Source organism: Asterias amurensis, chromosome 3 (genome assembly GCF_032118995.1).
Source record: "Asterias amurensis chromosome 3, ASM3211899v1".
Classification (NCBI taxonomy): domain Eukaryota; kingdom Metazoa; phylum Echinodermata; class Asteroidea; order Forcipulatida; family Asteriidae; genus Asterias; species Asterias amurensis.
Window position 1 is genome coordinate 10,453,857 of NC_092650.1, and position 72,089 is coordinate 10,525,945.

General features: G+C 36.2%; 3 long non-coding RNA genes across 6 annotated transcripts; 1 reads left to right on the forward strand and 2 right to left on the reverse strand.

The window, feature by feature from the left end:
* The first annotated feature begins 21,398 nt into the window (after positions 1-21,398).
* LOC139935105 (uncharacterized) lies at positions 21,399-24,788 on the forward strand. Its single transcript, XR_011785756.1, has 2 exons — positions 21,399-21,546; positions 22,224-24,788. It is a non-coding gene; the product is annotated as an uncharacterized lncRNA (long non-coding RNA).
* A 10,165-nt stretch (positions 24,789-34,953) lies between these two features.
* Positions 34,954-47,241, reverse strand: LOC139934924 (uncharacterized). 3 transcript variants are annotated; one of them, XR_011785737.1, is made up of 8 exons: positions 46,610-47,241; positions 46,045-46,185; positions 44,474-44,654; positions 38,710-38,882; positions 36,953-37,122; positions 36,208-36,316; positions 35,549-35,663; positions 34,954-35,027 (listed from the first exon to the last, which is right to left on the reverse strand). It is a non-coding gene; the product is annotated as an uncharacterized lncRNA (long non-coding RNA). The 3 variants fall into 3 exon arrangements; XR_011785736.1 differs by having other exon boundaries at positions 44,474-44,631; positions 46,610-47,240; XR_011785735.1 differs by having other exon boundaries at positions 44,474-44,631; positions 46,029-46,185; positions 46,610-47,240.
* Positions 47,242-62,677: 15,436 nt separating this feature from the next.
* On the reverse strand, positions 62,678-64,730 carry LOC139935117 (uncharacterized). Of its 2 annotated transcripts, none has more exons than XR_011785763.1 (4): positions 64,652-64,730; positions 64,438-64,542; positions 63,753-63,901; positions 62,678-63,420 (listed from the first exon to the last, which is right to left on the reverse strand). It is a non-coding gene; the product is annotated as an uncharacterized lncRNA (long non-coding RNA). The 2 variants fall into 2 exon arrangements; XR_011785762.1 differs by having other exon boundaries at positions 63,753-64,352.
* Between the last annotated feature and the right edge of the window lie 7,359 nt (positions 64,731-72,089).

The following is a 72,089-nucleotide window of genomic DNA, read 5'->3' on the forward strand; positions in this document are numbered from 1 at the left end:
GATGGATGTGAATATTGTAGTGTCATCAGCATAGGCAAGAAGTTCTGAATGGCGGATCACATCATGCAGATCTTCGATGTAGATCAGGAACAGAGTAGGGCCAAGAATACTGCCCTGGGGAACACCGGCATTGATCTCATAGCAGGCTGACTTCTGCCCAGCAACCACTACCTCAAGATGTCTGTTAGATAAATAACTCTTCATCCAAGTAAGCAGTTGGCCAGTGATTCCAAATGAAGTAAGTTTTTGAAACAGCCCATGATGCCATACTCTGTCAAAGGCTCCTTTTATGTCCAGGGCGACCACTCGAGCTTCACCTCTCTCGTTTAAAGGTGCTGGACAATCGATGAGACATAAAGGTGAGGAGATCAGGGGCAGAGTGGAGGCTTCTGAAGGCAAATTGGTTGTCTGATATGAGGTTGTTATGAAAGAGATGTTTCCGTAGTTGATCATTTATTATGGTCTCCATCACCTTGCTAATAATAGGTAGGAGAGAAATTGGCCGGTAGTTTGATGGGCAAGATCGACTATTCTTCTTGTGCACAGGAACAACTGATGCAACTTTCCACTGGGAGGGGAAATAGCCTCTGCTGAAACTGAATCGGAAAAGTTTGGCGAGGGGAGCTGCAAGTTCTACAGCGCAGTTTTTCAGAACCTTGGCAGAGATACCATCTGGGCCTGATGCTTTGTTCGTGTCCAGCTTGTGCAACTTTCTTTTAATGTCCCGTGGCCTGAAATTCACATGGCTGAGGTGTTTGGCAGTACGGTCCTGGATATTGGGTGATGGATCATCTGCACGGTTGAGATTGCATTTCATCGAAAAAGCTTGAGCTAGTACCTCTGCTTTTTCTTGAGCAGTTGAGAAGGAGATTCCATTTTGTTGCAGGGATGGAATTTCTGTATGACCTCCCGTCCCAGAGAGTTGCCGAACTGTCCACCACCAATCTCTATCTTTTCCATTTTAGCAGTAATCCCTAAAACGAGCCACGATCCACTTCAGAGTAAGTGAGATCTAATAATTACGGTCCTAATTGAACATTCTAAACCATTTATTCCAATCATTCTTTTTGAGATATAACTTAACAAAAATAGGACTAATATCATTCAGTTCATAATCATAGGCCTAATTGTTTGTTGATGAATTCCGACCTGGGCCCTGGGTGTATCAAATTGTACACCTATCAATTGTAAGACGCACAACTTGACCCCCGGGGAGGTTGCGTCAAGTCTGCGTCTTTACTCTCAATAAAGTGATGGTGGGTACATCAAAATCCATAAGTCGTCAGTCAAAAACGTCATGTTCCTTCGATGTTTTTTGTTTATTTGGTGGAGAATCAAATAATGAAGCCAACTTTTCCTCCCTGCCTTCGTATGATGTTGGTATTTGCACACATTCCAACCTTTCAATGCCACAACCTGTGTTTTGCTCGATCTAATTAGCCGCTATCGTGATTGCAATCGTTTATTTTGCAGCAAAACACGCATCTGCTGTCGCTCATCGGTCGAGCGCAATCAACAAATTTGCGCAACAATTTTGTGCACAATTTATAACTTGCGCTATGCAGAACAGGCAGTTCCAATTGTGTATCGAGCAATTTGAAGATTGTGCACCATCGTGTACACACGTGCATGGTGTGCTTTGACTTGCGGTTATTAGGGCCCCACTCTGTTTTCTGTGCGTTTTACTAGCTAGTGCGCTGGGTCCCGCTCGTCTCGAAAATCGAGCGGTACCACCTCGAACACCTCAAATGGTGCATGCACTTGCAAAACCGCGAAACTCGCTCTCGTAGCTGTAAGGTTGAATTACTTTGTATTCACTGCGCCTGCGTAGTTCATAGAGACTTTATGTGCGTCGGTAATGTGCGTTGTTTTCCGCGGTTGGTTAGTCAAAAATCGTTCGGAGGACCGTCCAAATCTGCAACAAGTGTGTCATTTTTTTTAATCAGTGTGGGTCTTTGGACTCACAAATCCGACTCGCATGTCTTACAATTGATAGGTGTATTAGTATTACTCTTCATGGGGAGTAACCATTGTTTACTTTCCTATAGTTTCACATTGACTGTCACTATTCAACTTTACTAAGTCGCTTCCCAATTATGCAACGCGACTTTTTTGCAATAATGTAATGCACGATTGCTATAAATAGTAATTAGTAGCATGGGAGGGCAGAATTAAAAACCCAGTGTGTGCCAGTGCAAGTTTACGAGTGCTCGAGACGGTGCATTCTCAATGCCAAGAAACACTCACCCCATTCGATCAAAATATCATCCTGGGATTTATCGGCATTTAACCCTTTGCATGCTACCATTCATTACACACACTATTCTCTGCCCGCTGGAATCATTAAAATTACACACATCTGTACTCGAAAGCATTTTTCTGTGTGAAGGAATTATTTTATTGCAAAATGCAAATTAAGATAAATGAAGAGTATAATACGGACAACCAGTTAGTTCAAACAGAATTGAATTCGAGTACATAATTTATTAAGTACACACTTCCAAAGCACAGCGAAAAATGTCCCCAACACCATGTACAGTTCTACCCTGTTTCCTTCTTGCATAGGAAAGCTGCCATCGCTATCGTCAGATTCGGCCCCATCTTCCATAGATATGTGTCCGTTATCTGGCCCAATGTCAATAGACATAACCCCACTCAAGTATTATCATCTCTATCGTCTCCCAAAACATCCTTAGACTCTTATTTTCCAAAGCTAGAATCCGTGAAAATCTTCCAGAATGCTGCCTGCGGCGTCCATTGTTACTCCATTTTGTTTGACGGTGAAAACAGTCACCGAAAAACTCGGAAAATACAAGATTTTTTCATGAAAAACTGTCGCGTATTCGTTCGTAACATGTCCTCTGTGTATCGAAGTGTATAGAAAAGTACCCGGATGGATGTCAGGGGTCAAAAGAAAGCTTGATTGTGTGCAAACAAATAGCATGTTGTGTTGGGCGCAAATATGCGCCTACAGCAGTGAGGGGATAAACAGTGCGGGCGCAAACTTGCGCCCGCAGCACGCAAAGGGTTAAACAGTGATTTTCCTAAACTTAAAGGAACTTGAAGATACATGCAGGTCTAGGAAGACAATGTAATGAGGTGGTGGACAACTGTAGTTTTGACATAGAGGTTTATAATTTGGTGTTTTTCTTTTGTTAAAAACTGCTAAATTATTGGTTTTACAGCACGTTGACACACATGGCACACACACACTGCATGATGGAACGAGTCATTGCTTCACAGGGATATAGGTTGTACGGAAATAATAAACATGTGGACTAATAAAGTACAACAACCCAGCTTCTAAATTTGATTTATATATTTTTAATCAAATAAATGATATTAAGAATAATGAAGTGGATTGATGCATGCATGTCCGCCCCTCTAGAATAGTATTTCAAATTAATGCCTCCACACAAAGAGTGGAGCAGGTCCATTTTGTGTATGCCTAATGCAAAGAGCAACGCAAGTTGCAGTGTCAACTAACCGCGTATGATACCTCAACTGTAGCCTTGCTCAAGGCAGTCGCATTATTCGCTCCGAAAAGACGCCGCTGTAAACCCACCGGTATATATATCGGTTGGTTTACAGAGGCGTCTGTACTGTGCGAGGTGCGTGTAATCACACTGCACACCAGTGTGAAGTTATATCGTATTTGATTGGACTAAAGTTTTGATGTTTTCACTGTTTGCCCCTGTGTTACGACAATATTAAACAATCACTCTTTTTTACAGGACTCGTAGAAAAACTACTGAGTAAACAGTGCTGAGTAAACGGTGTACAGCGAAAATTTGTAATTTGTAATTTTAAGGCGATGCAAATTTAACATCTTGAAGCATCACAGACCTTGCTGCTAAACTTAGGATTAGAACTATCTTGAGCTACCAGGCAATCTTGGCAGTCGAGTTGGTAATACACTGCTCTAGAGTTTCAAAGATCCCACTAAAGTTTTTGTGCCTGGACTCGGAAACACTTTGACTAGCAGGCTCCAACCTTTCAACCTCAATAGTCAGCGAGGCATTGTTGGCTTCAATCTTTGCATAATTAGAAAGTTAAAATTACTATCTGCTTACCACGTATGAGTCCATCCAAGTTTCTTGCTAACAAAACAGTTATACTGGCAGTGTAATCCAAAATATACGTAAGTTTGAGTTCAATGGGTCATCTGGGTCCTGAGAAAATAGTGAAAAACCGATGACACACTTTATAAGCGCTTAAATGTATTCAGCATTCGTGCCTGCAAGGGTTAAATTTTTTAGCAGCATTGATTTCAGTCATTTTGCTTTCCATTGTTGACTACTTGCAGCTGCAGTGCAAGTTACCTCCATGTTTTGTGCAAGGGGAACGTCAACACCAAAACCTCATGCATTATGTGCCCATTTGAAATTCTGGATGTAGAGAAGAAGTGTAGGTTACAGTGCATTCATTACTCACAGTCTTTGATTTCACATGTAGCGCATAATGAGGTAGAAATTATAGCCAATCTGAACTTCAAAAAAATATTTCTATCAATGTGGAATATTGTTTGAGTACTTTCTTACATTCTGAAATGTTGGTGTTTTCTTTGCAGGTCTACGAGAGACATGACCTGAAAAGCTCATAATAGAATGAGCTCATAGTGTTTGAGTTCTGCTCAGATGTTGTCTGGCCACAAGGGATGTTAAGGTAAAACTGCTTTGAATTATCATGAAAACTAATCATTAGTGAAATATTAGAACAAAATTATGAAAAGGCATCAGTTTAGACGGACATGAGTACAGATGCAGAGAATACATACTTAAGTATTGGTTAGCTTGTTCTGCTGTATTGTCTCCATGAATTGTATCATATGCTTATAGAGTGACAGCAAAACAAAACACTGTACTCAAAATGTTTTGCCCCTCACGTTTACATGACTACACTGTTCTTTGTACTCTCACTGAGCGTTACTCTCTCGTCCAGGAAATACAATTGCACAAATTCTCACTGTCTTTTAGAATCCTTGCATTTCAGTAATGGTTGCCTTATGGTTGGTAATCGATGTTATCTGCAGACAACACTGGTTCACAATGACCATTGGTCCATGTACAAAAAGCGTAATTTTAACATTACTAAAGAATGATCCACACAGATTTATCTTGGCCCTAAATTGTGTTTTTTCCTGCTTTTTTAAAAAACAACATTTCTTTTACTCCACAAATATACGAACAACCGTTTACAAACTATAGATTGCATTTTATTGGGACCCTATGCGTTTTGTATGTGTAAATGTAAAAAGAGGTAGCTTCAAGATGATATATAAGTAGGGGGTATGAGAGCACAATGGCACAGTTTGTGTTATCACCAAACCACATTTTAAAAACAAAATTCTTATTGAAAAACAGAGGGGTTTGATCTTAAAAGAAGAAAAGCAACACTCCTGTCAGTAACAAGTTGTTGTGGAAAGTCAAATACTACCCTACTACATGGAAGAGCACATTTATGGGGGCATCAGTTCATACTGTTGTAAATCTGTTCTGATGGCTGTTATCCTTGCTCTTCACAAAAATCTGTTAAAAATCCAGGTCAGTTAAATCTATGTTCAAAAACTTTATTTGCAGATATGGTTGATCATCATTATTTGTGTCAAGGTCGGTTCTGCACTCAAGCTTGCAAGCAGAACATTAGACTCAGGTCAGTGCATTGTATCAATGAGAATGGGTGGTTTTATTGTTTACGCGTAATTTACACAATGTGGTTAAATGGACCATGCAATCGCCACAGAAAACATAATATCAAAGATATCATGAGAGGCGTTGTTTGGAGATGATGGAATCTTCTTTTGTGTGTATGTTGGTGAAGAGAGCGACTCTATGCACGTCAGAACCCCTAAAGAACGTGCCCATGAAGACACAACTATTTTACTTGCCAAATCTGTAGGTAATAAGGGAGTTCTGTTTGATGCCAGGATGTCAATGGAATATCATGTTGCACAACTAAGTAAGAACCTTGGCTTTTACCTACAAATATTGCGACATTCTTTTGTTTTGCCTTTGAACTTGAGTAGGTTTAGTGTTAGGGTTTGTTTTCTTCATGAGGTAGAGCTTAGGTGATGACACTGCTTGGCTTGTTGGTTGTTCCTTGGTAGTTTGGCCTTTCTGAGTGATTGCAGGATCTGAATACGGACTGTAGTTAAGAGTTAGGTTTAGGGTTAGGGGTTGTGTTTAGGTTGTTTTTGACTGTGATCATGTCCACCTCTGGTTACGACCTCAAGGTAACTGAGATTCTGTCGACCAACACTTACAAACGTTTACCAATAGGCCCCATTTTTGGCATCGGCGCAAGATTACCAACCATTCTCCAGTTTCTCCATCAGTCTCAAGCCATCGACACACCTACTTACCGTCATCTCAGCCCTCTGCATCCTCCTGACCTTGCTTCCTGTTCAATGCAAGTCACACAATCCCGATATTCCCCTCTGCCCATCGTGCCAGAGGTTTACCAACATACAATGCAGCAGACATCTCACCAAAATCAGTCACCCACTAGTCTGCCTCGCACAGCACCACGTCACCAACTAAAGCAAGTTAGTCAACACCATAAAATGACATTCACGTCAATCAATTTGACATTCTTTAATTGACAATACCATATGGGGAGAAGGCATGATATTGACATGCAATCATGATGGCTTCTCAGAAATGTAATTAGGCTTTATTGTAGTTTGTGTGGGTCAAGTACAATTTCCTTGGAGCTCCTTGTATACGTGTTTTACTGATCAAGAATGGTCTTCAAGAATTAAAAAGAAACCTCCATTTTGATAGTACAAAATTAATTTCTATATTTTGTTCATAATATTATTTTTGAAATTTGTGTGCATTCTACGTTTAATGTCCTTTTGATCATTACGAGTACGAAATTGCCATTGATGACTTCATGGTTCTGAGAAGAGGATAATTGCAAAATACTTAAGGGAGAATTGAGGAGAAATTGTAGATTTTTAATAGAATGTATGAACCAACGGCGAGTACATTGTAATGATGAATATTTACTTCGGAGTCTATTCTCTGACTTAAACTCCCCAAAGCCATCGATTATGAAGTAATAATAGTAATAATAACAGTAAATATTTGTTATAGAGCGCCTTACCAAAGTTACAAAGGGCTGTACAGTGACTACGAATATACACAAATTATAATGACTTAGCGTAGTATAAAAGTAAATGAATAGATTCAAGGAATTTGTTTTTTTCAATAATAAATGTATATTTGTAAAGTTTACTCATGTTTTCATATAGTCAATAGCAAGTTTCTATCTCATCATTTATGCAGTGTCTGATCGTATAAGAGAACAATATATGGCCCAAGGGAGTCTACCAGATCAGTTCAAATATTTTACTGAGAAATTACTTCTTGATCAAAAACTATGTACTTCGGAGGGAGCCGTTTCTCACAATGTTTTAAACTTTTAACAGCTCTCTATGCTCGTTACCAAGTAAGTTAATTTATGCTCACAGTTATTTTGAGTAATAACCAATAGTGCCAAGCAACACCACTCCTCAGTTCTTTCTCTATTTCATGAAACCTCATGTGTCTAACACTCTAGCCTACTCTGATGAAATCTATATAAGCCCTGTAGCTCTCTCTATTTAGCGACTCTTGTACTCTTAGTTAGTCCTGTACTTGTTGTACTTGACCCCTCAGTCAGCGTTGCGGGTAAATCTGTCACAAACTAACAGCAATTCAAGTACTTTGGCTGTAACATCCACTCTTGAAGCTACTCCTTTTCCAACATCTGTCGATGTCTTTGGCTTTCTTTATCCACCTTTGGTCGGCTAAATCATATCTAGGGAACAAATGCCTGAAACCCACAACCAAGCTGATCTAGCGAAACAAATGCCTGAAACTCACAACCAAGCTGAGGTTATTTACAATGTCCCTTCTTATCCTACTCTACACTACACTACAGCCAAGGACAAACACAGACTTCAGCTTTCAAGCTCAGGTCTAAACAAGGCATTCTTTGCTTCAGTCGTTGCATAAATGGGTCGACTTGTCCTGTACTTGTTCTGGACTTAGCCCACCACCCGCCTTATTCAGAGTTGGAGGTTATTATTTCGTTAACTGACAGAAGTTCAGGTACCTTGAGTGTAACATCCTCTCATCAGGCTACTCCTCTCTCAACATGTAATGACATCTTGGGCTTGCGATATCCACTTTCAGTCAGCTAAATCGTATCTAGGATTTTTAACTTTGCATGGCGGAAATACGATATAGAAAGATTTCTAAATCATATCTAATGAAACAAATGCCTGAAACTCCCAACCAAGCTGAGGGTATAAATGAGATGTGTTTGCCTCGTATTGCTATGGATCAAAAACAAACACGGGCTCCAGCCTTCAACCTAAGGTTTCAACGAGGCTTCCATGGCTCCATTCTTTGGATAAACAACTTACTGTTTGCTTATTGATGATGAGTCCTTTACATCGACTTCATGTTCTCCTTCTTCTGGTTAGACACCTTTGTTCTGAAACCTGGTTATGGTCATGGTATGGTCATGGTATGGTAAGGGGATAAGGCTAGGATTAGTTTTAGGGAAAGGGTAACAGTTAGGGCCTAGGGTTAGGGATTAGGATTGGGTTCGATTAGGTTAGAATACAGTAGGGGTGTCAGAACATTGTTGTCTAACCAGAAAACTCAACTTGTGCTAACTGATGGAAAAGGGGACACAACATAGGTCTTGAATTGATCGCGAGCATGATGCTGACTTACCGCTTCTCTCCAGAAATGAGATTAAGGATTGTCAACATATCTGTCGATGGAAACGACACATGCTTCAACGATTCATGATTGTTCATGGACTTGCATTTATCTTAACGAACCACTCCCCTTGCAGGCCAGGTAACGCAGCCAGGTTGATATTGTTCGGCATGCTCAACACCAACAACATTTTCAACGTAAGCAAATTGGAGACGTTTGTTCATCATTAAGGACCTACATGGTCATTGCTAAGGAAACAGCAAGCAACACAATTTTCTATCACACTTTGTGATGATCCTCAAGGGCCTTGAGGGCCTTGTCACATGGATCATGTCCTCATACACAGTATCACTCGGATCGCATGACAGTCAAGTGAGAGATTCCTACAAAACAGGACATGGAATACTGATTGACTAAAATTTAATGTGGCACTTGACCACATTGTCAAGCATCTGGACTTAGCAAAACAGCTGCATTTGGGCAGTACCCAGTTCCCACTACATTACATAGCTACAATGATTCAAGGGTATATAAAATCAGTTGGGTAAATTTGTCTTAGCTCTTACCCCAAATCAAAAACCCTGAACAATCCACGAAAATTTAGTTTCTTTGTCTATTTCAAAAAACCTCTGTTTCATTCATGTATCTCTAGCCTTTTATCTAAGGATATCTGTCTGTCCTAAGTAGCTTTCTCTATTGAACCACTAATTGTCCTAACTTGTATAGTTATCTTTGTTACCAATAGAAGCAACAACACTCTTAATTTCGTTCCTCTTTTCATGAAACTTCTGTTTCCTTCCTGTATCTAACACTCCACCCTACTCTCTGATGATATCTGTCTGTCCTCAGTGTAGCTTAAACCTCTGTTTCATTCCTGCATCCAATACTCTAGTATACTCCTTAATAATATCCTTCTAACAACACCCCTTTTTTGTTTCTTTGTAACTTTTCTTTGGCCTTTTTCTTTTGTCTAAAGTTGCATCTGGTTGAAACAAAAAGCTACATTTTTAGTTATTTGGCTTAGGTTTACTAAGTTTTTTTAAATTAAAAGCACTTGACACCTTTGGTCCTTGTCAAGGACCAGTATTCTTACTTGGTGTATCCTAAAACATGCATAATAAATCTGCGAACATTTGGACTTAATTGGTAATTGAACTTGCAAGGGAATAACAAAAGAAAAAACACCCTTTTTTGACGCATTTTTTATGCTTTTAGTTGTTAACAAAGGCTTCAGGCCTGAAGTCTTTTGTTACTGCAATGAACTATACTACTTAGCACTCTCCATGGTTTTTGACCAAGTAAGTTTCTTTGCTCACAATTTGTCTTAGTAATATCCAACACTGTCCAGTTTGTTTAAGTTAAGGCCCCACAAAAATTTGTTTTAAGGTAATAAGGTGACCATCCGTGTTTGTCTAAAGTTGTCTTATTCCTCCTTAAAGACAGTGGACACTATTGGTAATTGTCAAAGACTAAAATAACAAACATTTGAAAATTTGAGCTCAATCAGTCGTCGAAGTTGCGAGATAATAACGAAAAAAAAACACCCTTGTCACACGAAGTTGTGTGCTTTCTGATGCTTGATTTCGAGACCTCAAATTCTAAACTTGAGGTAATCAAATTTGTGGAAAATTACTTCTTTCTCAATAACTACGTCACTTCAGAGGGAGCTGTTTCTCACAATGTTTATACAATCAACCTCTCCCCATTACTCGTAATCAAGAAAGGTTTTATGATGATAATTATATTGAGTAATTAACAATAGTGTCCACTGCCTTTAAAACTTGTTTAGTTCAATATTTAAGTTGGCTTCCTGAATAAACTCCAGCAAAATGACACTGGACACTTTTTGTATTTGTTAAAGACCAGTCTTTTCACTTGGTGTATCTCAAAGTATGAACAAAATAACAAACCTGTGAAAATTTGAACTCAATTGGTCGTCAAAGTTGCGAAATATATGGAAGAAAAATCAACCTTGTCACACGAAATAGGGGCTTTTAGATGTCGTGACCTCCAAATCTAGTTTTGAGGTCTCAAAATAAAATTTGTGCAAAAATTACTTCTTTCTCAAAAATTAGGTTTCTTTAGATGGAGCCGTTTTTTCATACTGTGTTACTCCACTGCTAGTTACCAAGAAAGTTTTATTGCTTACAATTATTTTGAGTAATTACCAAGAGTGTCCACTGCCTTTAAGGGGAACTCTGTATAGTTCAAATTAAGTTATGAATTCCTAAAATTAAATAATTCTCATAACAAATTTGTTCAAGGTATCTACCAATTGCATCAATGCCATGTGGCTACTAGTGATTACCACGTTCACCATTTTGGGAGTAAAATTCCACTTGTGCTTTAAGAACTTTGGAGCGCTTTACCTGAAAACTCATTTATTTAACTCAAGCTTGTAACTTGTCTTAGATTATTCCTTGAATACTTTGTATACTTCATGTACTCCTTATTTTACTTATCAAGTAAGAAAACCACAAGGGAATCTGACTTCGATTCTAACTAGATTTTAAGTAGATTTTAAATAATTCAGATTTGACTGAACAAAGAAAAACTGACTAGACCAGGACTTGAATGTTGAATTTTCTTTGTTCAAACCCCATTACTTTGATTTTACACTCAGAAAAATATTTACACAAGTTGTGTAAAAAAAACCATGTTTTAGAGGCAGGGGGTGAACCTGCTAACAGTTAGGTAAACTTTTACCAGTTCGTTGCAGGGTAAAACTTACACAACAAATACTTACAAACTTACTTCGTTTAGGAGTAAACATATTTACCTAAATTTTAAGTAAACGCTAGATATGTAAAATATTACACATTGATTGTGTAAACCTTACACTTTTATGACATGTAAAACTATTCCGCGTTACCCTTTGTATGGGTTAAAACTTTAATTTACCTTATAGCTGTGTAATTATTATTTTTTTACTGTTTGTTTAGGTAAAATGTTTACTTGGATTGTGTGTAGTCGTACACAATTACATATTTTTACCGTTGTACCCTTTTCCCGTCTGAACGTTTGAGTAAGGCCTTACTGCCTGTTCGTGCTCGTCGAGCAAAAGTTACAAGCATGGGGATTTTGCTCCTTGATGGACGTAATGAAAGGTGAGTTTCTCAAAGACAATTGCGATCTGCAGTCATATACACAGACTGATGTGTGTCGTATTATTATTTGTTAGTTTTTACAACCATTTCGGCCTACATTTTTGTCATAAACGTGAAGATGTCTGCAGCGCTATAAAGTGGGCATGTGTTGTAACGTGTTGCAATATGTTGTTTTGTTATAGCAGCACTATAGCGCTGTATACATCTTCAAGTTCATGGCAAACATGTAGGTCAGAATGGTTGTAAAAACTAACAAATAATAATACGACACACATCAGTAGATATGACTGTAGATCGTAACAACTTTTGAGAAACTCACCTTTTAATACGTCCACCTAGGAGCAAAAATCTCCATTCTTGTTACTTTTGCTCGACGAGCACGAACGACATGACTGCATGGACTGAGACGTTAGCAACTTGTCACGCAGACGCGCGTGCGCACACGAGGGGAAAAACAAAAAACATAACTTGCATGTAAACACCGGATTCTTTTCACAGTTCCTAGTAAGACCTACCAATGCCATGTAAAGTTTCTCTTTACTTCGGTAAATCTTACATAACTTTTGTTAACTGCAATACTTACTCTCAAAACATGTATAGATTTTTTTACACTACAAATCAGTACATATTTTTGGCCGTGTTTTACTTAATTTAGGTAGTTTTTTACACAACTTTTTTTACATAACATCTTTTTACCATTTGTTTTCTGAGTGTACTTGCAGGTAATTGTTAAACAAACTTGCTGAAAACTTATTTATTTAGCTCCAGCTTATAACATGTTTTAGATTATTAATATATACTTGTCCATGTATTCTATATTTCTCTCTGTTACTTTGTTATTTGTGTGTGCTGCGCCTTGGAATAGACATTTTACACTAGATAGATAGCATTATAAATGCATTATTATTATTGTTGTTTTTATAATGACTAACGCCACAAATGGCAATACTTAAAGGCACTGGACACCTTCGTTAATTGTTCAAGACCAGTCTTCTCACTTGGTGTATCTCAACGTATTATGCATATATAATAAAAAAAACTTTGCAACTGTGAACTAAATCGGTCGTAGAATAATGGAAGAAAAAAAAGACACCCTGGCGCACAAATTTTGTGCGTTCAGATGCTTGAGTTTGAGACCTCAGATTAGGTCTCAAGTTCAATTCAAATATTTTCGTGAGAAATTACTTCTTCCTCAAAAGCAACATACTTAATGGTGAGCTGTTTCTCACAATGTTTTATACTATCAACAGCTCTCCATTGCTTATCACCAAGTAAGTTTATGCTTAAAATTATTTAGAGTAACTACCATTAGTGTCCTGTGCCTTTAGTATAAAACAGTGTTAGAAACAGCTCCCTCTGATGAGACATAGTTTTCGAAAAAAGAAGTTATTTTCCCATGTTTGATATTTAGACCTAAAATTAAGAACTTGAGGTCTCAAAATCAAGCATCTGAAAGCACACAGCTTCGTGCACACTTGTTTTGTTTTGTTTTTTTAATATCTCGCAACTTCAACAACCCATTGAGATTGAGATCAAATTTTCACAGGTTTGATATTTTAAGCACATGTTGAGATACACCAACTGTGAAGGCTAGTTTTTGACAATTACCATTAGTGTCACAGTGTCTTTAAACATTAACTCTAAAGGGAACAGACTGGGCCTTTTTTTCTTTGCTCAATTCCCAATGTTTTATTTTACTTGTAGGAATTGTTGAGACTACACGTATGACAGTCTAAGATGTACGGGAAGATTTGCCGGTAGATGTGCATGGAGGCAGCCCAGCAGTAGGGCCTCTTGCAAGAGACCCGTGCCCATAAAGTACGATTGAAACTTTACTGTAGTGAAATCTTTGCCATTGTCCTAGAACATACGAGGTCAGTTGCAGTAAAATTGTTGTTTTTTATCGATAAATAAATAAGCTAAACTCCAGTACTGCTGACAAATATGTTTTACTGAACTCCTGTGTTTAAGCTTTGCGTCCAGAATTAAAACATATCAATAGAAACCACAAGGGAAAACCCAAAAATCAGAATTATGTTGTCACCAAAACGAGCCCCTTGATGTGTGATTTTGAAATATCCTATATTGCATATCTAAATTAATCCTGTGAGTGACCCATTCTATGTTGAAGACTATGCAGAGCGCACTGCAAAACGATGCATCAAGATAGAGCTACTGGTTCCCTCTCAATGTTTTTGAAGCTTGCAGTATGCTAATTGCTTCCAGTTTGGGATCATTATAAAAAAACAAACTGAGCTATCAAGTCATATTTTAGCGGTTACCCTTTTGTTTGGCCGGGGGGTGTCAGTCACAGCCATACAGCTGCTGTGTAGCCAAGTTGTGATCTTTTGCTACACCGCTGTTAATGGTTGTATGGCTTCTGACTTTCACCCAAAACAAAAATATTTTGTAAAAAGGGACACTGCCAACATAGGGCTAGATGACACAGTTGGTAGAGCTCCAGCTCGTTGATCTGGAGATCTTTGGTTTGAGTCCCACTCTTTGTCACTTTTGTTTTTCAACCCCAAATCATTTTCTTCACAGGTCTGTAAGAGGCATATGACCAGACAAGCAAGCACAAAAGAAAATAAGATCCGCATGAAAAACCTCTTCAGTTGTTCATATTCTGCTAAGATGTTACCTAACAACAAGGGACGCTCAGGTAATACTGCTAAGAATTATCATGACAACAAATCATTGTGTGAAAGATACATGTAAAACCAACATTGAAAGGGAGAGCAGTGTAGACAGACTCATGAGCAGGCCTAGAATTTCATGTTTGAACATGTTGAAAGGACAAAGAAAAGAGCACTTCCATTTGAAAATCTTAAAGTCAAAGGGAGTCTTTTGAAGGGCACAAAAGCCAAGACATGGAGCAACAGAGGCCATAGTCTTTGTAACCAGCATGTTTCTCCAGACCTACATGAGTGCAGATAAAACGGGACTTGTGTAAGCTATATTATGTAACACCACATCAGTACAACAATGTCAAATCTGCATGTAGATCTTACATGTCCCTTTAACTTTTGGAGGAAGGGGGACACAATATCAATGACCCCCCCCCCCCCCCCCGAAATGTTTTCGACCAGTGCTCAACTAGATGAACACTGTGTCCCGCTGCCGGCATCAATCCTTGGTGAAACGGATGACACCACCTTTCTGAAGGGTGGGGACAAATTATCAAATGCTTACTCATGATCATTGGCCTCGTTAAACTTCATGTACATCCATTACTGTGGTTGATATATGACCTGCTGCCTCCCATGTTCTTTACAGAAAAAGATACATTTCACATGTAGCCCTTTTAAAGGAACTTTACGTTATTTGCAGATGCTCAAAATCATCTTCTTGCAAATCATGGGTTATTTGATGAGAAATCAAGCAGTACTTTAGTTGTGTCTAAACGCAAAGTTGGATCTGCACTCAAGCTTGCAAGAAGAAGAATGGAATCAGGTCAGTGTAGAATGCATCCAGAAATGGATCCCATTGTATCAATAAATATTAATTCTGTTATTCTACGCAAAGGTACTCTTTAGTTAACAATCACAGTGCCGACTATTGCTTAGGTAAAAATCAGTAATGATTGTTGTAAAACTACCACTCCTTTGTTATTACAATAAGGGTTAAAATTTGGAAGTGGTTCTGAAGAACTCAAGCAGCATCCACTTTTAAGGCAATTTAGTATGAACTGCCTTGTGTAATTGTTCACATATAATCCACATGATGTTTTTTCGAGGACCATGCAATACTACATATAAAAATGTAACCAAAATCAGGAATCCACACTTTTTTGATGTATCTTTTTTACTACTATTATTTAATATACAATGGCTTTTGTGGAAATAGTTTAGGTCAGAGAAAAGACTCTGAATTATAGATGCATTTTAAACTACAGATGTACTTGCCTTCAGCTGGTACATTCTATCAACAATTAGTAATTTATACACATTCTCATCCATTTTCCTTACAGTAGTTGCAAAATGTTATGCTGCTCGGAACTATAAGGTCATTAATGGCTTTCGTTTTTCTAATAGTCAAAAGATCATTCTTTGAAAAAATGCATACAAAATTTGAAAACGTAAATACAAATCAACAAATGAATATTTTACTTTGAATAGAAAGGTTTTTTTTGCCTAACAATTTTGAAGAACACTCTTGATCAACAAACACATTTACTAGGATTCAAACGTACTGGCTGAAATTGGTGATGCGATGCTGTTTGAGACAGTACGTGGGTGTGCTGATAGCTTGAGACTGAAGTAGACACTGTAGCTTGTTGTTGATCTTGCATTCATTGGCCAGGATAGGGTTCCTTGGTAGGCGTTTGTAGGTGTCAGTTGACAGCATTTTAGTCACCTTGTGGTCATACTTGTGGTAGCTATGACCACAGTGGTGTTACTTTTTTCGACTGGCATGAAGTGGATTGATTGGTCTTGAGGTAGGGCTTAGATGGCAGCATTCTACTGCTGGCTTTGGTTGGTCTTGGTAGACGGCATTCTTGAGGACAGAACTTAAGCCACTTGGTGGTCATACTTTGTGGTACATATGGCAACATAGGTGTAACCCTTTTCGGCTGGCATTAAGTGGATGAATTGGTCTTGAGGTAGGGCTTAGCTAGACATTCCTTAGCTTACTTTAGTTGGTTCCTGGTAGTTTTTGAGGGTTCTTGAAGGTGAGCAGGGTCTGGATACGGACTTAGGGTTTAGGGTTAGGGTTGAGTTAGGATTAGGGTCTGTGGTTTAGGTCGAATGTGGTCAACACAACTGACTTGACCAAGGAAACTGAAATTCTGTCGGCCAACACTTAACATACTTACCAAGAAACTCCATCCTGGCCACCGAACAAGAAATCAGCAACAAGCTTTCAACAAGACATCGCTCTTCTCATTTCTTGCTTATCTTTATCAATTTTCTGATTGAGGGACTAGTTCTATGATATACAAATTTCTAGTAGGTTTCATTATATAGTCTTCATTGCACCCACTTAAATAAAATACCTCAATAATTTTTGTTACATTTTATTGGTAGTAATTGCATTGTCCATTCTTAAAACATGACATGAATTAACTGTAACTGAAAAAATTAGGGCATTCATCTTGAGTGGTCTTTTCACAGGACATGGGAAAATACACAGGAGAGTATAGAGTATTAACACACATCGATGTCAGGGTGAAACCAAAACTATCATTCTTTATCCTGAATGAAAGTTTAACATCTTTTAAAATAGGAATGGTAGTTTGACAGCATTCCTTATTGAATTTTACCAAAGCAACAGTTGTCAATACAGTGTTCAGAACTATATGCAGTCTTCATTGCAAGTTGTATGGGTCTCATAAAAATGCTTGCATATTTTTGAGCTCCTGGTAAATGAGGTTTATTGGGATTTGAATTTGGCAAAGAGAAAACTTTGTTTCAAAGTAAAACAATACTTTGTTGATTTTCATCAATTTACTTTTTCAAATTTGTTTGCTTTTTTCACTTTTTGATTCTTTGATTACTAGAAATATGAAATTTCCATTAATGACCTTATAGTTCTGAGCAGAAGATACTTCAGAGCACTCTCTGACCTAAACTATTTCCACAAAAAGCCAAAGGATATGAAACAAATTAGTTGATTTTGATTTCCCAATAATGAGTGTAGACTCCTGAGATTACCCATGCATGCATATTTTCAGTAATTTTACGAAGGGCTGAAAAATCCTGGCAGCCAAATATTTATGTTTGGAGAAAACCGTGCATAAAGTTAACTTATTTTTTAAATAATTAGCTGGTAGACTATTGGTGGTTTAATTTTACACTGACAGCTAATAGAACAACTAACTCGTGCTATGGTGAACTGTTGATAGTGAAACAATTTGCAAGACACATATTTCTTTTTAGAAAGAGGTAATTTCTCATTCAGATAGTCAAATACTTCAGCTGAGAAGCCTTTGTTATGCATCTGCAGCTGGAGAGCGTTTGATGGTGGAAAACATTTGGAGAAACTGCTCCACTACTCTCTTGCAATTGAAATGACCAAAATTGAGTCCAAATTTTCCCAGGTTTGTTATTTGATGCATGCAAGTGAGAATACTGGTCTTTGGCCGTTACCATTTATGTCCAGTGCCTTTAACCATACAGTGTGAATGATTCTTTAAGTTTATTTTATAACTTTGAGTTTTTTATGACACAATATTTATAAGCATGGGTGACTATTGCGACTAGTGTCGAAGATGTCCCGACTATTGATTGCTTTACAGTTGTGTCGCTAAATTTGTTTGTCAGTGGCATTTTAGTCATCACTCACAAAAAAAGGAATTTATTTTGGTGTGATGATTTATAAAGTAAGTATTATGTCTGATTCTTATAAATCACATCAATAATCAGTTTTCAAACAAAAATAAATAAAGTAAACACTTTTCCCCTTTTTGCTAGTGATGTTTATACCTATGATGACAATTGTGAACAAAACTTTATCTGTCTATCTATCTATCTATCTATCTATCTATCTATCTATCTATCTATCTATCTATCTATCTAGTAACTATCTATCTATCTATCTATCTAGTATCTATCTATCTATCTATCTATCTATCTATCTATCTATCTATCTATCTATCTATCTATCTATCTATCTATCTATCTAGTATCTATCTATCTATCTATCTATCTATCTATCTATCTATCTATCTATCTATCTATCTATCTATCTATCTATCTATCTATCTATCTATCTATCTTTCTATCTATCTTTGAACCTGTTGATCAGTGGAACGGAACAGCAAGCTGCAGCGCTTTTTCTCTATAGGTTACAAATACATGTAGTTTAAAACTGACGTTGGCTTTAACTTCCGTGTTTATACTAGAAGTAAAGGTCAAATAGGGTCACACTCTGTGTTCCTTTTGCTATCCGCTTTTTTGGTGACTTAATCATCATGGAAGGGGGATGGTATCAGTCTCCTTTAGTTCAATGGTCAATGTCATCTGTGGATCCTAATTGCTAAAGTGATTGAGGAACTGATGATCAAGTGTTGTCTGACAAAACTGACATTAATGTCAAACTTTAGTTGCTGATGTGAGGCCAGACTAATGTATGGAGGATCTTGGTTAGATGTCTGGCCGTGTGGTAGGTTGTTGAACCCCTGTGTACCACTATGTCTTGGAGGGGAACATCAGAATTGTGTGTCTTGAACTAACTGAGGAAACGAGGGCAGGGGACTCAGAGAAATGCAAAGGTCTTAAAATTACGCTTAGTTGGCGTGCGAAATGGTTTGAAACAAACAGAGAGACCAGAGCTGCTATGTGATCTTGCATTCAATATCAGGGATGGGGTTTCTTGTAGGTGTCTGTCCATGACACAAATCTAACCCAGTCATCCTAAACCCTCATCCTAACCCTAATCCTATATAGTTCTACCTGGGATTTCTATAACACTAATCCTATAACCCTAACCACTCACTCATAACCACACTTACAGACACCCACAACTAGGCCTACGACCAACCCTTATAGACACTAACCTCCACCTAGACACTAACTGATAATTACAGATACCTACCAGGAAACCCCATTCCAGATGTTGAAAGCAAGATCAGATACCAGTTTGGGTCTCAGCCTATAGTGTTCCATGCAGCGCAATGTGGCAGCTTTCGCTAATGCTCTCCTTCAAATATCTTTGTTTTCTCTGTTTTCCTACTTAATTGGTTGCCTGCATGTTAACTTCAAGGTATTTGAATCTGGATTCAAACTGGAGAGTTGTGCCATCCCTTGTGTGGACAGGCGGGTCAAATCCTGACAAATTGTCCAGTGCCAATCCCAAGGACATTGTGCATACTGCTCTGGCAAATTCTGCAGTGCCAATCCCAAGGACATTGTGCATACTACTCTTGTCAAAAAACTAGGTGAACATTTTCTACTTTGAAAACTCATCCATGGCAGACAAAGGTGCCTAAAGAAACATGTCAAGGAAGGCAAAAAATGCTTGACCTGACGACGATGATGAATAACTGTGCCAAGAAACTGCCTGCATGTCGCTCTGATATCGATATTGCTCATTTTGTATTGTCTTCATTTATCTGTGAATTGGAGCAAATTAGTCTCTAAAACACTGTGTCCTGGATATTACTCTTGATACTTACATAAATATTATGCACAATTTCAATCCGCTCATGGACGTCAACAAACTTATAAGGGACTTTTTTAATAAGTCCTGTTGCTAAGACACGCAACCGAGTCTGATTATATATCATGTTAAAACTAAGGTCATGAAATGATAAGTGTAAAAATTAGCTTAAACTAGTTAATTAACTTTCTTATTTATTTTGACGTGAGAACCTTAATTACCAATAGTTAGCTTACAAGGTAGTTGCATGTCAAAGCACTTTTGCAAATAAATAACTATGTTATAAATCTTGCTTTAAGTATGATCCCATAAGACCTTTACTTCCAGCCCAAACCGGAATTGCAAGTTTCGTAATTCAAAAGTTCATTACTCATGAACCAAGCAAAATTCATCTTGAAGTGTGTAGGACCCAGTATTTTGGTGGGTTGTGAAATCAATGCAAGCTCATTCAGATTGTAGTTGTTAAATGCGCGCTAAAAGAAATTTTGTTAATAATTTTATTTATTTAATACTACAAAATCTGCAGATATGTGAGGCCCAAATGGAAGCACAACAATGTTTTGAATAGGTTCACTGCTCTCCTTTTCCAACGACTTCTACTTCCCCTTCTCAATCTTTTTTTTTTACTGGTTTCCATAAATGTTCAAAGAGAACAGCGTGCCGACCAAGAGAGGCCATCAGCAAATCTCGACACTGCAGAGTCTGTCGCACATTCAACTACCATCCCTATCAACTCTGGAGAACTTGCAACTTCATAAAATAGTGTCCAGTGCCTTTAACGTTTTTGTTTGTGGTTTTGTTTAAGATTACAGGTTACTATACCTCATCATATTCATGATTGAGAGTCAGGTTCTTACAGCTAAATTCATCATCACGTGCCAGGTGTTATTTTTGCTATTAGCTGAGAAAGGTTAATGAATGTTTATTTGCCAAGGGCACTAAAACGCATTGAGAAGGTTACTGTAAAATGTGCTAAATACGCGTAAAGACATCAGGTGATTTGGGTTAATAACTGGTAATATTTGGGTTATTACTCAAAATAATTAATTATTATTAAAAAAACTTTCTTGGTTAAGAGTAATGAGGAGAGGTTAATAGTATAAAACATTGTTAGAAACAGCTCCATCTGAAGAGACGTAGTTTTCGGAAAAAAAGTAATTTTCCCGTCATGTGATTTCAAGACCTCAGATTTAGAACTTGAGGTCTCGAAATCAAGCATCTGAAAGCACACAGCTTCGTGTGACAACTTGGTGTTTTTTCTTTTATTAATATCTCGCAACTTCGATGACCAATTGAGTTCAAATTTTCACAGGTTTGTTATTTTAAGCACAGGTTGAGATACACCAGTTGTGAAGGCTAGTTTTTGACAAGTACCAAAAGTGTCACACTGTCTTTAAACAATAAACCTAAAGGAAACAGACTGGGCAAATTTTCCTTTGCTCAATTCCCAATTCTTTATTTTACTTGTAGGAGTTGTTGAGACTATGACACTCTGAGATGTACGAGAAGATTTGCGGACAGGCACCCCAGCAGTAAGGCCTCTTGTAAGAGACCCGAGCCCATAAAGTACGATTGAAACTTTACTGCAGTGAAATCTTTGTCATCGTCCTGCAACATACCAGGTCAGTTGTTGTCAATCTTTTGTTATTTTGTCTATAAATAAATTTGCTAAACTCCAGTACTGCTAACAAAATAATAGGTTTTACAGTTACTGAACTCCTGTGTTGAAGCTTTGCGTCCAGAATTCAAACAGTTTCAATTTAATTATTTAGTCGCCAAAACAAACCCTTTGAGGTGTGATTTTGAATGATCGTATTTGGATATCTAAATTAATCCTGTGAGTGACACATTCTATGTTAAAGACTATGCAGAGCGCCCTTTATAACGATGCATCAAGATAGAGCTACTGGTTCCCTCTCAATGTTTTTGAAGCTTGCGGTATGCTAATTGCTTGCAGTTTGGGGTCATTATAAAAAACAACTCAGCTATCAAGCCCTATGTTAGCGGTCACCCTTTTTTGTCAACCTCTTTGTTCGGCCGGGGAGTGTCAGTCACAGCCATACAGCTGCAGTGTAGCCAGGCATCACACACTGGGTGAGATATCTTGCTACATGACAGTTATTGGTTGTGTGGCTTCTGACTTTCACCCCAAACAAAAATATTTTTAAAAAGAGGAGACTGTCAACATAGGGCTAGATGACACAGTTGGTAGAGCGCCAGCTCGTTGATCTGGAGGTCTTTGGTTCGAGTCCCAATTTATTCACTTTTGTTTTTCAACACCAAATCATTTTCTTCACAGGTCTGTAAGAGGCATATGACCAGACAAGCAAGCACAAAAGAAAATAAGATCCGCATGAAAAACCTCTTCAGTTGTTCATATTCTGCTAAGATGTTGCCTAGGAACAAGGGACGCTAAGGTAATACTGCTAAGAATTATCATGACAACAAATCATTTTGTGAAAGATACATGTAAAACCAACATTGAAAGGGAGAGCAGTGTAGACAGACTCATGAGCAGGCCTAGAATTTCATGTTTGAACATGTTGAAAGGACAAAGAAAAGAGCACTTCCATTTGATACTTGCATAAATATTATGCACAATTTCAATCCTCTCATGGATGTCAACAAACTTATGAGGGACTTTTTTAATAAGTCCTGTTGCTAAGACACAACTGAGTCTGATTCTTTATCATGTTAAAACTAAGGTCATGAAATATTAAGTGTAATAATTAGCTTAAACTAATTAATTAACTTTCTTATTTATTTTAAAATGAGAACATTAATTACTAATAGTTAGCTTACAAGGTAGTTGCATATCAAAGCACTTTTGCAAATAAATAATTATGTTATAAGTCTTGCTTGATGTATGATCCCATGTGACCTTTACTTCAAATTTCGTAATTCAAAAGTTCATTACTCATGAACCAAGCAAAATTCATCTTGAAGTGTGTAGGACCCAGTTTTTTAGTGGGACGTTAAATCAATGCAAGCTCATTCAGATGGTAATTGTTAAATGCGCGCTAAAAGAAATTATTTTTTAATTTTATTTATTTAATACTACAAAATCTGCAGATATGTGAGGCCCAAATGGAAGCACAACAATGTTTTTGAATAGGTTCACTGCACTCCTTTTCCATCATCTTCTACTTCCCCTTTCCCCTTTTTTTTACTGGTATCCATAAATGTTTATAGTCAAATGCCTTACTACTGGTCTTCACTCAATTCGTGTACAAACTTCTAAGAGAACAGACCAAGAGAGGCCATCAGCAAATCTCTGTCGCAGAGTCTGTCGCACATTCAACTACCATCCCTATCAACTCCGGAGAACTTGCAACTTCATAAAATAGTGTCCAGTGCCTTTAAAGTTTTTGTGTGTGGTTTTGTTTAAGATTACAGGTTACTATACCTCATACATATTCATGATCGAGAGTCAAGTTCTTACAGCTCAATTCATCATCACGTGCCAGGTGTTATTTTTGCTATTAGATTAGAAAGATTAAAGAATATTATTTGCCAAGGGCACTAAAACGCATTGAGATGGTTGCTGTGAAATGGGCTATATACATTTAAAGACGTCAGGTGATTTGGGTTAATAGGTTGTGTTATCATGTGTTATACTCTTTCTTTGTTTCACTTATTATAGGCAGTGGACAATATTGGTAATTACTCAAAATAATTAATTATTATCAAAAACAGAGGCTTTAAAGGTCCTTCAAGCCTCTATTATGCATTTGCACCCCATTCGCATAGTGCAACATTACTGCGAATGTTGTATTGTGCCGGCGCAGCGGTGTATACTGTATGTGTGTTTGAGGGTAGGTGTAGTGACCCAAACGAGTGTCTAAAAAGCTTCACAAATGATCGTACAATGTATTATCTTCTTGTTTTCTTTCAAGTTAGTGTGTAAACCTTTCGAGGGGCACTTTTAACCATTAAACAATAATACATATCAGACCACAGAAGGTGATGACTTTTTTTCTTGCCACTCCGCAGTTATTTTGCACGCCAATTTGTCATCACCTTGCTTTTTGCTAAAGCAAACATCTAAAATGTTACGTGCCTAAGCTAGCATTCGCTCGTGAAATAGGTTTACGCTTAAGCAATTTTTGTTGCTATGTTAAGCAAACAAATTTTCTTACTGTTAAACAGCCCTATGCCATTGGGCCCTTCACACACACACAGTGCAACATAATTGCAATATGTTATTGGTGTGGCGTGCAGCAGTGCATTTGGGTGTGTATTTGACGTGTGTTTGTATGGTAGGTGTAGCGAAGTAAACGCGTCTGAAATGTTTAAGGAATGATGTACAAAGTATTATCTTCTTATTTTCTCTCAGGTTGTGTAAACCTTTCAAGTGGCGCTTTGAATCATTACAAATAGTACATGGAAAACAGAGAAGGCGTTAATTTTTGTTTTATCGCCACTCTGCATTTATATTGCCCGCCATTTTGTCAGTAGGGGGCCTACCTTCTTCTATTTTGCTGCAGCAAATGATTTACAATCTTGTGCGTGCCGTTTGTTTACGTGCTTAACCTCGTGAAATATGTGTACATCCTCCATGGTTTAAGCGATTATTTTTGCTACGTTAAGCAAAAAAAATTGCTAACCATTAAGCAGCTCTTTGAAATTTTGCCCTGTTCTGTTCAACAGTTGAACAGTCTGTTTTATCAGTTGTTTATTGAAAGTGTGTTATGTTTTTCATTTATTTCCTTGTATTTTGTAACTTAAGTGTCAAGAACAAAAACAGTTTGAAAAGGATTGTTAGACTTGGGTCTCAAAATTATCAGAGAGCCACAGAGAGACTTAACCAAGGTCAGTGAGCGACAGATACTTAAGAGATAATCATGTACTTAGGCAATTGTTTAACAATGATCTAGAACACCCCCCTCCCCCAAATAGATGGACATTTCTGTTTTGTTCCATTCAGACCTGTTCTGAGTGGTTTTTGTTTTGCACTTGTTTTCAACTGTTTTTGTATGCTGGGTGTCAGCTATTTGGAGGTCTGGTTCACCACCGTTTATCTGTTTACACTGTATTTATAAATTGTTTTGTGGTTCTTATTAATGTATATTCAACTAATGTGTTTTATATTTATTCAGTTGTCTGTAATTGCTGTGGTTTCACACCACTCTTACTTACCTGCTTCTTGTCATTGTGTCAAGTAATCTATATATTTTTAACTAATTGTATTTTGTTTACTTCCAGCCGTAACTGTAAATGTTTTATATGAAGCACGCCAACAGAATTAATTGACTATTGAAGATTATTAAAGTTTTTTTAATTGAATTGAATAGCCTCTGTGCCTTTTATCAACTTCTTCCTTCAAGAAACAACCTGAGGTTTGACACGCTCATTTTTCGACTGTCATCAAATCTACCACTGTTTTGGACTGTAAAACCGCTCTGGTCGGAGAGTTCAACATTCATGTTTTTGATCCCAACAACAAAGAATCCAAGGTTTTTCTGAACATGCTTGAGGCTGCTGGTTTAAACCAACTTGTGTTTTCATCTGCTCTACCCAAGCTACTCTATACAAGTACTTGAACACGATAGCCTTGTACACCATTTTAGATTGCAGGTAAAATTTGATAAGTAGGCAAGGCTATTGTACGCAATAGCTGCGTACACAATTTAAGGAGAAATTTCACAAGTACACAATGCTATCGCTTGTACACAATAGCCTTGTTCACATTTTCATGCAAATCTTGCTAATTGCCAGACAGAATTTGCTAATTTTCTGACAAAATTTGATAAGAACACAAGACTTTTACCTTGTACATATGTTTAGGCATAAGTACGCAAGGCTATATTGTACACAATAGCTGCGTACACAATTTCAGGCAAAATTTAATCAGTACACAAGGCTATTTATAGTCTTGCAATTTGATAAAGTACACAACTCCTGGCAAAGTTTGATAATTTCAGGCACACAAGGCCTTATACACAATTTAGGCAGAATTTCGGGAGTGAACAAATACAATTTCAGGAAAATTGTTGATATATTCAGGCAAAATTTGATGATTACACAAGGCTTGTACACTATTTTAAGGCAAAATGTGATAAGTACACAAGGGTATTACACCGTTGTACTTGTTTTAGGCAGAATTTAGGGATGTTTCAGACAATTTTGACATGTTCAGGCGAAATTTGATAAGTACACAAGTTACTTGTTTTTAGGCAGAATTTTGAGAGTACACAAGGCTATAGTCTTGTACACAAGTACACAATTTCAGGAAAAGTTTTGATATATTCAGGCAAAATTTGATAATTTCAGGCAAATTTTGATGATTACACAAGGCTACAGTCTTGTACACTATTTAAGGCAAAATGTTTTAAGTATACAAGGCTATATAACACCCTTGTACTTGTTTTTAGGCAGAATTTAGGGAGTACACAAGTTTTGTACACAAGTAGACAATTTCAGGCCAAATGTTGATATATTCAGGCAAAATTTGATAATTCCAGCAAAATTGATGATACACAAGGCTACAGTCTTGTACAGTATTTCAGGCAAAACTTGTTAATTTTAGGCAAACTTTGGTGAATACACAAGGCTATAGTACACAAGGACAGGTGTCCTTGTGTTAAGTACACAAGACTGTATACAATTTCAGGCAAAATTTGATTGTTTCAAGCTAAAATTGGTGTAGCAATGCTTTAGCATTGCAGGCCTACACTTTTTCAGGCAAAAATTTGTTAATTTTAGGCAAAATTGTTTTGGGGCAGAATTTATATTCAGGCAAAATTTGTACACAAGGCTTGTGTACAGTAGAGTCTTGTACTTATTTTCAGGCAAAATTTGATAATTTCTGGCAAATTTGATGATTTCAGGCAAATTTGATGATTACACAATTGGCTACAGTCTTGTACACTATTCCAGGCAAAATGTGATATGTAGACAAGGCTATTATACTCTTGTACTTGTTTTTAGGCAGAATTTAGGGAGTACACAAGGCTACAGTCTTGTACACTATTTCAGGCAAAATTTGAACATTTCAGGCAAAATTTGATGATTACACAAGTACACATCTCCTGGCAAAGTTTGATAATTTTAGGCACACAAGGCCTTATACACACTTTCAGGCGAAACCTGGTAAATACAAATGGCTATAGTAGTGTACACATTAGCCTTGAATAGATTTTTAGGCAAAATTTGATAATTTCAGGCCAAATGTTGATGATAAACAAGGATAAAGTCGTGTAATTTGACCATTTCATGCAAACTTTGGTGCATACACAAGGCCAGGTGATCTTGTTTAGTACACAATTGTATACAATTTCAGGCAAAATTTGATCGCTTCAGGCAAAATTTGAAAGCTCACAAGGCCAAATTCAGGCAAAGTTTGGTAACTTCAGACAAAATTTGATCAGTAGGCAGAATTTAGGGGGTACACAAGTACACAATATTAGACAAAGTTTGATATATTAAGGCAAAATTTGATAAAGTTCACAACTCCTGGCAAAGTTTGATAATTTCAGGCACACAAGGTTTTATACACACTTTCAGGCAAAACCTGGTAAGTAAAAATGGCTTTAGTAGGGTACACATTAGCCTTGAACACATTTTCAGCAACCATTTTATAATTTTAGGCCAAAAGTTGATAACACAAGTCTTACACTATTTCAGGCAATATTTGCTACTTTTCAGACAAAATAAACAAAAAATAGTAGAAAAGGCTGGTTAAGTAGACAATTTTAGGCAAAACTTGAAAGCTTCATGCAAATATGAAAGGCTAAAAATTTTTACACATTTTCAGGCAACAATTGATAGTCTCAGGCTAAAATTGAAAGTACACATTGCTTTAGTCTGTACACAATTTCAGGTCAAATTCGATAATTCCAGGGAAAGTACACAAGGCTTGTTTACTGTATAGTTCTTATTTTCAGGCAAATTTGATCATTTCAAGCAAAATTTGATGATTACACAACGCTACAGTCTTGTAGGCCTACACTATTTCAGGCAAAATTTGATAATTTCAGGCAAAATTTAATAATTTCAGGCAAAGTTTGATGATTACAAAAGGCTACAGTTTTGTTCACTGTATCAGGCAAAATTTGATAATTTCAGACAAAGTTTGATAATTTCAGACAAAATTTGATGATAACACTGTTTTAGGCAATATTTGATCATTTCAGGCAAAATTTGATCAGTACACAAGGTTATAAGTCTTGTACTTGTTTGAAGGCAGAATTTAGGGAGTACACAAGTCTTGTACACAAGTACACAATTTCAGGCAAAATTTGATATATTCAGGCAAAATTTGATAAGTGCACAAGGCTTGTGTACCGTATATAGTCTTGTACTAATTTTCAGGCAAAATTTGATAATTTCAGGCAAAATTTGATGATTTCAGACAACATTTGATGATTACACAAGGCTAAGGTCTTGTACACTATTTCAGGCAAAATTTGATAATTTCAGAAAAATTTTGATAATTTCAGACAAAATTTGATGATTACACTATTTCAGGCAAAATTTGATGATTACACAAGGCTTGTACTTATTTTCAGGCCAAATTTGATCAATTAAGGCAAAGTTTGAAGATTACAAGGCTATAGTTCTGTACGCTATTTCAGGATAAGTTTGATGATTAAACAAGGCTACAGTCTTGTACACTATTTCAGACAAAATTTGATCAGTACACAAGGTTATAGTCTTGCACTTGTTTTTAGGCAGAATTTAGGGAGTACACGAGGCTATAGTCTTGTACAGAAGTACACAATTTCAGGCAAAATTTGATCAGTACTTGTTTTAAGGCAGAATTTAGGGAGTACACAAGGCTATAGTCTTGTACACAAGTACACAATTTCAGGCAAACTTTGATGATGACACAAGGCTATAGTCTTGTACTTATTTTCAGGCAAAATTTGATCATTTGAGGTAAAATGTGATGATTACACAAGGCCACAGTCTTGTACACTATTTCAAACAAAATTTGATCAGTACTTGTTTTAAGGCAGAATTTAGGGAGTACACAAGGCTATAGTCTTGTACACAAGTACACAATTTCAGGCAAACTTTGATGATGACACAAGGCTATAGTCTTGTACTTATTTTCAGGCAAAATTTGATCATTTGAGGTAAAATGTGATGATTACACAAGGCTACTGTCTTGTAAACTCTTTCAGACAAAATTTGATGAGTACACAAGGTTATAGTATGGACTTGTTTTTAGGCAGAACCTAGGGAGTACACCAGGCTATAGTCTTGTACTTAATTTCTGGCAAAATTTGATCATTTGAGGCAAAATGTGATGATTACACAAGGCTACTGTCTTGTAAACTCTTTCAGACAAAATTTGATGATTACACAAGGCTATAGTATGGACTTGTTTTTAGGCAGAACCTAGGGAGTACACCAGGCTATAGTCTTGTTCTTATTTTCAGGCAAAATTTGATGATTACACAAGGCTATATAGTCTTGTACTTAATTTCTGGCAACATTTGATCATTTGAGGCAAAATGTGATGATTACACAATGCTACAGTCCTGTACACTATTTCAGGATAAGTTTGATAATTTCAGGCAAAATTTGATGATTACACAAGGCTATAGGCTTGTACTTATTTTCAGGCAAAATTTTATCATTTCAGGCAAAGTTTGATGATTACACAAGGCTACAGTGTACTAGTTCAGGCAAAATTTGATAATTTCAGAAAAAAAAATGATGATTACGCTATTTCAGGAAAATTTTTATAATTTCAGGTAAAATGTTATCATTTCAGGCAAAAAATTTGATCAGTACACAAGGTTATAGTCTTGCACTTGTTTTTAGGCAGAATTTAGGGAGTACGAAAAAGCTATAGTCTTGTACACAAGTACACAATTTCAGGCAAAATTTGATGATTACACTAGGCTATAGTCTTGTGGTTATTTTCAGGCCAAATTTGATCATTTGAGGCAAATTGTGATGATTAAACAAGGCTACAGTCTTGTACACTATTTCAGACAAAATTTGATCAGTAAACAAGGTTATAGTCTTGTACTTGTTTTTAGGCAGAATTTAGGGAGTACACAAGGCTATAGTCTTGTACACAAGTACACAATTTCAGGCAAAATTTGATGATTACACAAGGCTATAGTCTTGTACTTATTTTCAGGCAAAATTTGATCATTTCAGGCAAAATGTGATGATTACACAAGGCTACTGTCTTGTAAACTCTTTCAGACAAAATTTGATGCGTACACAAGGTTGTCTGGACTTGTTTTTAGGCAGAACCTAGGGAGTACACCAGGCTATAGTCTTGTTCTTATTTTCAGGCAAAATTTGATTATTTGAGGCAAAATGTGATGAATACACAAGGCTACAGTCTCTACACTATTTCAGGATAAATTTGATAATTTCAGGCAAAATTTGACGATTACACAAGGCTACAGTCTTGTACACTATTTCAGACAAAATTTGATAATTACACTATTTCAGGCAAAATGTTATCATTTCAGGTAAAATGTTATCATTTCAGGCAAAATTTGATTAGTACACAAGGTTATAGTCTTGTACTTGTTTTAAGGCAGAATTTAGGGAGTACACATGGCTATAGTCTTGTACACAAGTACACAATTTCAGGCAAAATTTGATGATTACACAAGGCTATAGTCTTGTGGTTATTTTCAGGCAAAATTTGATCATTTGAGGCAAATTGTGATGATTACACAAGGCTACTGTCTTGTACACTCTTTCAGACAAAATTTGATGAGTACACAAGGCTATAGTCTTGCACTTGTTTTTAGGCAGAATTTAGGGAGTACACATAGCTATAGTGTTGTGCACAAGTACACAATTTCAGGAAAAAATTTATATAATTATTCAGGCACAACTTGATAAGTACACAAGGCTTGTGTACCATAGAGTCTTGTTTCTTATTTGCAGGCAAAATTTGATCATTTCATGCAAAATTTGATGATTACACAAGACTACAGTCTTGTACACTATTTCAGACAAAATTTGATAATTTCAGACAAAATTTGATAATTTCAGATACAAATTTATGATTACACTATTTCAGGCAAAATTATATCATTTCAGGCAAAATTTGATCATTTCAGGCAAAATTTTATAAGCACACAAGGACATAGTCTTGTACTTGTTTTTAGGCAGAATTTAGGGAGTACACAAGGCTATAGTCTTGTACACAAGAACACAATTTCAAACAAAATTTGATACTAATTTTAATAATAATTTATTCATTTATATTGCGCCCATTCCAAAAAATGTACACAAGCGCATAACAAAGTATTTATAATAACATAACTTTTAACAACAGGAAAATATACAGCAATCCAAACAAACTGAAAATACAAGAACCTTACAGGACAATCCGAAGAGTTCAAATTGCAAAACATAAGATAGACCAAAAACAAACTAGTAAAGGAACAATATATTTATATGCACAATCAGTAAAAAGCTTCTTTAAAAAGATAAGTCTTAAGGACCGATTTAAAAATATTGAGGCTGCCAGCGATCCTAGTATGAGGGGGAGTTTGTTCCAGAGGTGGGGAGCACTACATTCAAAGGCCTTGTCCCCAAGAGCGGCCTTACTACAACCAACAGGGTGACTAAGAAAAATACCATTATCAGAACTGCGAAGGCCTCAGCGAGATAGGGGTTTGATCGAAACAAGCCTAATTAAAAACTGAGGAGCTAAAATATGAAGAATTTTGTAAGTGATCATTCAAATTTTAAATTCAATTCTAAACCGAACAGGGAGCCAATGTAAATCCATAAGTAGTGGAGAAATATGGCAATATTTGAAAGCATTACAGACCAGCCTGGCACAAGCATTTTGCACTCTCTGGAGTTGTTTAATCTTAGTGTTGGGTAAGCCATAAAAAAAGACTATTACAGTAATATAGTCTATTAGAGACAAACACATGAATGAGTGTTTCAGTACATTCCTTAGACAAAAAATTTATTATGCGCTTAATGTTATGCAAATAATAAAATGCACTACCACAAACTTCAGAAACGCGGGTTTTCATTGACATATTGACATCAAACCATGCACCTAGACTTCGGGCAAGGGAAACAGGTGACACAATTGACTGCCCAACCTGAATACCATCCAGTGTAACCTTCGATAGTTGCTGACGGGTACCTATGATCAAGAATTCAGTTTTATTGTCATTTAGATACAAACCATTACATGCAAATAATTATAATTATGAGACAGTTTACCATTAATCGAAACCCTTTGTGATCTGCCATCAAGGTATGAGCGAAACCAGTTAAGGGCTGTACCATCAATTCCAAAGCGAGACTTAAGTGTACTCAGTAAAATACCATGATCCAGTGTATCAAATGCAGCACTTAAATGTAATAAAACCAACAGGGTAACATGTTTTCTATTCATAGCCATTAACAAATCGTTTTGAATTTTCAACAGAGCAGTTTCGGTACTATGGAATTTGCGGTAAGCAGACTGCATCAATGAGTAAAAGTTATTCTAAGTCAGACAAGATTGTAACTGACATGCTACAGGGAAGTACACAAGCCTTGTGTACCGTATAGTCTTGTACTTATTTTCAGGCAAAATTTGATAATTTCAGGCAAAATTTGATAATTTCAGGCAAAATTTAATTATTACACAAGGCTACAGTCTTGTACACAATAGTTCAACAGTTTTAGTTTAAGAACAACACTTTTGTAAGTACGCAAGGCCTGTACATCTTTTCAGGCAAAATGTGATAGTTCAGAATTTGTACACAAGGCTATAGTTTTCAACACAAACATTGTCAACCAAACTTGATAACACACATTTCCTAAGCCTTGTCAGATTCAGGCAAGGTTTGATAACGTTCAGGCAAAATATGGCAACTGTACAAGGCTATATTATTATTATTATATAGGCCTGAGATACAGTTTCAGGCAAAATTTGATAATTTTAGGAGAAAAAGTACACGAGGCCTTGTAAACATTTTCAAGCAACATTTGACAACTACACAAGACATATGCACCAGTCTAGTAAGTACTAGCTCTTACATTTTCAAGCAAAGTGTTTTTTCTGTACGGAAAGTGTATAATGGCTTTAAACACATTTCCAAACACACAAGCCTTTTACACATTTTGTAGCAAATGCTATACAAGTAGCACATTTGAACACTTTTTCAGGCAAAGTTTTATAAGTACACAAGGCTGTATAAAGCACTGTACAAACATTTTCGGCAAAGTTTAAATTTTAGTAAAGGAGGCTGAGGTACAATAGCCTTGTACACAATTTCTGGCAAATTTAATGCAAAATCTTATCAGTACACAAGACCTAATACACAATTTCAGGCAAACCTTGGTAAGTACAAATTTTAGTAACTAACCCAATAGCTTTGTACAAATTTGATAAGTACACAAAGGCCACATTATTATTATGGTTAATTTAGTTAGCACTGGGACAAGAAAAACAAATACATACAATGATTCGTAGATCTGTTGCCCTACATTTGGAATACACAATGAAATTAATAAGGGAATCAAAGAGTAGGCGACGAGTTCTTAAATGGACGTTTAAAAATGGCAGGGTTGTGGCCATGTGATAAAGGCTTGAGCGGAAGGCGAGGGCCTTTATCGCACCGTAACGACCCTGCAAGGATTTAAACGTCCGCTTTAGATATGGAGTCACTACTCTTTTATTTCCGTTCATAAATGCCCTTATGTTTAAAGCAACTTAATTTACCAGGTATAGACAGTGTGACACTGTTTCATTTGCGTTTTTTGCGCGTCGGTCGGTGTGTAATACGCGCTGTTAATAATAGCTATGCCAATTGTGTTCCACATAATTCAATTTGGCGTACATTAGCTTTTGCGCCCAACACACAAAGCTTTTCAAAATTTCAAAATCTTTTGTACTTGAAAAAGATCCTTTACTAATTTCGTTGTATGGATTAGACAAGTGATGATCACAGGTAACACAAAGAAGCTGAGTTTGTCTCATTTCTGTTACATCTTTGTAAAATAGTTCACCTGCTGGGTGATTTAGCTTGAACAAAACATCCATGCAGTAAGCATTGTGTTTACATCAATATTCTTCAATATGCCTAATTAAATGAACTGCATACTGTACAAAATCCGTTTACACACAAATCACTTTACGTCAAGTTGGCTAGTTGTGCTATAATAGAAATGTGTTAAAACTCCAAACTCTGTTTTTACTTATTTGTTTTAAATTTTATTTACAGTAAGGGACAATTTCAAAATTAAACAAGCGGTAACTCGGGGGCTTTTTAAGAATCACCCGAGGTAATACAGGGTATTTACAGCCTTGCATACGAACAATAGAGTCATGAATATCCATCTGCACATGCTGGGTCAACTTGGGCATGGTTGGGTGACCGCGGATACAAAGAGCAATTTAACAAAAGGCAAGATTTTTGTGTGGGATTACTTTAGCAAGGGATGATCGGATTAGTGACAGCTGCCTGGCTGCTCCAATAAATGGTCTGCTGATCCATTCAGGTACTCATCGGTTCTAAAGAAACCAATGGACCACAAACTCCACTTATCTATTGTTGAACAGTATCAATTACGAATTAAATGAGCCTCTGCCAAACCAAAGGGCTGCCGGCAGCGATATCAGAGAAGTAAACTGGGCTCTCTGTGGCCCCAAGAGCGATGTTCATTGACCTGTAGATAATTAGCTCATTATGGTCCGACTTCCTTTTGCCTCGTAATACCCCGGGGGAAAATGAAGATTTACCCCGAGTTACCGATTGTTTAATTTTGAATTCGCCCCTAATGCCGGTAAAAATCACAGTTACTTACTGGCAACTCAGCTGACAGTAAATTACTGTAATTTTTAAGCGCAAAGTTTTACAGTTTACCCTTTCAAACATTTTAGGCAAAATTTGATAGTACACAAGGCCTTAGTTCTCTAAAAAACAAAGACAGTAAAATCATACACAACCTGGAACGTAAAAGAAAACTTAAATTGTGTTTACCTAAATTTTCGAAGGACTGCAACTTGTGTGTCTACAAAAAAGCTTCTTGGCATCAAAAGGTTCTTTAAGGGCTTGAATCTCTTCAACAGTGTTTCCATCAGGCCTGCTGGGCTGCCTCCCTGCACATCTTGTCGCAAATCTTCTCGCACATCTTATAAATGTCTCATTCTCAATGATTGCTGCAAGTAAAGTAAAGCAATGGGGTTTGAACAGAGAAAATTGTTCTGAGGTCGGCCGCTCTAGTAAACATTTCCTTGTTCAAACCTAAGTTGTTTAAGATCTACCATAAGTCAGTTTCCCTTCAGGTTTTCCTACTTGATAAGTAAAGTAAGGAGTACATGATGAAAAATCTTTGTTGCAATTTTGGGAATCAATGTGGTACATGGATTCCCTAAAGATTGTGCCATATTGTGCGCCTTTTAAGGCAAGACAAAAAGAACAAGGCTACCATAACTAATATTGGCAAACAACGCCTCTCATGATATTCATAGGCACATTCTTCAGGGGTTCTGACGAATGTATAGTCTCTATCTTCACCAACATACACACAAAAGGAGATTCCATCATCTCCAAATAACGCCTCTCATGATATCTTTGATATTATGTTTTCTGTGGCGATTGCATTGTCCATTTAACAACATCATGTAAATTATGCATAAACAACAAAAATGACCCATTCTCATTGATACAATGCACTGACCTGATTCCAATCTTCTTCTTGCAAGCTTAAGTGCAGAACCGACCATGACACAAATAATGATGATGCTTGATTTCCCATCAAACTTGAAGATATATCTCACTCTGTTTAACCATATCTGCAAATAAAATATTTGAACATCAACTTAACTGACCTGGATTTTTAAAAAATTTCTGTGATGAGCAAGGATAACAGCCACCAGAACAGATTTACAACAGTATGAACTGTTAATACGCTCTTCCATGTAGAAGGGTGGAATTTTTTATTATTCTTTTTTTTGCTGACAGGAGTGTGGCTTTTGTTCTATTAAGATCAAACCCCTCTGTTTTTCAAAAAGATTTTCATTTATTATGTGGTTTGGTAATTGCACATGTGCCATTGATTTCTCATACCCCCTACTTGTATATCATCTTGAAGCTACCTCAGTCTACATTTACACATACAAAACGCAAAGGGTCCAAATCAAAGGCTATCTATAATATGTAACTGTTGTTCGTATTATTTGTGGAGTAAAATATATTGTTCTCTAAAAAAGAAGGAAAAAACACAATTTATATCGACTATATATCGATATGGATCATTCTTCAGTCCTGTTATAAATGTATTTTTTTATACATGGACCATTGGTCATTGTTGTCAATGATAATTCAAATCAGTATTACCTGAACATCCCTCATCGCCAAACAAAATCTGAGCAGAACCTAAACATTTGAAGAGGTTTTCCATCTTCTCATTCAACTATGAGCTTTTCAGGTCATGTCTCTTGTAGACCTGCAAAGAAAACACCAACATTCAGAATTTAGAAAATTACACAAACCAGTTTCAACATCGATAGAAATATGTTATGAAATTCAGATTGGCTTTAATACCTTTCTCATTATGCACTACGTGTGAAATCAAAGACTGTGAGATGACATGCACTGTTACATACACTTCTTCTCTACATCCAAGAGTACAAATGGGCACATAATACATGAGGTTTTGGTATTGACGTTCCCCTTGCACAAAACATTGAGGCAGCTTACATTGCGGCTTCAAGTTGTCAACAATGGAAAGCAAAAAGGACTGAAATCAATGCTGCTAAAAAATTTAAGCCTAGCACGCCAGCTATCCATTATAGGATGTTTCAAACTCAAAGTTCCAGGGGTTAAGATCAAGAATTAGGTATTCTGGGAAATAGTTGCACAGTGAAAATATACACCACTGGGAACGACTTCTTCCATGAAGGCAATAAGCTTTTTCCATAATGCTGATTAAATTCATGCATACCTAAAGACACCAATGACTTGCCAAACTTGTGTAGAAGGCAGCCGCACAAAGTTGGCTTCAATGTGCCACAACTAGGTCATTTTAATGAAAACTGTTCAACTTAATTAAATCTAGAAGAGAAAAAAAACTTGAGTGTACATTGCCATGTGTGTCTTGCGTGATGATTGAAAGGGTTTCACTACAGAAAAGCTTCTTGGCATCAGAAGGCACTTGAACATCCTGTGCACTAGGCCTTGCTGGGCTGCCTCCCTGCCCATCTTTTCGCAAATCTTCTCGCACATCTTTGATTGTTTAACTGTCCACGATTCCTGTAAGTAAAATAAAGCAATGGGGCTTGAACAAAGAAAAATGTACTGAAGCGGGCCGCTCCAGTAAACTTTTCCTTGTTCAAACCTAAGTTGTTTAAGATCTACCAAGTCAGTTTCCCTTCAGGTTTTCTTTCTTGATAAGTAAAATAAAGAGTACATGATGAAAAATCTTTGTTGCAATTTTGGGAATCAATGTGGTACCATGGATACCTCAAAGATTGTGCAGTATCGTGCGTCTTTTTTAGGCAAGACAAAAAAGAACAAGGCTACCGTAACTGATATTGACATGGAGTTTTACCCACAAAATGGTACATTAGGTAATCAGTGGCATTGTGGCATTGATGCAATGGCAGAAAACATAAACAAAATTATCATGAGAGTCGAATGAGACTTATTGCATTTAAGGAACTTGCAAGTTATGCTATACAGAGTGCTCCTGTCTGAAGCGTCATATTGATGAGTAAATTTAAAATAAAAAACAATTTCCGCAAAGTGAGCATTTTATGAAGTTTTGGTTGGTAGTCGATATCATGCAGAGTGTGTCATTGGTTTTTCACAATTTTATCTTGACCCAGATGGCAGATTGATCTCAAACTAGCAGATTTGATAATGATTTTTATGATGGTATGAGACAAACCACTGTACTGCACAGGTCATTGGTTTGTAAATTTTTCTTTGTTACACCCCAAAAATGTAAACATTACTGCGACAAACGCTCTTCTATCGAACAGTTAAACAAATCCCTAATCTTTTTCGCTTTTAACTTTTAAATTTTTAACTACTATAGTTTTACAGAATATTTGGAATCCTTTTGTAGTTTGTATTTTTTTTAATGGTTTAACTAAGGTAACACCTGGACTTGCCTATTTTATATAATTTTATTGTGGGTTTTAATTCAGAAATTTACTTTCAGTTTTGTTTTCTTATAGCTTTTATATTTAGCTGTTAAGCGATTTGGGGAATGTTTTGTTATTATTGTTATTGTTATAAATCCACAACTAATAGGGTTTACATCCACGCTATGCATTTGATCCATCAACAATTTAGCCTATATTAATTGTGGATGACAGATCCAAAAAGAAACTCTAGCGTAAGTCGCTGTATTGTTTCAAGATGAGCATTTTTTGTGTAGTAAAGTAAAGACAGCATCTCCTACACCTTGTTTTGCTCTATAAGCAAACTGATGGATCGATCTGTGGTTTGTGACAAATACATACATTTAATAATCTGCTCAAAACACTTCATAGCAATAACAAAGGGCCATGGTCAATAATTGTTCATAGCAACTTGTTTGGGCATTTTGGATATCAGAGTTGACCATATAAGATACAAATACCTTCAGACCAATATCCAAAGACCATTGATACAGGCAGTGAAAAACTGGGGCAAGTGTTAGAAGTGTACACCTTTTTTGGGATGATCATGGCTTTGCAGAAATTGATGTATGACAAAATCATCTCTGTAGCCTCATCAGTGTGGCAGATGTTTTAAAGACCTCTCAATCCCTACAGGCCTACTACAAGCATGCCATTAGAGTAGCCATTAGTTCTTACAAGTGTTTAAGATGGTTTTAATCATTGAACATACTTGGGTAGCAGTTGAAGGTGGTGTATACCTAGCCCTTCATCTTCAGGGACGGCCCCTTTTATTTAAAAAATGGGGCCAGCTCCCTGAACTTCTTCCATCCACTCCTCATGCCGGATGTCAATGCTGCATCTGAATAGCTCACTCGGCACCCATCATGTCATCAAAAACAAACACTAGGCACAAAGATCGAAAATGAAGAGAAAACAAACAATCATCATGGGTTGACCAAAGATCCGAGGGCAGGATGATGCAGAGGGCTAAGATGCAGTATGTGGGTTTTTGATTTTCTGATGGCTTAGGGACTGAATAAAAAAACAAAAACTGGTTGGTGATTTTGCATTCAATGTCTGGTATGGGGTTTCACGGTAGGTATCCGCAAGTGTCAGTCGGTGCTTGTAAGTGTTGTAAGTGAGTTAGGGTTAGAGTAACGTTTAGAGTAATAATCCTTTAGCATTCAGAATTATTTGGGTTGGGAGTAATTCAACCTTGAAAACCCCCGAAATATTGATGAAAATCAGACTCTGTTTTTTCGAACTTCGATAACAATTCTACTGGATAAAACATGGGCCCCATACACATAGCCCAGTGGCTACAATCGTCATAGCTTGGCTCTCTACGCGCGCCGTGTAATACACACTCAAGTTACTGAAAACAATATTTACGACTAGTCGCGATTTAGTCACGACTAGTCGCAGAATTATTCACGACGTCGTAAAAAATATTCGCGACTAGTCGCGAAAATATTCGCGACTTGTCGTGAGTAAATATACGACGTCGCGAAAATATTCGCGACTTGTCGTGAATAAATATACGACGCCGCGAAAGAATTTCACAAAATATTTGGAGAGAATTGTTTTAATTTAATTTAATTTAATTGAAATGATTTGATGTTTTTCACTTGTAAAGACAGTAAACTTAAAGACACTGGACACTATTGGTAACTGTCAAAGACGAGTCTTCACAGCTGGTGTATCTCAACATTATGCATAAAATAATTACAAACTTGTGAAAATTTGACCTCAATTGGTCATCGAAGTTGTGAAAAGAAAATGAAATTAATGAAAGAAAAAACACCCTTGTCCTATGAAGTTGTGTGCGTTTATGGTTGATTTCGAGACCTAAAGTTCTAAACCTCGAGGTATCACAATTAATTTCGTGGAAAATTACTTCTTTCTCGAAAACTACACGTTACTTAATTCAGAGCTCCGTTTCTCACAATGGTATACTAACAACAGCTCTCCATTACAATCCAAACTCACAAAATTTTCTTTGAATCTACACATTTTGGTTGTTTAGCCAGTCTCAACTGATAAAATGTCTTCAGTAGCCCGTTCTGTATTATTATTTGGAACCATAAAATCATTGGAAATTTGTTGACCCCAAGTCTGAAAAATTTTGACCATACCGACATAGTTCTATTATTTTTTATTTCGGACCAAAAATCCAAACTCACAAAATTCTATTTAAATCTAAAAGTTTTGGTTTTATACCCAGACTCCACATGTAAAATATCTTCAGTAGTCCGTGCTGAATCATTTGGAACCATAAAATCATCGGAAAAAATTTCACCCTAAATCTGAAACTTTTGACCATACCGGCATGGTTCGATTTTTTTCATTTCGGACCTAAAATCCAAACTCACAAAATTCTCTTGAAGTCTAATAATTTTGGTTGTTTAGCCAGTCTCAACTGATAAAATGTCTTCAGTTGTCCGTGCTGTATCATTTGGAACCATAAAATTATCGAAAAAATTTCACCCTAAATCTGAAAATTTTGACCGTACCGGCATGGTTCGATTTTTTCATTTCGGACCTAAAATCCAAACTCACAAAATTCTCTTGAAGTCTAACAATTTTGGTTGTTTAGTCAGTCTCAACTGATAAAATGTCTTCAGTAGTCCGTTCTGTATCATTGGGAACCATAAAATCATGTGAACATTTTTCACCCTAAATCTGAAAAATTTGCCGAACGAGAACTTTTTGAAGTTGAGTTTCTAGTCAAAAATCTGAAAAATGTGCCGAGCCGGTGTCGCATGCAATTGTGTCCTCTATGCAATATTATCCAGCAGACATTATCGCATATGCGATTATGCGATAATGTTCGCCAGACACTTTTGCATAAGCAATTGTGTCCGCCCGGACGCTGCTGCACAATGCAATTGTGTCCGCTCGGACACTGCTGCATAATGCAATTGTGTCTGTCCGGACACATTTGCGGACACATTTGCATGTGCAGTTGTGCCCGCCCAGTGCAAAACCATCCATGCAGTAAATTAAACGCCCTTGGTCGACGGAACACGTTTGGCATTTTTTTACAAGCAAAAGTGTGTGTCATGAATGAAATGGGAAATGTTCGGCTGTTGGTATTCGGTGCAATCATAAAATACGTGAATATTCATGCTGCATACGTAAGTTCAGTACATGCACGTGCTCGCTTACAGGTTTTTTGCATAGCCCCGGTTTGCATATGCAAAATTGTCTGGAGCGGAAAGTTTTGCATGGCGGACACAATTGCATCTGCTATCAAGGGCAAATTTTCAGTTTTGAGATCAAGCAATTTTCGGTGATTTTACGGTTTCAAATGATAGAGTACACATAGTGCATATGCAAACTTTCCAGGGCTAGCTACGCAAAAACGTCCAGCGGACATGTACATGACTGTACATGTATGTGCGCCCGTAAGCGAGCTTGCATGCACTGAACCTACATATTATGAATATTCACGTATTTTATGATTGCAGCGAATATCCAACATTTCCCATGTCATTCATGACAGCATGCACTTATGCTTGTAAAATAATGGCGAACGTGTTCCGTTGACCAAGGGCATTTAAGCTTACTGCATGGAAGGTTTAAAACGGGGTGGACACACCTGCATATGCAAATGTGTCAGGGCAGACACAATTGCATAATGCAGCAGCGTCCGGGCGGACAAGATTGCATATGCAAAACCCTCTGGATATTGCATAAAGGACATAATTGCATGCGACACAGGCTTGGCACATTTTTCAGATTTTTGACTAAAAACTCAATTTCACAATATTCTCATTATATTTCAAACTCTGGTTGATTTACTATTAGTCAGCACTGATGAAATGTCTTTTAGTAGTGCACTCTGTATCATTTGAAACCATAAAATCACCAAAAATTGTTTGATCACAAATCTGAAAATTTGCCCATGCCGGTAGCAGATGCGATTGTGTCCGCCATACAAAACTTTATGCTCTGGACACTTTTGCATATGCAAACTGTCGGGCTCTATGCGAAGGGGTACATGACTGTACATGTACGTGCACCTGTAAGCGAGCTCACTGAACCTATGCAGCATGAATATTCACGTGTTTTATGATTGCAGCGAATATCCGACAGCCGAACATTTCCCATGTTATTCTTGACATGCACTTATGCTTGTAAAATAACGGTGAACGTGCTCCGTTGACCAAAGGCGTTTTAATTTACTACATGGACGGTTTTAAACGGGTCAGACACAACTGCATATGCAATGTGCACTTATGCTTTTAAAATAATGGCGAACGAGGGCGTTTAATTCCGGTCCGAAATGAAAAAATCGAACCATGCCGGTATTGTCAACATTTTCAGACTTAGGTTTTAAAAAAATTCGAGAATTTTATGGTTTCAAATGATACAGCCACACTACTGAAGACATTTTACAAGTGGAGTCTGGGTAACAAACCAAAATTATTAGATTTTTAGAGAAATTTGTAAGTTTGGATTTTTGGTCCAAAATAAAAAACAAATCGACCATACCTGGGTATGGACAAAATTTTCGTTTTGGGGTCAAACAATTTCCGATGATTGTATGGTTCAAAATGGTACAGAACGGACTACTGCAGACATTTTATCAGTTGAGACTGGCTAAATCACCAAACTTATTAGATTTCAAGAGAATTTTGTGAGTTTGGATTTTTGGTCCGAAATGAAAAAAGTCGACCACACCTGGGTATGGACAAAATTTTCGTTTGGGGGTCAAACAATTTCCGATGACTGTATGGTTCAAAATGGTACAGAACGGACTACTGCAGACATTTTACAAGTGGAGTCTGGGTAACAAACCAAAATTATTAGATTTATAGAGAAATTTGTGAGTTTAGATTTTTGGTCCCAAATGAAAAAAGTCGACCATACCCGGGTATGGACAAAATTTTCAGATTTGGGGTCAAACAATTCCGATGATCTTATGGTTCTAAATGATACAGAATGGACTACTGAACACATTTTATCAGTTGAGACTGACTAAACAACCAAAATTATTAGACTTCAAGAGAATTTTGTGAGTTTGGATTTTTGGTCCGAAATGAAAAAAGTCGACCATACCCGGGTATGGACAAAATTTTCGTTTTGGCCAAACAATTTCCGATGATTTTATGGTTCCCAATGATACAGAACGGACTACTGAAGACATTTTATCAGTTGAAACTGGCTAAACAACCACAATTAGTAAATTTATAAAGAAATTTGTGAGTTTGGATTTTTGGTCCGAAATGAAAAAAGTCGACCATACCCGGGTATGGAAAAAATTTTTAGATTTGGAGTCCAAAAATTTCTGATGATTTTATGGTTCCCAATGATACAGAACGGACTACTGAAGACATTTTATCAGTTGAGACTGGCTAAATCACCCAAATTATTAGATTTCAAGAGAATTTTGTGAGTTTGGATTTTTGGTCCGAAATGAAAAAAGTCGACCACACCTGGGTATGGACAAAATTTTCGTTTTGGGGTCAAACAATTTCCGATGATTGTATGGTTCAAAATGGTACAGAACGGAATACTGCAGACATTTTATCAGTTGAGACTGGGTAAAAAACCAAAATTATTAGATTTATAGAGAATTTTGTGAGTTTGGATTTTTGGTCCGAAATGACAAAAGTCGACCATACCTGGGTGTGGACAAAATTTTCAGATTTGGAGTCCAAAAATTTCCGATGATTTTATGGTTCCAAATGATACAGAACGGACTACTGAAGACATTTTATCAGTTGAGACTGGCTAAACAACCAAAATACTTAGATTTCAAGAGAATTTTGTGAGTTTGGACTTTTGGTCCGAAATGAAAAAAGTCGACCATACCCGGGTATGGACACAATTTTCATTTTGGGATCACACAATTTCCGATGATTTTAGAGACTGGGTAAACAACCAAAATTATTAGACTTCAAGAGAATTTTGTGAGTTTGGATTTTTGGTCTGAAATGAAAAAAAGTCGACCATACCCGGGTATGGACAAAGTTCCCCAAAAAACTGTGATGCTGGCACGGGTCGAATTTTCAGATTTGGGGTGAACAATTGTATGCTACCAAATGATACAGAACAGACTACTGAAGACAATTCATCGGTGCAGATTTAGTACATCAGCAAAAGTTTGAGATTAATTGAAGATTTTTTGAGTTTGGGTGTTTTGGTCAAAATCCCCAAAAATCTGTGGCGCCTGCATGGGTCAAGTATTCAGATTTGGGGGTCAAACAATTTTCAGTGATTTTATGGTTTCATATCATAGGCATACAGAACAAAATACTGAAAACATTTCATTAGTGCGGACTGAGTAAATCGTTCTCAATGAAACTCCCTCTCCATTAGGTCCAGTTAAATGTTGAAAGACAAAATCAACCAGGTGTTGTCCCATTGGTTGACATTGTTGAAAGTGTTTGCAAAGACTTGTGCTTTTTATGGGGAGAGAGAGTTATTACATGTGCCCATATAATCAAGGATACTAGCAGAGCAAGCAAACAGTAAACATGGATTACCTTAGGCCTATAGGGTGTGCATGCATCATCTGAGGCGCAGCCACTCTTGGACTGTGGAGAACAGCAAGTAGTACAAGAAGAATGGTGCAGGTAAGATTTCAGGGCGGGAAGAAGAGGCGTAGGGTGTAGAGGCTGCAACTGTCTTGTTCAGCTTTTAGCTGCAATTTGGAGGGAAAATGACCTAACACAGTGTTATTAAAACAGTTTGGAATAAATTCCAACCTTTCTATGTCAACCAAGCATTATTCATAAATACCTCAGGCAGTTTCGCTATTCCTATTGGTGGAGAGCGCGTCACGTGGGTGTGTGTAAACCTTTGTTTATGACCAGTAAAAAGTGTTGAAACATGGGCGAGACACGCGAGCTTGCACCTGTTCTTATAAGACAGTTTTGTCATGCCTATTAGTCGAGAGCAACAGCTGAAACAGTTATGCCACATTACACAATACACGCAACGCGCACAGCATTCCCTTATAAGGAGTTGCTTACCCGAGGGCGGCGAAGAGCTTTACCATTTCATAGCTGGAGGGGTGTTGTGTTGAAGGAAATCATTGAACAATTAAACAATTTACATTTATTTTACTTTTTTACAAAGAATTGTTCATGTTTTTGACCGAAACAGTATTCATGAATGGGAATCAAAGTGTGTTGAATCGGTTTTCACCTAGTGGTTTAAACCCGCCGAGGCCTGGTTCTTGATAATTTACCTTGACTTCCTCTTGGTAAAATTATCAAGAGCCAGGCCTTGTTGGGATTAAACCACCAGTTGAAAACCGCTTCACCACACAGTGATTCCCCTATTTAAAAACCAATGATTTATGTATGAAAGATCAAATTCCCCACCAAAGGTTTTTTAAAGGATGAATTATTCCCTGTACATTTAAATAATGCAATCAGGAAGTAGGTACGACATCTAAAAAGTGAGTTGAATGTGTAAGATTTCGTTAAAGGTGGTGGACACTATTGGTAATTACTCAAAATAATGATTAGCATAAAAACTTACTTGGTAACAAGTAATGGGGAGAGGTTGATATAATAAATCATTGTGAGAAACGGCTTCATGTGAAGTTAAGTGGTTTTCGAGAAAGAAGTTATTTTCCACGAATTTGATTTCGAGACATCAGCTTTAGAATTTGAGGTCTCAAAATCAAGCACATGAAAGCACACAACTTCGTGTGACAAGGGTGTTTTTTCTTTCATTATATGGCAATTTCGATGACCAATTGAGTTCAAATTTTTACAGGTTTGTTATTTTGTGCATATGTTGAAATACACCATGGAGGAAGAATTGGATACACCAAGTGAGAAGACTGGTCTTTGACAATTACCTATAGTGTCCAGTGTATTTAATACAGATTGTCTTAAATGTTGGTACAATTAAATTGCAAGTGTAACAGTCTTAAGTTTACGGGGCTAGTATTTCAACCTTGTATCTAGTACACAATACTTCTTGACAATATAATTTCACATTTCAGTTCCCACATTGTCCCGAGTCATCTAAATGTTATTGTTGTGAAACAGTTTTGATGAGTGAAAGGGTGAACAAACATTTTACCGAAAATCTCCTTTACCACAAAATGCCGAGAATGCCTGCTATTGAGAGTTCCCTGACGAAATTCTCCAACATTGAAAATGTTTCCAATGAAACAGAGAGAGTGCTCATCTCTTAAAGGTTGACTCGCTGATAAGAGGAAGTTGTAAGCCAAAAAGACCTGCGTGTTATGACAGAACGTATGAGATCTATTGAGAATTTTGTACGTTTGAGTTTTTGGTAAAAAAAATAATAATTTCTGTCAGTTTGGAAAATTTTTCAGATTTGTGGTCAAAAATACTGTTAATAGTAATAATAATATGCCTTTGATATTTTGTCATGGGGCTCGGGAAAAAGTACTGACAAACTCAGTATACAGAGCTTACACACATCGGTGCGTGGGTAAAAACAAAAAATTAACATACAGGCCTAGCACATTGAACTTCTAATTAGTTGAACACTTTCACCTTGGTTTCTTAAGTCGCTCACTACATTTCATTTGCTTGGGCAAGACAACAAAACACAATTCAATTTGAACAATGAAGATTTCTTGCTTAAACACCTGGGTATCTTGACAAAGCCAAATCTCCCAATAGACAACATACCTGTATTTGAAAATTTCTTGCTTGAACATTTCTTTCTTGAAACAATCGCTCATAAGACAAAAACAACACATTGAAGATTTCTTGCTTACTCCATGCTTAAATACTTGTATCTTGACATATCGCTCATTGGAAAAAATAACTGTAGGATAAGTAGGCCTACTTGAAGATTTCTTTCTAGATTGAAGTTGAAACCTCCTTCTTGACATATCGCTCATAAGACAAAATATGACACACTCTAAAATTTCATGGACCATGATCTTTGGAAGAAAGTCTGCTTGAATGTACGCAACTTGCCCTTGCTGAAACACTCACACGATACGAGTCGTACGACTGTACTTATACTAGTTTTAACTGCTGTGATCTCGGCCTCCCCGGGGCCCTGCGCGTGGCTGAATGCATACCGTGTTTTTGGCTCATCTCTCCCCGTCATGATCGTGTCTCCGCCCCGGTCATGTCGTCCGTCCCGGTGCTTCCGTGAAGTGTTCGAAGTAAGCTCCTTGGAATTCGGGGATAACTTTCCGTATGGCGCCACCACTTTTTCACTCATTTTTACAAAAAGGGATATGTCAATCAGGTAAATTAGATACTATATTATTTTATTTCGAATGAAAAAGTGGTGGCGCCATATGGAAACTTTTCCGCCTAAATTTGAGCAATTAATTTATTCCAAAGAGTAGAAAATAGATGGTTCCATCCTGCGGTTATTAGTCTTGGCCCAAGACGATGGTGCTTGATTCTGGATAGTGTACTACGCGCGGTTGAATCGCCAAAGCGCGCCCGCCACGGTATGATTTAGTTACGTGGACGGCTCGAAATCTAGACTACACTCTGCAAGCTTGCTTAATATCTCGCAACTTCGCTGACCAATTGAGCTCAAATTTTATGCATTATGATGAGATACACCAACTGTGAAGACTAGTTTTTGACAATTACCAATAGTGTCCACTGTCATTAACACGCTATAAATAAACACTAAAGACAGTGTCACGACCTTGTAATAAAAAAATATGTAAAAAAATATGTTTGGTGAATAGATCTATACAAACAAGTTTTATATAGCTCTATTGTTCGATGACAATTAGTTAACAGCAGGGTGGACCACGTGAAGGTTGTCATCTCCCACCCCACAAATAACAGTTAAAGGGAATCTTAATACATCCTTAATGAGTACTCAATAAATAACACTAAAGACAATGTCATGACCTTGTAGTTAAAAAAATTGTTTGGTGCATAGAGCTATACAAACAAGTATTTATATAGCTCTATTGTTGGATGACAAATAGTTAACAACAGGGTGGACCACGTGAAGGTTGTCATCTCCCACCCCGCAAATAAATGTTAAAGAAATCTTAATAGATCCTTAATGGTCCTAAACACCATATAAATAGCACTAAAGACCATGTCATGACCTGGTAATTAAAACATTGGTTTGGTGCAAAGAGCTATACAAACAAGTATATGAAGCTGTATTGTTTGATGACAATTAGTTAACAACAGGGTGGACCACGTGAAGGTTGTCATCTCCCACCCCACAAACAACAGTTAAAGAAATCTTAATAGATCCTTAATGGTACTAAACACACATTAAATAAACACTAAAGACAATGTCATGACCAATATAATTAAAACATTGGTTTGGTGCATAGAGCTATACAAACAAGTATATATAGCTCTATTGTTTGATGACAATTAGTTAACAACAGGGTGGACCACGTGAAGGTTGTCATCTCCCACCCCACAAATAACAGTTAAAGGAATCTTAATAGATCATTAATGGTACTAAACACACATTAAATAAACACTAAAGACAATGTCATGACCAATATAATTAAAACATTGGTTTGGTGCATAGAGCTATACAAACAAGTATATATAGCTCTATTGTTTGATGACAATTAGTTAACAACAGGGTGGACCACGTAAAGGTTGTCATCTCCCACCCCACAAATAACAGTTAAAGAAATCTTAATAGATCCTTATAGGTACTAAACACACATTAAATAAACACTAAAGACAATTTCATGACCAATATAATTAAAACATTGGTTTGGTGCATAGAGCTATACAAACAAGTATATAAATTATAGTTCCATTGTTTGATGACAATTAGTTAACAACAGGGTGGACCACGTGAAGGTTGTCATCTCCCACCCCACAAATAACGGTTAAAGGAATCTTAATAGATCCTTGATGGTACTAAACACACATTAAATAAACACTGACACAATTTCATGACCAATATAATTAAAACATTGGTTTGGTGCATAGAGCTATACAAACAAGTATATATAGGTCTATTGTTTGATGACAATTAGTTAACAACAGGGTGGACCACGTGAAGGTTGTCATCTCCCACCCCACAAATAACAGTTAAAGGAATCTTAATAGATCCTTAATGGTACTAAACACACATTAAATAAACACTAAAGACAATTTCATGACCAATATAATTAAAACTTTGGTTTGGTGCATAGAGCTATACAAACAAGTATATATAGCTCTATTGTTTGATGACAATTAGTTAACAACAGGGTGGACCACGTGAAGGTTGTCATCTCCCACTCCACAAATAACAGTTAAAGGAATCTTAATAGATCCTTAATGGTACTAAACACACATTAAATAAACACTAAAGACAATTTCATGACCAATATAATTAAAACATTGGTTTGGTGCATAGAGCTATACAAACAAGTATATATAGGTATATTGTTTGATGACAATTAGTTAACAACAGGGTGGACCACGTGAAGGTTGTCATCTCCCACCCCACAAATAACAGTTAAAGGAATCTTACGAGATCCTTAATGGTACTAAACACACACATTAAATAAACACTAAAGACAATTTCATGACCAATATAATTAAAACATTGGTTTGGTGCAAAGAGCTATAGAAACAAGTATTTATATAGCTCTATTGTTTGATGACAATTAGTTAACAACAGGGTGGACCACGTGAAGGTTGTCATCTCCCACCCCACAAATAACAGTTAAAGGAATCTTAATAGATCCTTAATGGTACTAAACACACATTAAATAAACACTAAAGACAATTTCATGACCAATATAATTAAAACATTGGTTTTGTGCATAGAGCTATACAAAAAAGTATATATAGGTATATTGTTTGATGACAATTAGTTAACAACAGGGTGGACCACGTGAAGGTTCTCATCTCCTACCCCAGAAATAACAGTTAAAGGAATCTTAATAGATCCTTAATGGTACTAAACACACATTAAATAAACACTAAAGACAATTTCATGACCAATATAATTAAAACATTGGTTTGGTGCATAGAGCTATAGAAACAAGTATTTATATAGCTCTATTGTTTGATGACAATTAGTTAACAACAGGGTGGACCACGTGAAGGTTGTCATCTCCCACCCCACAAATAACGGTGAAAGGAATCTTAATAGATCCTTGATGGTACTAAACACACATTAAATTAACACTAAAGACAATTTCATGACCAATATAATTAAAACATTGGTTTGGTGCATAGAGCTATACAAACAAGTATATATAGCTCTATTGTTTGATGACAATTAGTTAACAACAGGGTGGACCACGTAAAGGTTGTCATCTCCCACCCCGTAAATAACAGTTAAAGAAATCTTATAAGATCCTTATAGGTACTAAACACATTAAATAAACACTAAAGACAATTTCTTGACCAATATAATTAAAACATTGGTTTGGTGCATAGAGCTATACAAACAAGTATATATAGCTCTATTGTTTGATGACAATTAGTTAACAACAGGGTGGACCACGTGAAGGTTGTCATCTCCCACCCCACAAATAACAGTTAAAGGAATCTTAATAGATCCTTAATGGTACTAAACACCCTATAAATAAACACTAAAGACAATGTCATGACCTGGTAATTAAAACATTGGTTTGGTGCATAGAGCTATACAAACAAGTATATATAGGTCTATTGTTTGATGACAATTAGTTAACAACAGGGTGGACCACGTGAAGGTTGTCATCTCCCACCCCACAAATAACAGTTAAAGGAATCTTAATAGATCCTTAATGGTACTAAACACACATTAAATAAACACTAATGACAATTTCATGACCAATATAATTAAAACATTGGTTTGGTGCAAAGAGCTAGAGAAACAAATATTTATATAGCTCTATTGTTTGATGACAATTAGTTAACAACAGGGTGGACCACGTGAAGGTTGTCATCTCCCACCCCACAAATAACAGTTAAAGGAATCTTAATAGATCCTTAATGGTACTAAACACACATTAAATAAACACTAAAGACAATTTCATGACCAATATAATTAAAACATTGGTTTGGTGCATAGAGCTATACAAACAAGTATATATAGGTATATTGTTTGATGACATTAGTTAACAACAGGGTGGACCACGTGAAGGTTGTCATCTCCAACCCCACAAATAACAGTTAAAGGAATCTTAATAGATCCTTAATGGTACTAAACACACATTAAATAAACACTAAAGACAATTTCATGACCATTATAATTAAAACATTGGTTTGGTGCAAAGAGCTATAGAAACAAGTATTTATATAGCTCTATTGTTTGATGACAATTAGTTAACAACAGGGTGGACCACGTGAAGGTTGTCATCTCCCACCCCACAAATAACGGTTAAAGGAATCTTAATAGATCCTTAATGGTACTAAACACACATTAAATAAACACTAAAGACAATTTCATTACCAATATAATTAAAACATTGGTTTGGTGCAAAGAGCTATAGAAACAAGTATTTATATAGCTCTATTGTTTGATGACAATTAGTTAACAACAGGGTGGACCACGTGAAGGTTGTCATGTCCCACCCCACAAATAACAGTTAAAGGAATCTTAATAGATCCTTAATGGTACTAAACACCCTATAAATAAACACTAAAGACAATGTCATGACCTGGTAATTAAAACATTGGTTTGGTGCATAGAGCTATACAAACAAGTATATATAGGTATATTGTTTGATGACAATTAGTTAACAACAGGGTGGACCAAGTGAAGGTTGTCATCTCCCACCCCACAAATAACAGTTAAAGGAATCTTAATAGATCCTTAATGGTACTAAACACACATTAAATAAACACTAAAGACAATTTCATGACCAATATAATTAAAACATTGGTTTGGTGCAAAGAGCTATAAAAACAAGTATTTATATAGCTCTATTGTTTGATGACAATTAGTTAACAACAGGGTGGACCACGTAAAGGTTGTCATCTCCCACCCCGTAAATAACAGTTAAAGAAATCTTAATAGATCCTTATAGGTACTAAACACACATTAAATAAACACTAAAGACAATTTCATGACCAATATAATTAAAACATTGGTTTGGTGCATAGAGCTATACAAACAAGTATATATAGCTCTATTGTTTGATGACAATTAGTTAACAACAGGGTGGACCACGTGAAGGTTGTCATCTCCCACCCCACAAATAACAATTAAAGGAATCTTAATAGATCCTTAATGGTACTAAACACCTTATAAATAAACACTAAAGACAATGTCATGACCTGGTAATTAAAACATTGGTTTGGTGCATAGAGCTATACAAACAAGTATATAAATTATAGCTCTATTGTTTGATGACAATTAGTTAACAACAGGGTGGACCACAAATAAGAGTTAAAGGAATCTTAATAGATCCTTAATGGTACTAAACACACATTAAATAAACACTAAAGACAATTTCATGACCAATATAATTAAAACATTGGTTTGGTGCAAAGAGCTATAGAAACAAATATTTATATAGCTCTATTGTTTGATGACAATTAGTTAACAACAGGGTGGACCACGTGACGGTTGTCATCTCCCACCCCACAAATAACAGTTAAAGGAATCTTAATAGATCCTTAATGGTACTAAACACACATTAAATAAACACTAAAGACAATTTCATGACCAATATAATTAAAACATTGGTTTGGTGCATAGAGCTATACAAACAAGTATATATAGGTATATTGTTTGATGACATTAGTTAACAACAGGGTGGACCACGTGAAGGTTGTCATCTCCAACCCCACAAATAACAGTTAAAGGAATCTTAATAGATCCTTAATGGTACTAAACACACATTAAATAAACACTAAAGACAATTTCATGACCATTATAATTAAAACATTGGTTTGGTGCAAAGAGCTATAGAAACAAGTATTTATATAGCTCTATTGTTTGATGACAATTAGTTAACAACAGGGTGGACCACGTGAAGGTTGTCATCTCCCACCCCACAAATAACGGTTAAAGGAATCTTAATAGATCCTTAATGGTACTAAACACACATTAAATTAACACTAAAGACAATTTCATGAGCAATATAATTAAAACATTGGTTTGGTGCATAGAGCTATACAAACAAGTATATATAGCTCTATTGTTTGATGACAATTAGTTAACAACAGGGTGGACCACGTAAAGGTTGTCATCTCCCACCCCGTAAATAACAGTTAAAGAAATCTTAATAGATCCTTATAGGTACTAAACACACATTAAATAAACACTAAAGACAATTTCATGACCAATATAATTAAAACATTGGTTTGGTGCATAGAGCTATACAAGCAAGTATATATAGCTCTATTGTTTGATGACAATTAGTTAACAACAGGGTGGACCACGTGAAGGTTGTCATCTCCCACCCCACAAATAACAGTTAAAGGAATCTTAATAGATCCTTAATGGTACTAAACACCCTATAAATAAACACTAAAGACAATGCCATGACCTGGTAATTAAAACATTGGTTTGGTGCATAGAGCTATACAAACAAGTATATATAGGTCTATTGTTTGATGACAATTAGTTAACAACAGGGTGGACCACGTGAAGGTTGTCATCTCCCACCCCACAAATAACAGTTAAAGGAATCTTAATAGATCCTTAATGGTACTAAACACACATTAAATAAACACTAAAGACAATTTCATGACCAATATAATTAAAACATTGGTTTGGTGCAAAGAGCTATAGAAACAAGTATTTATATAGCTCTATTGTTTGATGACAATTAGTTAACAACAGGGTGGACCACGTGAAGGTTGTCATCTCCCACCCCACAAATAACAGTTAAAGGAATCTTAATAGATCCTTGATGGTACTAAACACACATTAAATAAACACTAAAGACAATGTCATGACCAATATAATTAAAACATTGGTTTGGTGCATAGAGCTATACAAACAAGTATATATAGCTCTATTGTTTGACGACAATTAGTTAACAACAGGGTGGACCACGTGAAGGGTGTCATCTCCCACCCCACAAATAACAGTTAAAGGAATCTTAAAAGATCCTTAATGGTACGTAGCACACATTAAATAAACACTAAAGACAATGTCATGACCAATATAATTAAAACATTGGTTTGGTGCATAGAGCTATACAAACAAGTATATAAATTATAGCTCTATTGTTTGATGACAATTAGTTAACAACAGGGTGGACCACGTGAAGGTTGTCATCTCCCACCCCACAAATAACAGTTAAAGGAATCTTAAAAGATCCTTAATGGTACGTAGCACACATTAAATAAACACTAAAGACAATGTCATGACCAATATAATTAAAACATTGGTTTGGTGCATAGAGCTATACAAACAAGTATATATAGCTCTATTGTTTGATGACAATTAGTTAACAACAGAGTGGACCACGTGAAGGTTGTCATCTCCCACCCCACAAATAACAGTTAAAGGAATCTTAATAGATCCTTAATGGTACTAAACACACACTAAATAAACACTAAAGACAATTTCATGACCAATATAATTAAAACATTGGTTTGGTGCAAAGAGCTATAGAAACAAGTATTTATATAGCTCTATTGTTTGATGACAATTAGTTAACAACAGGGTGGACCACGTGAAGGTTGTCATCTCCCACCCCACAAATAACACTTAAAGGAATCTTACGAGATCCTTAATGGTACTAAACACACATTAAATAAACACTAAAGACAATTTCATGACCAATATAATTAAAACATTGGTTTGGTGCAAAGAGCTATAGAAACAAGTATTTATATAGCTCTATTGTTTGATGACAATTAGTTAACAACAGGGTGGACCACGTGAAGGTTGTCATGTCCCACCCCACAAATAACAGTTAAAGGAATCTTAATAGATCCTTAATGGTACTAAACACCCTATAAATAAACACTAAAGACAATGTCATGACCTGGTAATTAAAACATTGGTTTGGTGCATAGAGCTATACAAACAAGTATATATAGGTATATTGTTTGATGACAATTAGTTAACAACAGGGTGGACCAAGTGAAGGTTGTCATCTCCCACCCCACAAATAACAGTTAAAGGAATCTTAATAGATCCTTAATGGTACTAAACACACATTAAATAAACACTAAAGACAATTTCATGACCAATATAATTAAAACATTGGTTTGGTGCAAAGAGCTATAGAAACAAGTATTTATATAGCTCTATTGTTTGATGACAATTAGTTCACAAGAGGGTGGACCACGTAAAGGTTGTCATCTCCCACCCCGTAAATAACAGTTAAAGAAATCTTAATAGATCCTTATAGGTACTAAACACACATTAAATTAACACTAAAGACAATTTCATGAGCAATATAATTAAAACATTGGTTTGGTGCATAGAGCTATACAAACAAGTATATATAGCTCTATTGTTTGATGACAATTAGTTAACAACAGGGTGGACCACGTAAAGGTTGTCATCTCCCACCCCGTAAATAACAGTTAAAGAAATCTTAATAGATCCTTATAGGTACTAAACACACATTAAATAAACACTAAAGACAATTTCATGACCAATATAATTAAAACATTGGTTTGGTGCATAGAGCTATACAAACAAGTATATATAGCTCTATTGTTTGATGACAATTAGTTAACAACAGGGTGGACCACGTGAAGGTTGTCATCTCCCACCCCACAAATAACAATTAAAGGAATCTTAATAGATCCTTAATGGTACTAAACACCTTATAAATAAACACTAAAGACAATGTCATGACCTGGTAATTAAAACATTGGTTTGGTGCATAGAGCTATACAAACAAGTATATAAATTATAGCTCTATTGTTTGATGACAATTAGTTAACAACAGGGTGGACCACAAATAAGAGTTAAAGGAATCTTAATAGATCCTTAATGGTACTAAACACACATTAAATAAACACTAAAGACAATTTCATGACCAATATAATTAAAACATTGGTTTGGTGCAAAGAGCTATAGAAACAAATATTTATATAGCTCTATTGTTTGATGACAATTAGTTAACAACAGGGTGGACCACGTGACGGTTGTCATCTCCCACCCCACAAATAACAGTTAAAGGAATCTTAATAGATCCTTAATGGTACTAAACACACATTAAATAAACACTAAAGACAATTTCATGACCAATATAATTAAAACATTGGTTTGGTGCATAGAGCTATACAAACAAGTATATATAGGTATATTGTTTGATGACATTAGTTAACAACAGGGTGGACCACGTGAAGGTTGTCATCTCCAACCCCACAAATAACAGTTAAAGGAATCTTAATAGATCCTTAATGGTACTAAACACACATTAAATAAACACTAAAGACAATTTCATGACCATTATAATTAAAACATTGGTTTGGTGCAAAGAGCTATAGAAACAAGTATTTATATAGCTCTATTGTTTGATGACAATTAGTTAACAACAGGGTGGACCACGTGAAGGTTGTCATCTCCCACCCCACAAATAACGGTTAAAGGAATCTTAATAGATCCTTAATGGTACTAAACACACATTAAATTAACACTAAAGACAATTTCATGAGCAATATAATTAAAACATTGGTTTGGTGCATAGAGCTATACAAACAAGTATATATAGCTCTATTGTTTGATGACAATTAGTTAACAACAGGGTGGACCACGTAAAGGTTGTCATCTCCCACCCCGTAAATAACAGTTAAAGAAATCTTAATAGATCCTTATAGGTACTAAACACACATTAAATAAACACTAAAGACAATTTCATGACCAATATAATTAAAACATTGGTTTGGTGCATAGAGCTATACAAGCAAGTATATATAGCTCTATTGTTTGATGACAATTAGTTAACAACAGGGTGGACCACGTGAAGGTTGTCATCTCCCACCCCACAAATAACAGTTAAAGGAATCTTAATAGATCCTTAATGGTACTAAACACCCTATAAATAAACACTAAAGACAATGCCATGACCTGGTAATTAAAACATTGGTTTGGTGCATAGAGCTATACAAACAAGTATATATAGGTCTATTGTTTGATGACAATTAGTTAACAACAGGGTGGACCACGTGAAGGTTGTCATCTCCCACCCCACAAATAACAGTTAAAGGAATCTTAATAGATCCTTAATGGTACTAAACACACATTAAATAAACACTAAAGACAATTTCATGACCAATATAATTAAAACATTGGTTTGGTGCAAAGAGCTATAGAAACAAGTATTTATATAGCTCTATTGTTTGATGACAATTAGTTAACAACAGGGTGGACCACGTGAAGGTTGTCATCTCCCACCCCACAAATAACAGTTAAAGGAATCTTAATAGATCCTTGATGGTACTAAACACACATTAAATAAACACTAAAGACAATGTCATGACCAATATAATTAAAACATTGGTTTGGTGCATAGAGCTATACAAACAAGTATATATAGCTCTATTGTTTGACGACAATTAGTTAACAACAGGGTGGACCACGTGAAGGGTGTCATCTCCCACCCCACAAATAACAGTTAAAGGAATCTTAAAAGATCCTTAATGGTACGTAGCACACATTAAATAAACACTAAAGACAATGTCATGACCAATATAATTAAAACATTGGTTTGGTGCATAGAGCTATACAAACAAGTATATAAATTATAGCTCTATTGTTTGATGACAATTAGTTAACAACAGGGTGGACCACGTGAAGGTTGTCATCTCCCACCCCACAAATAACAGTTAAAGGAATCTTAAAAGATCCTTAATGGTACGTAGCACACATTAAATAAACACTAAAGACAATGTCATGACCAATATAATTAAAACATTGGTTTGGTGCATAGAGCTATACAAACAAGTATATATAGCTCTATTGTTTGATGACAATTAGTTAACAACAGAGTGGACCACGTGAAGGTTGTCATCTCCCACCCCACAAATAACAGTTAAAGGAATCTTAATAGATCCTTAATGGTACTAAACACACACTAAATAAACACTAAAGACAATTTCATGACCAATATAATTAAAACATTGGTTTGGTGCAAAGAGCTATAGAAACAAGTATTTATATAGCTCTATTGTTTGATGACAATTAGTTAACAACAGGGTGGACCACGTGAAGGTTGTCATCTCCCACCCCACAAATAACACTTAAAGGAATCTTACGAGATCCTTAATGGTACTAAACACACATTAAATAAACACTAAAGACAATTTCATGACCAATATAATTAAAACATTGGTTTGGTGCAAAGAGCTATAGAAACAAGTATTTATATAGCTCTATTGTTTGATGACAATTAGTTAACAACAGGGTGGACCACGTGAAGGTTGTCATGTCCCACCCCACAAATAACAGTTAAAGGAATCTTAATAGATCCTTAATGGTACTAAACACCCTATAAATAAACACTAAAGACAATGTCATGACCTGGTAATTAAAACATTGGTTTGGTGCATAGAGCTATACAAACAAGTATATATAGGTATATTGTTTGATGACAATTAGTTAACAACAGGGTGGACCAAGTGAAGGTTGTCATCTCCCACCCCACAAATAACAGTTAAAGGAATCTTAATAGATCCTTAATGGTACTAAACACACATTAAATAAACACTAAAGACAATTTCATGACCAATATAATTAAAACATTGGTTTGGTGCAAAGAGCTATAGAAACAAGTATTTATATAGCTCTATTGTTTGATGACAATTAGTTCACAAGAGGGTGGACCACGTAAAGGTTGTCATCTCCCACCCCGTAAATAACAGTTAAAGAAATCTTAATAGATCCTTATAGGTACTAAACACACATTAAATAAACACTAAAGACAATTTCATGACCAATATAATTAAAACATTGGTTTGGTGCATAGAGCTATACAAACAAGTATATATAGCTCTATTGTTTGATGACAATTAGTTAACAACAGGGTGGACCACGTGAAGGTTGTCATCTCCCACCCCACAAATAACAATTAAAGGAATCTTAATAGATCCTTAATGGTACTAAACACCCTATAAATAAACACTAAAGACAATGTCATGACCTGGTAATTAAAACATTGGTTTGGTGCATAGAGCTATACAAACAAGTATATAAATTATAGCTCTATTGTTTGATGACAATTAGTTAACAACAGGGTGGACCACGTGAAGGTTGTCATCTCCCACCCCACAAATAACAGTTAAAGGAATCTTAAAAGATCCTTAATGGTACGTAGCAGACATTAAATAAACACTAAAGACAATGTCATGACCAATATAATTAAAACATTGGTTTGGTGCATAGAGCTATACAAACAAGTATATATAGCTCTATTGTTTGATGACAATTAGTTAACAACAGAGTGGACCACGTGAAGGTTGTCATCTCCCACCCCACAAATAACAGTTAAAGGAATCTTAATAGATCCTTAATGGTACTAAACACACATTAAATAAACACTAAAGACAATTTCATGACCAATATAATTAAAACATTGGTTTGGTGCATAGAGCTATAGAAACAAGTATTTATATAGCTCTATTGTTTGATGACAATTAGTTAACAACAGGGTGGACCACGTGAAGGTTGTCATCTCCCACCCCACAAAAATAACAGTTAAAGGAATCTTAATAGATCCTTAATGGTACTAAACACACATTAAATAAACACTAAAGACAATTTCATGACCAATATAATTAAAACATTGGTTTGGTGCATAGAGCTATACAAACAAGTATATATAGGTATATTGTTTGATGACAATTAGTTAACAACAGGGTGGACCACGTGAAGGTTGTCATCTCTCACCCCACAAATAACACTTAAAGGAATCTTACGAGATCCTTAATGGTACTAAACACACATTAAATAAACACTAAAGACAATTTCATGACCAATATAATTAAAACATTGGTTTTGTTTCAAAGAGCTATAGAAACAAGTATTTATATAGCTCTATTGTTTGATGACAATTAGTTAACAACAGGGTGGACCACGTGAAGGTTGTCATCTCCCACCCCACAAATAACAGTTAAAGGAATCTTAATAGATCCTTAATGGTACTAAACACCCTATAAATAAACACTAAAGACAATGTCATGACCTGGTAATTAAAACATTGGTTTGGTGCATAGAGCTATACAAACAAGTATATATAGGTATATTGTTTGATGACAATTAGTTAACAACAGGGTGGACCAAGTGAAGGTTGTCATCTCCCACCCCACAAAAACAGTTAAAGGAATATTAATAGATCCTTAATGGTACTAAACACACATTAAATAAACACTAAAGACAATTTCATGACCAATATAATTAAAACATTGGTTTGGTGCATAGAGCTTTACAAACAAGTATATATAGGTCTATTGTTTGATGACAATTAGTTAACAACAGGGTGGACCACGTGAAGGTTGTCATCTCCCACCCCACAAATAACAGTTAAAGGAATCTTACGAGATCCTTAATGGTACTAAACACACATTAAATAAACACTAAAGACAATGTCATGACCAATATAATTAAAACATTGGTTTGGTGCATAGAGCTATACAAACAAGTATATAAATTATAGCTCTATTGTTTGATGACAATTAGTTAACAACAGGGTGGACCACGTGAAGGTTGTCATCTCCCACCCCACAAATAACAGTTAAAGGAATCTTAAAAGATCCTTAATGGTACGTAGCACACATTAAATAAACACTAAAGCAATGTCATGACAAATATAATTAAAACATTGGTTTGGTGCATAGAGCTATACAAACAAGTATATTTAGCTCTATTGTTGAATGACAACTAGTTAACAACAGAGTGGACCAAGTGAAGGTTGTCATCTCCCACCCCACAAATAACAGTTAAAGGAATCTTAATAGATCCTTAATGGTACTAAACACACATTAAATAAACACTAAAGACAATTTCATGACCAATATAATTTAAACATTGGTTTGGTGCAAAGAGCTATAGAAACAAGTTTTTATATAGCTCTATTGTTTGATGACAATTAGTTAACAACAGGGTGGACCACGTGAAGGTTGTCATTTCCCACCCCACAAATAACAGTTAAAGGAATCTTAAGAGATCCTTAATGGTACTAAACACACATTAAATAAACACTAAAGACAATTTCATGACCAATATAATTAAAACATTGGTTTGGTGCAAAGAGCTATAGAAACAAGTATTTATATAGCTCTATTGTTTGATGACAATTAGTTAACAACAGGGTGGACCACGTGAAGGTTGTCATCTCCCACCCCACAAATAACAGTTAAAGGAATCTTAATAGATCCTTAATGGTACTAAACACCCTATAAATAAACACTTAAGACAATGTCATGACCTGGTAATTAAAACATTGGTTTGGTGCATAGAGCTATACAAACAAGTATATATAGGTATATTGTTTGATGACAATTAGTTAACAACAGGGAGGACCACGTGAAGGTTGTCATCTCCCACCCCACAAAAAACGGTTAAAGGAATCTTAATAGATCCTTAATGGTACTAAACACACATTAAATTAACACTAAAGACAATTTCATGACCAATATAATTAAAACATTGGTTTGGTGCATAGAGCTATACAAACAAGTATATATAGCTCTATTGTTTGATGACAATTAGTTAACAACAGGGTGGACCACGTGAAGGTTGTCATCTCCCACCCCACAAATAACAGTTAAAGGAATCTTAACAGATCCTTAATGGTACTAAACACCCTATAAATAAACACTAAAGACAATGTCATGACCTGGTAATTAAAACATTGGTTTGGTGCATAGAGCTATACAAACAAGTATATATAGGTCTAATGTTTGATGACAATTAGTTAACAACAGGGTGGACCACGTGAAGGTTGTCATCTCCCACCCCACAAATAACAGTTAAAGGAATCTTAATAGATCCTTAATGGTACTAAACACACATTAAATAAACACTAAAGACAATTTCATGACCAATATAATTAAAACATTGGTTTGGTGCAAAGAGCTATAGAAACAAGTATTTATATAGCTCTATTGTTTGATGACAATTAGTTAACAACAGGGTGGACCACGTGAAGGTTGTCATCTCCCACCCCACAAATAACGGTTAAAGGAATCTTAATAGATCCTTGATGGTACTAAACACACATTAAATAAACACTAAAGACAATGTCATGACCAATATAATTAAAACTTTGGTTTGGTGCATAGAGCTATACAAACAAGTATATATAGCTCTATCGTTTGATGACAATTAGTTAACAACAGGGTGGACCACGTGAAGGTTGTCATCTCCCACCCCACAAATAACAGTTAAAGGAATCTTACGAGATCCTTAATGGTACTAAACACACATTAAATAAACACTAAAGACAATGTCATGACCAATATAATTAAAACATTGGTTTGGTGCATAGAGCTATACAAACAAGTATATAAATTATAGCTCTATTGTTTGATGACAATTAGTTAACAACAGGGTGGACCACGTGAAGGTTGTCATCTCCCACCCCACAAATAACAGTTAAAGGAATCTTAAAAGATCCTTAATGGTACTAAGCACACATTAAATAAACACTAAAGACAATGTCATGACCAATATAATTAAAACATTGGTTTGGTGCATATAGAGCTATACAAACAAGTATTATAGAGCTGTATTGTCTGATGACAATTAGTTAACAACAGGGTGGACCACGTGAAGGTTGTCATCTCCCACCCCACAATCAGTTAAAGGGGATCTTTATACATCGTTAAGGGGTACTCAACACACTATAAAAAAACACTAAAGACAACGTCATGACCAATATAATTAAAACCTTGTTAATGAGAACTCAATTACCCTTAATACCATGGCTCTGTCATGATCTATGTAATTATAAAACCTCTAGTTAATGAGAACTCAAATGACCTTAATGAATACCATGGACAATGTCAAGAACTTTGTAATTATAAAACCTTGTTAATGAGTACTCAAACAAAGACAAGGTCATGAACTTTGACATTACAAACTTTACATAACCCTATGTGTGTCACAATATTTTACATGTCTTCATACAGTAGATAATAATAATAAAAACATGGTGGCCACCATGTAAGGGTTCCACAGAACAGATACCATATAAGCAATAAGAATAATAAAAATTACAATAGCAATGAAATAAACTTCATCCAGAGTTAAGTATTTTAGCAATGAGGACAAAAACTGTTTCATGTCAACTTCCAAGAATGAATAAAACAGGCCAACGAATAGTGAAATTTACAAAAAAAAAGATTTTGTGTTATTTTAAATGGGAAAATATCAATCTATCTAGCCTATACCGCTCCATACTGTAGAAGGAAGGTCTCTTCGTCACCATTCCACCTTGATCTTTCTTGTGCTTGTCGCTTCCATGTGAAGCTTCCACGTGAAGCTTCCACATTCTGTTGTGCCGTCCATCCAAGGCCAACTTGATCTGCCTCTTTGTGTTCTTGGGGTTCATTCTGTTATACAATGTGTCCATCTGTTGACATGACGCCTTAGATGAGGTGGTGAAGAAAGAGTTTTCTTCACGTTAATCCTGTAATAATATGATCAAACGTAAAAAAAAAAGTTTTAACTGGTTTTTTTTGTGGTCACTATTATACACTCATCTTTGACCTTTAAACTCAAGATTTAACTCAGGTTTTAATTTAAAGGTCAAAGATGAGTGTGTAATAATAACCACAAAAATGGCTTTTTATAAAGCATGCATATCTCTCACTCAGTGACGCGCCTGCAGTTTAACAATACAGTATTGGTGCAAGGTAATATGGGACTATGTTTTAATTATGAGACGTAAGAAATGTATATTTTCTGCACTTTAATGGATTTCTAAACTTTCAGCTTAAGCTTAGCTAAAAGAGATCCTACCTTCAAACTCCACTTGGGACCCTGGTATGTAGCTGAGAAATACTTTGATGTCCATCTCCTCAAGCCATGATGTATCTCTCTTTGTACTGTGTTGTCACATCTTCATGGTCCATATTGACGGAGGGCAGAAAAGCAGTCGTCACAATCATCTGAAAGAAAATAACAATGTACTCACATCAGGACGAACCATATGAAAACAAATATAGATCATCAGGGTCCATGTTACAACGCTGCTTAAGCTCCACAGGGAACTAAGCACAACATTAATATGCCAAAATACCGTGTCACATGTACAATTTATGACTAGTATCCTGCTTTTGTTTTGGTTAGCAGAAAACTGTTAAGCAATATTTTTTGCTTAAACAGCCAGATGAAATTTGGCCCTGATTACAAAACAGGACGATGCTGAATTAAGAAGAACTTTTTCCAGATACGAACATAGTCTTGTTTGTCTACAGAAAAAAATTGTACTCCTTTTGAAGTAGAGAGTGAGGCATCCAGGTACAGTAACAGGTTAATTGCAGCAACTCCGTTGGATGGTTCAGTCAACGTCCCGGTCAGTCATTAAACAGCCAACCTGAATAACACATCAAAAGAAAACTAAAACAAGAAGTTTCTGAATTAATCAGAGCTTTTACAGATTGAAATCATTGTATTTTAAATTATCGAAAAGAAAAATATCTACCTTTTTGAGGTAGAAAGTGAGGCGTCAAGATACAGCAACAGGTCGATTCCAGAAACTCCGTTAGACAGTTCAGTCAACGTCCCGGTCAGTCATCAAGCAGCCAACCTGAATAACACATGAAAAGAAAACTATAAGGAAAAGGATCTGAATTAAATAGAGCTTTAAACAGATTGGGTTTGTTAAAAACTTCTTTGTCTAAAGAAAAAATATCCACCTTTTGAAGTCAAGAGTAAGGCATCCAGATACAGCAACAGGTCAATTTCAGCAACTCCGTTGGATGGTTCAGTCACATTTCATCATTGCATGAAATAAAAAACAAATACATACAATCAAAAAATACATTTAGAAACCAGGTTTCTTCTTATTAGTTTGGGATTATATTCGGTGCGATAGATGGTGTGGGTGGTTGTTACATATGACCCTGTGAACCATGAAGGATGGAGGTGCAAGTTTGGTTAGTCGAGTAATGAATAAAATGGCATACCTTAAGAGATTGTGTAAAAATACTAGTGATGTTTTTCTTGAATGTAAAAATAACAGAAACAAAATCTACTTGTTGAAGTAGAGAATGAGGCAGCCAGATACAGTGTCAGGTCGTTCCCAGTAACCCCATTAGGCGGTTAAGTCAACATTCCAGTCAGTCATTAAACAGCCAACCTGAATAACACATCAAATTAAACTAAAACAGGAAAATGCTGAATTAAATAGAGCTTTTACAGATTAATGTTGTCCAAAACTTCTTTATCTCAAAAAAAAGATATCTACCTTATGAAGTGGAGAGTGAGGCGTCCAGCTACAGCAACAGGTCGATTCCAGCAACTCCATTAGATGGTTCAGTCAACGCCCCGGTCAGTCATCAAGCAGCCAACCTGAATAACATATCAAAAGAAAAATTAAAACAAAGAAGGTCCTCAATTAAATAGAGCTTAAAACAGATTGGATTTGTTAAAAACTTCTTTGTCTAAAGAAAAAATATCCACCTTTTGAAGTAGAAAGTGAGGCATCCAGATACAGCGACAGGTCAATTTCAGCAACTCCGTTGGATGGTTCAGTCACATATCATCATTGCATGAAATAAAAAACAAATACATACGATCAAAAAATTCATTTAGAAACCAGGTTTCTTCTTATTAGTTTGGGATTATATTCGGTGCGATAAATGGTGTGGGTGGTTGTTAATATGACCCTGTGAACCATGATGGATGGAGGTGAAAGTTTGGCTAGTAGAGTAATGAATAAAAGGGCATACCTTTAGAGATTGTGTCAAAATACTAGTGATGTTTTTATTGAATGTAAAATTAACAGAAACAAAATCTACTTGTTGAAGTAGAGAACGAGGCAGCCAGATAAAGCGCAGGTCGATCCCTGTAACCCCATTAGGCGGTTCAATTCAAGTCAGTCATTAAACAGCCAACCTGAATAACACATCAAATACAACTAAAACAGGAAAACGCTGAATTAAATAGAACTTTTACAGATTGATATTGTCCAAAACTTATTTATCTAAAAGAAAAAATATCTACCTCAAGAAGTGGAGAGTGAGGCGTCCAGGTACAGCAACAGGTCGATTCCAGCAACTCCGAACGATGGTTCAGTCAATGTTGCGGTGAGACACCAAGCAGCCAACCTGAAGAGCACAACAAAAGAAATCTTTAAAAAAGAAATTTCTGAATTAAAAGGAGCTTTATAAAGATTGGAGTTGTTAAAAACTTCTTTATCTAAAGAAAAAATTATCTACCTTTTGAAGTATGAGTGAGGCGGAAAAATACGGCGACAGGTCGGTTCCAGCAACTCCATTAGATGGTTCAGTCAACGCCCCGGTCAGTCATCAAGTAACCAACCTGAATAACATATCAAAAGAAAAATTTAAACAAAGAAGGTCCTGAATTAAATAGAGCTTTAAACAGATTGGATTTATAAAAAACTTCTTTGTCTAAAGAAAAAATATCCACCTTTTGAAGTAGAAAGTGAGGCATCCAGATACAGCGACAGGTCAATTTCAGCAACTCCGTTGGATGGTTCAGTCACATTTCATCATTGCATGAAATAAAAAACAAATACATACAATAAAAAAATACATTTAGAAACCAGGTTTCCTTTTATTAGTTTGGGATTATATTCGGTGCGATAGATGGTGTGGGTGGTTGTTACATATGACCCTGTGAACCATGACGGATGGAGGTGAAAGTTTGGCTAGTAGAGTAATGAATAAAATGGCATACCTTTAGAGATTGTGTCAAAATACTAGTGATGTTTTTATTGAATGTAAAATTAACAGAAACAAAATCTACTTGTTGAAGTAGAGAACGAGGCAGCCAGATAAAGCGTCAGGTCGATCCCTGTAACCCCATTAGGCGGTTCAGTCAACGTTCCAGTCAGTCATTAAACAGCCAACCTGAATAACACATCAAATACAACTAAAACAGGAAAATGCTGAATTGAATAGAGCTTTTACAGACTGATATTGTCCAAAACTTCTTTATCTAAAAGAAAAAATATCTACCTCAAGAAGTGGAGAGTGAGGCGTCCAGACACAACAACAGGTCGATTCCAGCAACTCCGAACGATGGTTCAGTCAATGTCCCTGTGAGACATCAAGCAGCCAACCTAAAAGGCACATCAAAAAAAATCTTTAAAAAAGAAGTTTCTGAATTAAACGGAGCTTTATAAAGATTGGATTGTTAAAAACTTCTTTATCTAAAAAAAAAATATCTACCTTTTGAAGTATGAGTGAGGGGAAAAAATACAGCGACAGGTCGGTTCCAACCACTCCATTAGATGGTTCAGTCGACGCCCCGGTCAGTCATCAAGTAATCAACCTGCATAACATATCAAAAGAAAAATTAAAACAAAGAAGGTCCTGAATTAAATAGAGCTTTAAACAGATTGGATTTATAAAAAACTTCTTTGTCTAAAGAAAAAATATCCACCTTTTGAAGTAGAAAGTGAGGCATCCAGATACAGCGACAGGTCAATTTCAGCAACTCCGTTGGATGGTTCAGTCACATTTCATCATTGCATGAAATAAAAAACAAATACATACAATCAAAACATACATTAAGAAACCAGGTTTCTTCTGATTAGTTTGGGATTATATTCGGTGCGATAGATGGTGTGGGTGGTTGTTACATATCACCCTGTGAACCATGACGAAGGAGGTGCAAGTTTGGCAAGTAGAGTAATGAAAAAAATGGCATACCTTTAGAGATTGTGTCAAAATACTAGTGATGTTTTTCTTGAATGTAAAAATAACAGAAACAAAATCTACTAGTTAAAGAAGAGAATGAGGCAGCCAGATACAGCGTCAGGTCGATCCCTGTAACCCCATTAGGCGGTTCAGTCAACGTTCCAGTTAGTCATTAAACAGCCAACCTGAATAACACATCAAATACAACTAAAACAGGAAAATGCTGGATTAAATAGAGCTTTTACAGATTGTTCTTGTCCAAAACTTCTTTATCTCAAAGAAAAGAAATCTACCTTATGAAGTGGAGAGTGAGGCGTCCAGCTACAGCAACAGGTCGATTCCAGCAACTCCATTAGATGGTTCAGTCAACGCCCCGGTCAGTCATCAAGCAGCCAACCTGAATAACATATCAAAAGAAAAATTAAAACAAAGAAGGTCCTCAATTAAATAGAGCTTAAAACAGATTGGATTTGTTAAAAACTTCTTTGTCTAAAGAAAAAAATATCCACCTTTTGAAGTAGAGAGTAAGGCATCCAGATACAGCGGCAGGTGCTGAATTAAATAGAGCTTTTACAGACTGATATTGTCCAAAACTTCTTTATCTAAAAGAAAAAATATCTACCTCAAGAAGTGGAGAGTGAGGCGTCCAGGTACAGCACCAGGTCGATTCCAGCAACTCCGATAGATGGTTCAGTCAACGTCCCGGTGAGACACCAAGCAGCCAACCTGAAGAGCACAACAAAAGAAATCTTTAAAAAAGAAATTTCTGAATTAAAAGGAGCTTTATAAAGATTGGAATTGTTAAAAACTTCTTTATGTAAAGAAACAATATATACCTTTGGAAGTAGTAAGTGGGGCCTCAAAATACAGCGACTGGTCGATTCCAGCAACTCGGTTATGGTTCAGTCAACATCCCGTTCAGTCATCCAGCAGCCAACCTGAATAACATATCAAAAGAAAAACTAAAACAAATAAGAATCTAAATTAAAGAGCTTTAAACAGATTGGATTTGTTAAAAACTTCTTTGTCTAAAGAAAAATTATCTACCTTTTGAAGTAGAGAGTGAGGCATCCAGATACAGCGACAGGTCAATTTCAGCAACTCCGTTGGATGGTTCAGTCACATTTCATCATTGCATGAAACAAAAAACAAATACATACAATCAAAAAATGCATTTAGAAACCAGGTTTCTTCTTATTAGTTTGGGATTATATTCGGTGCGATAGATGGTGTGGGTGGTTGCTACATATGACCCTGTGAACCATGACGGATGGAGGTGAAAGTTTGGCTAGTAGAGTAATGAATAAAATGGCATACCTTTAAAGATTGTGTAAAAATATTAGTGATGTTTTTCTTCATTGTAAAAATAACAGAAACAAAATCTACTACTTGAAAAAGAGAATCAGGCAGCCAGATACAGCTTCAGGTCGATCCCTGTAACCCCATTAGGCGGTTCAGTCAACATTCCAGTCAGTCATTAAACAGCCAACCTGAATAACACATCAAATACAACTAAAACAGGAAAATGCTGGATTAAATAGAGCTTTTACAGATTGATATTGTCCAAAACTTCTTTATCTCAAAGAAAAGATATCTACCTTATGAAGTGGAGAGTGAGGCGTCCAGACACAACAACAGGTCGATTCCGGCAACTCCGAACGATGGTTCAGTCAATGTCCCGGTGAGACATCAAGCAGCCAACCTGAAAAGCACATCAAAAAAAATCTTTAAAAAAGAAGTTTCTGAATTAAACGGAGCTTTATAAAGACTGGAGTTGTTAAAAACTTCTTTATCTAAAGAAAAAATTATCTACCTTTTGAAGTATGAGTGAGGCGGAAAAATACGGCGACAGGTCGGTTCCAGCAACTCCATTAGATGGTTCAGTCAACGCCCCGGTCAGTCATCAAGTAACCAACCTGAATAACATATCAAAAGAAAAATTTAAACAAAGAAGGTCCTGAATTAAATAGAGCTTTAAACAGATTGGATTTATAAAAAACTTCTTTGTCTAAAGAAAAAATATCCACCTTTTGAAGTAGAAAGTGAGGCATCCAGATACAGCGACAGGTCAATTTCAGCAACTCCGTTGGATGGTTCAGTCACATTTCATCATTGCATGAAATAAAAAACAAATACATACAATAAAAAAATACATTTAGAAACCAGGTTTCCTTTTATTAGTTTGGGATTATATTCGGTGCGATAGATGGTGTGGGTGGTTGTTACATATGACCCTGTGAACCATGACGGATGGAGGTGAAAGTTTGGCTAGTAGAGTAATGAATAAAATGGCATACCTTTAGAGATTGTGTCAAAATACTAGTGATGTTTTTATTGAATGTAAAATTAACAGAAACAAAATCTACTTGTTGAAGTAGAGAACGAGGCAGCCAGATAAAGCGTCAGGTCGATCCCTGTAACCCCATTAGGCGGTTCAGTCAACGTTCCAGTCAGTCATTAAACAGCCAACCTGAATAACACATCAAATACAACTAAAACAGGAAAATGCTGAATTGAATAGAGCTTTTACAGACTGATATTGTCCAAAACTTCTTTATCTAAAAGAAAAAATATCTACCTCAAGAAGTGGAGAGTGAGGCGTCCAGGTACAGCAACAGGTCGATTCCAGCAACTCCGATAGATAATTCAGTCAACGTCCTGGTGAGACACCAAGCAGCCAACCTGAAGAGCACAACAAAAGAAATCTTTAAAAAAGAAATTTCTGAATTAAAAGGAGCTTTATAAAGATTGGAATTGTTAAAAACTTCTTTATGTAAAGAAACAATATATACCTTTGGAAGTAGTAAGTGGGGCCTCAAAATACAGCGACTGGTCGATTCCAGCAACTCGGTTATGGTTCAGTCAACATCCCGTTCAGTCATCCAGCAGCCAACCTGAATAACATATCAAAAGAAAAACTAAAACAAATAAGAATCTAAATTAAATAGAGCTTTAAACAGATTGGATTTGTTAAAAACTTCTTTGTCTAAAGAAAAATTATCTACCTTTTGAAGTAGAGAGTGAGGCATCCAGATACAGCGACAGGCCAATTTCAGCAACTCCGTTGGATGGTTCAGTCACATTTCATCATTGCATGAAACAAAAAACAAATACATACAATCAAAAAATGCATTTAGAAACCAGGTTTCTTCTTGTTAGTTTGGGATTATATTCGGTGCGATAGATGGTGTGGGTGGTTGCTACATATGACCCTGTGAACCATGACGAAGGAGGTGCAAGTTTGGCAAGTAGAGTAATGAAATAAATGGCATACCTTTAGAGATTGTGTCAAAATACTAGTGATGTTTTTCTTGAATGTAAAAATAACAGAAACAAAATCTACTAGTTAAAGAAGAGAATGAGGCAGCCAGATACAGCGTCAGGTCGATCCCTGTAACCCCATTAGGCGGTTCAGTCAACGTTCCAGTTAGTCATTAAACAGCCAACCTGAATAACACATCAAATACAACTAAAACAGGAAAATGCTGGATTAAATAGAGCTTTTACAGATTGATATTGTCCAAAACTTCTTTATCTCAAAGAAAAGAAATCTACCTTATGAAGTGGAGAGTGAGGCGTCCAGCTACAGCAACAGGTCGATTCCAGCAACTCCATTAGATGGTTCAGTCAACGCCCCGGTCAGTCATCAAGCAGCCAACCTGAATAACATATCAAAAGAAAAATTAAAACAAAGAAGGTCCTCAATTAAATAGAGCTTAAAACAGATTGGATTTGTTAAAAACTTCTTTGTCTAAAGAAAAATTATCTACCTTTTGAAGTAGAGAGTGAGGCATCCAGATACAGCGACAGGCCAATTTCAGCAACTCCGTTGGATGGTTCAGTCACATTTCATCATTGCATGAAATAAAAAACAAATACATACAATAAAAAAATACATTTAGAAACCAGTTTTCCTTTTATTAGTTTGGGATTATATTCGGTGCGATAGATGGTGTGGGTGGTTGTTACATATGACCCTGTGAACCATGACGGATGGAGGTGAAAGTTTGGCTAGTAGAGTAATGAATAAAATGGCATACCTTTAGAGATTGTGTCAAAATACTAGTGATGTTTTTATTGAATGTAAAATTAACAGAAACAAAATCTACTTGTTGAAGTAGAGAACGAGGCAGCCAGATAAAGCGTCAGGTCGATCCCTGTAACCCCATTAGGCGGTTCAGTCAACGTTCCAGTCAGTCATTAAACAGCCAACCTGAATAACACATCAAATACAACTAAAACAGGAAAATGCTGAATTGAATAGAGCTTTTACAGACTGATATTGTCCAAAACTTCTTTATCTAAAAGAAAAAATATCTACGTCAAGAAGTGGAGAGTGAGGCGTCCAAGTACAGCAACAGGTCGATTCCAGCAACTCCGATAGATAATTCAGTCAACGTCCTGGTGAGACACCAAGCAGCCAACCTGAAGAGCACAACAAAAGAAATCTTTAAAAAAGAAATTT